Raw genomic sequence first — 54,109 nt, 5'->3', positions numbered from 1 at the left:
TTACTGTGTGGTGAAGTTGCAAACTCTTTATGGTGAGCTTCCTTATGTGTCCACCTAACATTGCTCCACATGCCAGCCTGTTCCTTCACCTTACCTCAACTTGCCAATTAACCAATCAAATCACACATATCCTAAGAATAAAATGCACCAACTGTACAACTTACTATTGCTTTCCATCCCATGTTAGTATACAAAATAATTATCATTTTAAATTATTTTATATGAATAAAAATAAATAAATAACAAAATAATTTATAAAATTAATTTTATATTATTATTAATTATTTTTTAGATTTTATAATTTATCATTAATATATAAAAGACATAAGTAAAAAAAAAAATATTATATTAAAAAATTAAAATAATAATTATTTTAATATAATTTTTTGTATAGACACTGAGAAGGAAGTATTATATTTTTAGGCTATTCTCACTGTGAAGCACTATTAATACCTAGCTTAAACCTGTCAAAGTGTATCTCTCTCTCTCTAAATCTCTAAATAGAGTGGTAAACTCTAAACTCAGAATAGCATCAGAGTTTCTCTGAGATTTGCTTTAATTCAGGTTTGAAAACAAACTATTACGCAGAAAAAGAAAAACTCATATGGGAATGACTCTTATTGAGTTTTTTGTTTCTTCTCTTTGATACATTCACGATGTTGAGGAATACTATCTGATTTGCTTCAATTGTTATTGGTGAGCATTGACCCTCTTCTCAAAATCTTCTCTTTATTTCTTTCTTTCCTTCCCGAGAACTTGAGTTCCTAGAAAAAAAAACAAATATTGAGAGAGAAAGAGAGTGATGGCACCAAATACTGAGAAGTCTAGTAACAACGACTTCACCTTGTTGCAAGTTCATGATTCGGATTCTCCCATGTTTCCAGAGAAGCAGAAAGCCACAAGCCGCAAGCAGTTTACTTGGTTTCTTCTCCTTAAACTCCACAGAGTTCTGACATGTTTGTCATGGCTGACCAATGGTCTCAAAGCCACTTTTGCTTTGGTCAAGAAGCGCGTTTCATTGGCTGACATGAGTGATGAGGGCCCTAAGAGTAGAGGAAGGTTGTACAGGTTCATCAAAATCTTTCTTGCTCTCTCAATTGGAGGCTTGGCCATAGAGATCATTGCTCATTTCAACAAATGGAACTTGCACAACATGATTCAGCCTTGGGAGGTTCAGGGTCTTCTGCAATGGTGCTATGTGGCTTGGCTCTCCTTCAGGGAAGACTATGTTGCTCCTCTAGTCTTGATGGTCTCAAAGTTCTGCATTGTGCTCTTCTTGATTCAGTCGCTGGATCGCCTTGTTCTCTGCCTTGGATGCTTCTGGATCAAGTACAAGAAGTTGAAGCCAACCTTTGATGCAGATGCATGTGATGTTGAGGATCCTTCAAACTTCCCAATGGTCCTTGTTCAGATTCCCATGTGCAATGAGAGAGAGGTAACACAATCAACATTGCAGCTTGCTATGACTATGATTAAGATTATGATTTTTTTTATATCAAATGTTAGTTAGTTAGTTTTGTTAGAAATGTCATTTGGAAGATTCAAATCCGGGACCTCTCCCCCTCCCTTCTCCCTTCTTCCTTCATCCTTCCCCAACTATTGGACCAACCTTATATCTCCTAAGATTGTGATTATGTCCTAGCCTAATTTATTAATTAGAAGAGTCTTATGATTGGTAGTTGTGGCAGGCTAGTTTAGAATCATGATTTCCAATTTTACTAATGAAGCTGAAATATTAAATTCTTTTTAATGTAATTAAGGTTTATTCACAATCAATTGGTGCTGCTGCTCAACTTGATTGGCCAAAAGACAGAATATTGATTCAAGTGCTGGATGATTCGGATGATGGGAATTTACAGCTGCTCATCAAAGAAGAGGTGGCCTCATGGAAAGAGAAAGGGGTGAACATTGTGTACAGGCACAGATTGATTAGAACTGGGTATAAAGCTGGGAATCTTAAGTCAGCCATGTCATGTGACTATGTCAAGGACTATGAATTTGTGGCAATATTTGATGCAGATTTCCAGCCCAATCCTGATTTCCTCAAACTAACCATTCCCCATTTTAAGGTAGGTTCTAACACTTTAAGCCAGATAAGGACAAGTTACATGTTTTCTATGTATGGTTTAAAGTCTAAAACAAATAATTGAAGAATTTATTATTTATGGACTTTTCTTTACAGGGAAAACCTGACTTGGGCCTGGTCCAGGCTAGATGGTCCTTTGTGAACAAGGATGAGAATCTACTCACGAGGCTCCAGAACATCAACTTGTGCTTTCACTTTGAGGTGGAACAACAAGTTAATGGCTACTTCCTAAATTTCTTTGGATTCAATGGAACAGCTGGTGTTTGGAGGATAAAGGCTTTGGAGGAATCAGGAGGGTGGTTGGAGAGGACCACGGTTGAGGACATGGACATAGCAGTTCGAGCTCACTTGAATGGATGGAAGTTCATCTTCCTTAATGATGTCAAAGTTCTATGTGAGTTACCAGAGTCTTATGAAGCTTATAAGAAACAACAACATCGTTGGCACTCTGGCCCAATGCAGCTTTTCAGGCTATGTCTTCCTGCTATACTAACTTCCAAGGTATTATTACTTTTCACTTCTCTTTCAACTTATTCTACATCTTTCTGGGTTTAATTTCTATGCACTTTTACTCTCAACCAATCAGAAATTATTGTTGGTATAATTTTTAATATAATTATTGTAAAAACCAATAAACTTACCATACGACTATATGTGATTCAATCAGTGTAAAAATCATTTACAACATCAGTGCATTGGATACACTATTTACTTAATCGAGTTTAATTTCTATATATGGCCAATGTAATAATTTTACACAGTCAACCAATATAAAATTATGGTTTGCATTACTTTTGGGATAATTATTATAGAAGTCTAACAAACTTATCATACTTTCAATGCATACACTGTTTATTCAATCTTTGTACAATTAAATGTATACAGTTTTCTGAATTCTTATTTGTTTTTCTTCTATGCAGATATCAGTATGGAAGAAGGCTAATTTAATATTTTTGTTCTTCCTGTTGAGGAAACTTATACTTCCCTTCTACTCCTTCACCTTGTTTTGCATCATACTACCCTTGACAATGTTCATACCTGAGTCTGAACTGCCCCTTTGGGTGATATGTTATGTCCCCATCATCATGTCTTTCTTAAACATCCTTCCATCCCCAAAATCTGTCCCTTTCCTAGTTCCTTATCTTCTATTTGAGAACACCATGTCAGTTACAAAGTTCAATGCCATGATTTCTGGATTATTTCAGCTAGGAAGTGCTTATGAGTGGGTAGTGACAAAGAAGACAGGGAGATCCTCTGAATCAGATTTGTTAGCCTTGGCTGAGAGAGAGTCAAAGTCTTCAAATGAAGAAAAGATTCTGAGAAGACACTCAGAGTCTGGCTTGGAGTTATTAGGCAAACTTAAGCAATCAGAAGCCCCTTCAAAGAAAAAAAGAAACAGACTTTATAGGAAGGAACTGGCACTTGCACTTCTTTTGCTCACAGCATCTGCAAGAAGTCTTTTGTCAGCACATGGTGTTCACTTCTATTTTTTGCTCTTCCAAGGATTGTCATTTCTCATAATGGGTTTGGACTTGATTGGTGAGCAAGTGAGCTGAAACAAGAAGTTGAAAATTGTTTTACTTGTTTTTGACACCAAAACTTGGTTGAGTCCAAATTTCAGTTGAAGTTCATCAAGATACAATCGTAAGATTACATAGCACCTGGCAAGACAATGAGATATATAGAGTAAAGTTGATTGTCCCATCATAAAAATATAAAGAATAATAATGATAATAAGCATTGAGGATCATAGACAAACAAATGTAATTTTTTAATTTCTTTTCCCATTTTTTGTGTAGACTTTGTCAGGGAGTGATGATTTATTGGCTTTTTTTTTTTTTTTGTGGATTTTCACTTATGTAAAGCTTTAGGATTGAGAGAATATTGTTGGAACATAACTGTATCTATTGTCTTTCAGAATAGCTTGTGAAATGAGTAACATTTTCTCTCTGATATTGCTTACGTGTTATTAACTTATTAATTAATTAATTAATAATATTCTGTCTAAAAAATAATTTAATTAATAGTATGATAACTCTTACTGTACTAGTTGTCTTTCTGATTCAAAAGAGAGGGAAAAAACAGTTGAGAAGAGAATCTCCATAATAAGCAGAAAAAAAAGTTATAATATATACCCTGCTTAATAGTTTGAAACATATACATCAAACACAAAGGAGTAGAAATACAAAGAAAATAGAAAGGAATGTGACATAAGATGAGTGATGTAATAGAAAAAATAAAATAAAAAATTAAGTTGTAAAAAAAAAGTTAGAATAAACAAAATAATATTTTCAAATGAAAATTTTGGCATATCAAAAGATATTATCCATCCAATTCTAAACTTTTTATTATAACTATCTCCATTACTAAAAAAAAGTTAACGATTCATCTGTTTATACCTTGTGTAAAGAACCTTTTTAATTAAAAGATATGTCTAAAAAATTTATAATACTTGTATTATTTTTTAAAATAAATATAAAAAACTATTAATACTTTCCTTCATAAGTAAAAGTTATACTTTTTTATATTTATTTAATTTAATACCAAATTATACATAATAATAAAAATTATAAATTATGTTAACAATCGAATTTACCCTATTCTTTCTAACATGTTATATAAGTTTTAATTTGATTCAGTTTGAATCCAAATAAACAGTTTATCAAAATTTGAGGTGACCTAAAATATTAAAATAAACCTGTCTTAATTCGTTTTCATATTATAAACATATATAGAGGAATCAACGTTAAAGGTAATTGAAAGAAAGACCTTTGATTGTTAAACTTCTTTTTCACCTGGGATTTCTTTTCTCTTCACACTGTTTAATTATGTATTATCATATCATTAAAAATATTTTTTTAATATTAATTGTGAAAATTATGTTTTCAATAATTAAACAATAGAAAAATCATTTATTTTAGACCATAAATCAACATTAAATCCATGAGATAGTTTTTTCATTGTCATAAAAATAATATTTAAGCTGCATCTTTCAAAAAGATAAATATTTATTATTGTTTTTTTTTATCTCTAATCTTATTACTCATCATTCCCAAAATCCAAAAAGTGAGAGAAAATAAAAAAAAAATCGTTTTTAAAATTTTAGTTAAATATGATCGGACTTTCTATTCTTTTTGATGTTTGAGCCATGAAAAATAATTGAGATAAAAAAAAAACATATTTAAGATGTGTTTGATTTAGAGAACAAAATTTTTTTGATGAAAGAAAAAGAGCTAAATTCACATGTTTTTAAAATTTGAGATCTAAATTTATCAATATGAAAATATTGAGACTTAACCATGCTAGACACTAGACAGAAAGTGTAGAAATAAAAACACATTTGGAATATGTTTGATTTAGAAAATAAAAATAAAAATAATAAAAATATAAAATAAAATTTTAAATTAAAGTAATGTAAAAAATACGAATCTTACTTTAAGAAAAAATATATAAATTAATAATTAAAAATTGAAATTCGAATTGAGATTCGAATTAAATATTGGTTGATGTTTTATTCGAAAATTACGACAATTTAATTTAAATTTTTATGTTGTAAGAAAAAAAAATAAAGATAAAAATACAAAATTTCTCTTTGTTTTTCTCTCCTCCATCTAGAAGTTAACACAAAAATGGGCCTTCGTGTGCAATTGGGCCTTTCGCTTTTGTGTTGCTAGCAACAGCTAGACAGGACAATACAGTAGCACACGGTTAGTCTTTAGTCAGTTGCAGTTTTGACATGCTATCTCACTCTGTCGCTTTCACTCAACATAGCTTCTTCTCATCAATTTCACGAACTTCGAAACTGTTGCTTTTTTCAAAACTCAAAAACAGGTTCTTCTTTCATAGTATCACAGAAGAGAAAGTGATTCTAGAGGTGGGTTTGTTCACTATTCAACGTTTAACATCAAATTTTGGGTTATTTGTTACCGTGATATTTTTTGTTGTTGTTTTTCTCAACCATGATCATACCTTTGTGAATGTGACTTTTCAGTGTTGTTGCAATGGCTGAGGAGAAAGACGCTTTCTACGTTGTAAGGAAAGGGGATGTTGTTGGCATCTACAAGTCCTTCAGTGACATCCAACCTTTACTTGCATCTTCTGTATGTCTTCTTCCAACCTTCTTGTGTTCTTTCATGGTGTAAAGTTTTTGTCTTTTGGTTTTTTCTGCATTTGGGTAGTGATACTTTCTGATGTTGAACTTTTAAGCCTCTGTGTGCTTTATTAAACTTGAAAAAGTAATTCCTTACCACTTAATATGCATTGCAAATGTTGAATGTACACCCCCATTTTTGCGATATATGAGTGGAAGGAAAAAAAGTGAACGAGAGAAAAAAAATAAACAGAAAAAGTGATAAGTAAATGATATGGTGTGAATTGAAGAGAAATAGAAAGAAAAATGAGGTGAAAATGAGATGGAAGAGAAAGTGGATGTAGGACAATGGTAATTCTTGCAATAAAATTTTGATGTTGTTTTTTGATTTCTTGAAACGATCATGTTTTCCTTGTTTTTTGGTTGCAATAGAAGTTAGGGGGGTATTGTTAGTTGAGTGTTTGCATATTCCATGCAGGTGTCTAGTGACCCTGTAAGTATTTACAAAGGGTACTCGTTACCTCAGAAGACTGAGGAGTACCTTGTCTCACATGGGCTCAAGGGAGCCCCTTATTCTATTAGTGCAGCTGATGTGAACGAGGGGCTTTTTGGAAGACTTGTTGCTTGTCCTTATCAGGTTCGAGGCACCCTTTCTTATTTGTCTTGATATTGTTAACTTGAGCTCTATGTTGGAACTTTTGCCTCTCATTTTTTCGTTGGATTGTAAATGTGTAATGCATTGAGGTTCATCTGTAATTATCATAATTTCTGATAACAGTTTGGGGAGCATTTGCTTGAATTTAGATGATCTTGATTTTGCAAAATTAATTTTGGTTAAAATTGATTTTGAAGTGAACTAAGTTATGTTTGTAAACTTCTATTACAAAATCAAGTTTGTCATAAAATTTAGTATTTTGTATAAAATTCTCAACACAATAAAAGCTAAATGTGAGTTGTTTATTCTAGAATCTTGTTTAAGGTCATTTCCTCTATGAAACATTATGCATGTTTTTCCAAACGTGTGGTTAGAATGAACTCATGGTGAGATAAACCGAATTACATTGCAGTACCAAATATCCAATTAAACTATTTTTCTCTTTTGTAACCTGGGGATTAAGGCTTTTTAAACTTATGTTATGTTATTTGTGTCTCTTACAATTGAAAAAGTCTAACCTCAAGAGGAGATGAATTTTCTTGCAGGATCCATATTCATCTGGAGGAAGAGCTTTCAATGTGAGTTCCTCATCAAGAAACTTGCAAGGAGCCATTCAGTTTGACACTGGCGTAAGTTATCGATGTTGACATATCCTCAAACAAGAATTTGCACTTATATTACTGAAGAAATGCTATGATTTAAGTGAAGCACATTTGGAGCTTGGGCTGAGAATGAGTTGAGTCAAGTTTGACTTGACTCAGCTTGGCTGAACTCTATAAGAGTTGGCTTGCTTCAAACTCAAGTTTAGGTTTATAAGAACCAATTTTTCAACTCAAGTTGGGTTTGATTTAAATTCAAGGACTATTTGGTTCAGTTCATGAGTTAGCAAGCCAAGTTCTTAAAACTTATATTTACTTCAGTATTTTTTTGTGCAAAAATGACTGTAAAATAAAATGAAATAAGATTAAATTGAAATGACTTTTTGTGAAGTCAGGGACTAACATAACCAATGCTTACAATATTAACTAATAAGGACTAGAATGGGGGTTTACTCCAGATAATTATATTATCAAATGTACTTATACTTTTATATATTTAATATATATATATATATATATATATATATATATATATTAAAAAACTGTACCAGAAGTACCAAGGTAACAGAATGTTTTACAACTGAGGCCAGAAACAATTCGCCTGGTTACCAAGTAATAACACCATTGGGGCATAAATGCAAGATATCGAAAAGTGTAACCATTGCCTGAAACCAAAACATCCCTCCTCTACACATTGATTTTAACCAAAAAGTACTTCCCCTAATATAGATGGATCCCTATAATTAAGGTCCTGCAATACAACTCCCAACAGAATACAAAATAAAAGATTTCCTAATTCCCAAACATAACTTACTATCCACGAAGCAAGGGAACCAAAGCTTCCGCCAATGTCTCGAGCCTTTGAAAAAAGGAAAAACTGCCGTAGTAATTCTAGCTTCCACGGATACAAGCAGCAGGGTTATAAGCCCATTTGCGAACGAAAAGTTGAATCCTGGCAGCCTGCTATTAAGCCAACACCACGAGAGTAATAGAACCTCCTCCAGTAGTGATTTCATGTTTACTGCAGTGGGATTAAAAAGATAGTTATTTCTCTGCTTACAGACACAGTATATTGCTGCACACCAAATGACGCACCAAAATATTACTGCAGTGTGTGTGCATAGTTAGTCATGAACCAAACGAATTGAATAATATTTGGCTCAAGTTCAGTTCATTTAATTAATGAGCTTAATTTTTAGCTCAAGTCTAACTCCTTTAGTTCTTGAACCAAATTCATCAAGCTAATTAATGATTCTAGTTTCGAACTAATATGAAGTTTGTTTGGTTCATTGCCACACCTATTTGGAGCCCTATTATGTCAGGTATTTTTCTGATGTGAAAGTTAAATTGTATGTTGCTGAGGTCTACCTGTAGCAATCAGTGCCCTATTTTGTGGCAGGGGAGGCCTTCTGTTGTATGTGATTTTGGCTAATAGGGATCCAATAAAATTAGTAACATTAGCACTTAGCACTATGGTCTCACACTCTTACTGTTTGGCCAGTTGATAGTGTGTTTGACCTTAGTTACTGTCTTTACCTTCTTTTTCTTTTTTGTTCAGAAGCTGGCTGGATCATTTTCATATCCACCAAATTCACTGAGGAATCATACACTAGGTGGATCCCAAGCTGAGTGGTCTACTTGTGTAAGCTGGTTTGATTATTTTTTGCATTGCTAATTGCTAATATCGGCATATACACTCTACTACATCATAATTGTGTAAGTGCCTTTATTGATTATATAATATATTTAACAACTGTCCACGTAATTTACATTTCCCATGATAATATTTTGTGTAGTTGCCTGGTTGGTGACTGCCCCAGCTCCATGTCAATTGCCTGATTTTCTTTTTTTGGTAGCTTATCTGCAAGTGATAATAAATGTATAGGTTCTGGAAGTTATATTGAAATCTACTATAACCTTTTGGCTGTTTTATTTAACTAACTTCTTTTGAGGCATTCATAAATGATCTATATCTTAAGGGCTACTATGTGAAAATTTAGTTGATTGTTAATTTATCATTGATGCAACTCTAAAATTTCAAGCATACTATTCTAACATGCGTATGTGGAAATAACGATTATTGTAGCTGAATGCTAGTATAATAAAGTTGCCGTTGGAACCATTGAGTCAATGCAACAGTTAAAATAGATGTCTTGATTGACACTCTAGTGTGGTATGTATTATCTTTCTTGGATGAGTTGTAATAAGACTCATTTGTTCTAAATATTTTGACAAATCAATGAATTTTACACTTCAGGACATTTTGTCCACTAAAAAATTCTTTTAGACCTTATATCTTTGAGATGTGGTGGCAGCACATGTGCATATGATCAGAGGGCCTTTAAATTGAGTTAAATGTTAAGTTTTATTGTATATGATGCTATGATGGCCTCTCTTGATTGATCTCCACCTCTCTTCCTAGTTGGAATATTTTGTGTACTTTATCTTTTAATAATACAACAACAAATGCTTACGTCTCTATTTGCAGCTTTCGTGTACCCTTCATTTTGATGGTGCTTCCAAAGGAAATCCTGGACCTGCTGGTGCAGGAGCTATACTGCATGATGGGAGCAAGGTGTTTCCTGTCTGCAACAATTCATTTTGTTAAGTATATTTTTTTGACAGAATGTAGCTAACTAATTGGTCTCTTCTTAGGTCTATCGGTTGCGTGAAGGAGTGGGCATTCAAACAAATAATGTTGCGGAGTATCGAAGTTTAATACTAGGATTGAAACATGCCCTTAAGAAAGGTTATAAGCACATTATTGTCCAAGGAGACTCTCTGCTTGTCTGCAATCAGGTTTGTTATATTTACATAGTATGCATCTCTTAGTACTTTTCAGTTTCCCCCCTTGTTTTCTCTACCTCTTAACTCTTAATCTGTGTTTCATTACTTACAAATCATCTGGATGGTAATAAAAAGAAAACATGCTCTAATTTTAAAAATATAAATTACACGGATACTTGAAATTTGAAGTAACAATATAGTTCCTACTTTATGAGCAACATAAGCACCTCCCCTCCCCCAAAAGAAAGGTTCTTTGGATTCATTAATTCATATCCTTCCTAATGGTCAGATATTATTGAGTTGAGTTGAGATTTACCAACAAATACTCTTCAGCTTTTATACATTTTGTGACCACTTTACCGTCTTATTATATGATTGCTGTTGCAACAGATTCAGGGTTTATGGAAAATCAAAAACCAGAATATGGGTACCTTGTGTGCTGAGGCCAAGGAGCTGAAGGATAAGTTTCTGTCATTCAAGATCAGTCATATTCCTAGGGTACCACTTTGTCATTGCTCTATATTTAATATTTACTTACAAGTCAGGAAATAATGGCCAACTCTTCTTCCCCATTTTGTGGGTGATGATAAGTGGACAACTCTTGATAAACAAAAGATGAAGAGGCTGTGGACAACTCTTCCAACTCATACTGTTTCTCATGGTTTTTAGTTCACATGCCTTCCTACAAAAGAGGCCATGTGATTGTTAATGTCTTAGTGCCAGGTTGGATAAATTTTTCAACAAGAACTTATAAGAGAAGAAAATAAAAGGGAATGAGGAGCTAAAATGGATCAAAATTTTCCCACAAGTTAAAAATCAATTTATTCATCTCTATTTATTGGAAAGTTAAATGAGAGAGCTTTTAAGAAGTTGAGGCATATAAGTTAATTTTAATTAATGGGAAAAGTTTTGATTCATTTTACTTTGTTTCTTTTTATTTTTTACCTCTAATAAGAAGTATTGTTTGAGATGTTTATCCAAACTGATCCATAGTTGCTAGATTTTATACTATTTATGTATGTGATTCCTATTAGTCTGTATGTGTATAATTATGGTCACTAGCATCAGGCATCCTACTTATACGAAGACTTGCATGCAGCTGTCACTATATTTATCCTTTTGTTTTTAGAATACCACTCCCATATTTTTTACCTCACTGTTTGGTAATCTATTTACAAATGACGTGCCTTTTGTTGATGTTTTAGGAATACAACTCTGAAGCTGATGCTCAAGCAAACCTGGCCATAAATCTCAGAGGTTAGACACAAGGCTCTTCTGAGTTCCCTATATGTTTTAATTGTTATGTTTTCATTATAATCACAAATGTGCTAACATTGCCTTGATTTTGTTCTCAAAAAGTTTGTTATAAAATAGCCTAAATCACTAACCTATTATCCCTTTTTAAATTTTATTTTCATGTCCGGTTTTGGAAGGGGAAAATAAATTTTATTGGTTCCTAAACTTTTGCAGCTTGTGAAGTTCAAGAAGATTGTCAGTTGCTTTAATGCTCAACTTTGGTATGCTTGTGCCTTGCTTTCAGCTTGTGAAAATTCGGGTGCATTTTAGCTGTAGATGACCTTTTTTTTTTTTGTACAGGCAGTGCCTAATTATTTGGGACTTGGGACACTGCATGCCACTGATAAAGTACTGTTGGCAATTTCAATTTGTTAGTCAATGTGCTATGACATGTAGCATTAGCTTTAAGACTCAGTGGTACTTAGGATGGTGTTGTCTCAGCTAATGTAACACCGTATTGTAAGTAACCATGCATGTTTCTGAATCTTAGTGTTATCTGTCTTCATTCATTCGCTTTAACTGGTAAAATGAGTGTAGTAACTCGCTGTTATTAGTAAGTAACATGAGTGATGTTGCTTCGTGTCATGATCCCAAAATGAAAATTCCTTTCAAATATATTATTTGTAAATTATGCGTGATTAGTTACTACAAATGAAAATTCTTTTTCTATAAAAAAAGGATAAAATGAGATTTGGCTATTCTATTGTATGGCAATGCTTGATGGTTATTCGTGCTATTTTTTTATTTAATTATTATTGAACGTCAAACTTTTTATCCATTTTCTTTAGAATATTTGATCGAAGTCTTGTTTGAGAGTTGAGAGGTTTTTCATTTGGAAAGAGGCTTTGTAAGCAGTTAGAAGCTTTCTTAGTTCCCTTTATTTCAACAACGTGAAACAACACATTTGAGGGAAGTGAAAGGGTGGGGTGAGTTTTTTTAAAAAAATTCTTATTTGGCGCATAAATTTGAAGGGAAGGATAGGAGAGGAAGTGATGATAACAACTTTTCTCTTGGTTGTATTCTCTAATTATTATTAGATGGTTGAGAACTATTATGTATTTATGATCCCAATTATTTCATACATGACACCATTGGATGTTATTAATTTTTCTTTATAAATCAAAAGTTTGAATACAAATATAGGGAATGTCTAAGATTATAACACTATTTAACAACTTTTCTATCGTTAGAAGGGGTGTTCATCGTTATAGAATACTTTTGAATTTGAATTTACTCAAACCAATTTAAGCAATTTGGGTTGAGTATTTTGTGTACGTGGGTCAAATCTAAATTAATTCATTAACTTGAGTTTTGATTTATAAAATCATTAGACTTTTTTTTTAATATTCAATTACTATTATTATTTTTATAAAATATATAGAATATATATTTTTAAATTGGAAAATCATCATTGTTATTCTTAGATTATTAGTCATAACAGAGACTAGTGGTTACAATACATTATATTTACACAAGTTCAATGATTGAATATCTCTATTGAAAGTTATTTAGTATTTTGTTTTTTTGTACTACGAAGCTTAAAAAAATTGAGGATAGGATGATTTGGCGAAATATTAAAAGGTTAAAATGAATGTTGTAACTAGCAATTAAAATTATTGATATTAAAAGGATGAGACATGTACATTTTGAGTAACACTATATGATAGGTATGAAGTCCTGAGATTTTATGTATTTACTTTTATTTTATTCTTTTTATATTAGTTTATAAATTTGTGCAGGGAATATTAAGTTTTATGGTAAATTCAAATGTATTTTAATAAAATTTTAACTTATAAAAAATACTAAGTTTTAAAAATAATAAAAATTAATGTCTTGACTCGTTAATCATACTCAAACCAACTTGTTTGTTATTGGTTTGGATTGAGTATTAAAAAAAATGTAAAAAAATTATTCAACCTAATCCTTTAATATTTGATTGAGTTGGATCATGTGCGTAAACATTTCTACTTGTTGGAGAATTAGAAAAAAAAAAAAAGAAAAGTTATTTATAATTTTTTAAGGTAAAATTGTAAGTTTGATTTTTTTTTAAATATTTTATCAAAAATTTTGATTTTTTTTTCTTCATGATTTTAGTTCTAGATTTTAGAAAATATATAATTTTGTACATATTTTTTTCTTTTACTTTTTATATTAATTAATTAAATTATTTTTTAATTATTCAATGTTAATTTTTATCTCATCATATTACAGTGTCATTCTCACACTCCTGTTCTCTATGCTCTCACTCCAAATTTTTGTTATGTATTATATTTAAGGGATGTCTTTCTGTTATGTATGTAGAACAAAGGCCCAATGGCTTATGTATATGTTTCAGATACATAATGGAAACAAATTTCAATTTAATAGATTACACAATTAAACCTTGTTTCCCTCAAGAATATTTTTATATAAAAAAAGCCAAAAAATAAAATAAAATTGGGATATGACTTATGAGAATAAGAAAAAAGGTTTGTTATGACTTATGACTTAAGAGGTGAGTGGTAGTTTTATGGACAACATGGGAAATCACCAATTTATTTGTGAGAGTATACAATGATGTTCTTTTCTTTCTGGTGTGGATAGATAGAATAGATAGGGTGTGGGAAATAAGAACAGCAACTTCTCTTTACTGTGTGTGAAAAAAATGGCCACACTCACACTTTTATCATCTCTGTCTCTGCGCTCTTCTTCTTCTTCTTCTTCTTCTTCTTTTACACTCTCTTCTTCTTTTTCTTCTCCCTCCTCCTTTGCCTTTTTTTGTAGCTTCCCCTTGCGCTCTGCCACTTCATCATTGAAGGTACAAACAATTCAGAAGAAGAAGCGCGTGGTGAAGGCAGTGGAAGAAGATACCCAGCAAGAACTCAACGCTGCTGATGACTCTGAACAACCATCAACCTCCGAAGCACCACCCGTTGTGGTTCCCGTTTCCCCATCAGATACTCTCACCATGTTCTTTCAGGTACATCACTGCACTTTTTCTTTCTTTCTTTTTTTCTTTTTACATCAATTATTAGTTTATTGTGTGCCTTTTGCAATTTGCAATGCCCATTTAAATTTTTATTGCAGGAACCTTGTATATAACTAGTATGTTTTTATCAATGTGGCTTTGAATTCGACTTTTCAGACCTACCCAAGTCACAAAGTTTGTTCTTTTTTTAACTCAGTGAATGAATTTGTACCTTTTTCCTGCAATTGGGGGTTCTAAATGATATAGGAATTGCATGAAATTAGATCACGGATAGGACAAGTTGTGTGCCTTTGAAAATCCAGACGGGACCAAGCCAAATAAGTTAGAATAAATACCAGTTAATTCCTAAAAGATATAGCATGTAAATAACGAAATTAATCAATGAAAGATAGAGCACCATCGTGTTAGTCCCTGAGAAATGAGAATTGCCACTTAAGTGCTTGATATTCGCTTTCTGTTGTTCAAATTCGTCCTAGAGTTAACAGTGCTGGGGACAATTTGACCGATGAAGTGATATATGTGTGTGTGTGTGTGTGTGTGTGGGTTATTGACTCTCTTTTATTGGATTCCTTGTTGTCACATAAGATTTTAGAACACTCACTAATTTTCACTGCAATCTGAATCATAGAATCCAACTTAAGTTCTTAACTTATTTTTAGTGGGTTTCATTTTATCTCTCCATTCACACAAGAACCCTCGTTTTGACCTGAAAATTTGATTTTATAATGGTTAAGAACTAACAGAAACACCTGCATTAGAGTTGCTCGAATATGTTTGAATTATATCATTCAAAGGCTAAATTGAGGGTTTATTCAATAAACTAACCCTAGTGCCCTCCCATCATGGGCCAATGGGCTAAGGTCTGAACTATATTACTCACACAGTCACACTAATCAGTGTTGTAGCTGTCTAAACCTAAAACAGATGGATTCATGGATCATTAGATTACCCGGCTGAGTCGTATTTTTTTTCCCTAAAAAAATTGTGCAATTGGATCTTCAGGTAGATACAATTCTGTTTGTAACTATATCACTTTTCTTGAGACTAACTGTTTACTTTTGCACATTTTAAGGCAGAGGGAACAGTGAGTGAAACAGCTATTCCAGCTTTGACCAAAGCTTTAGAGGTATCTCTATGAACTTTCTAATCTTTTTTTTTTTGTTGTTCAATCGCTTTAATGTGAATATAAATTTGATGCAAATACACCTTTTTTTTTTGGTGTTGTGAGTCTTCATATTTTCACTCATGTTATTTTGTTCTGAGTTCCTTGATAAACATAGCTGCAATAATACTTCTTATGATTTAGTTCCTCATTTTAGAATTATTCCTCTGAAAAAGACATGAGTGGTTGTTGTTGGCTGATTTCCTTTTACTGGATGATGATGTAGGAGACTAAGAGTAATTTAAGGTATCAGATGTTAGTGACATTTATTTAGACCCAGTATTGTATAACTTAGATTCAAATGTAATTTAAAATAAGACAATCCATACTATATTAGTGAAACCATGGTCAACCTAGTTTTTGAATGGGGGAAGAGGGGAAATCTCATCACATACGGTTCAGCTGTGAGACTTGGAACTCCTTTTTATGTTTGAGCATTTGTCTCCTCTTCTTTCTATAAGCCTAGCTTGTAGTAGCCTCTCGTCTGCGTGATTGGATTCAAGTGTAGGAATAACATGGGCACTATTGTAAATATATGCCACATTATTTTGGCCATCCAGAAAGTAAGCTTGTCATGTAACCAAATACTGCTTTCTCAATGGAGATGATTCAACGGGGAGTATGTTTCTTTGTTTCCAGCCACAACAATAGTTTAATGTAATAATGGGCAGGTCTCTTATTTATATGCCCTGCATTAAGGTTTTACAAATAGAAAGCTTTTAATTCAATTTCTGCAAAGGAATTTGTTGGCCACTTCTTTGATTGTTTTCTTTCTTCTTTTGCCATATTGTCATTGTCTTGGGGAAATTTTCTTGTTGCCCTTAACACTTGGTTATAATTGTTCCATTATATATTTTTATAGGAGACAGAAGGTGTTACAGATTTGAAGGTTCAGCTTGCTGAAGGACTTGCAATTTTAGAGGTATAATTCAAGTACTTTTATACAATTGCCAGTTGACAAAAAAGCTTAATTGTGTTAATTTTAAATGATGAACTCTAAATTCTTGATTTTGGATGATCTCCCAACATGAGTTAAACTATTTGGCTTACAGGTTGGCACCCTAATGGAATTGAAATCTTTAAGAATGTCTCCTAATAGTTATCACGTAATTGAATTGTTGAAACACATATTCCTGATCAATATAAAACTTATAAAATATAATACCTTGCCATTGAGCTTTTTATACGAGGGATGTAACTATCTATTAGGTAAACATTGTCCAATGAATTTAATTTTACTTAATATCATTAATGATTTTTTGTGCTCTTATTCAGTTGAAGAAGCAGACAACAGTCCAAGCTACAGGAGTGGCTTCTAGTCTTGTAGAAACCATACAAGGTTCAGGCTTTAAATTACAGACATTAAATCTGAGTTTTGAGGATGAAGAAGTTGCAGTTGCCTAGATTAAATGTACTGGTGTAATAACAATAGTTTGAGGGAGGTAAAAAAAAGGGTTTAAAGAACTTGCCTTTCACACTTTTTTGACTAGAGCCTCCAACAATCATTTTGGTTTGTATAGGGCTGACTGAGGGTATTGGTTATTATTGTTGTTGTTCTTGTTATCATTATTGTTATTATTTCCTGAAAAAAGTGAGATTATTTGATGATGAAAGCCTTCAATTGATAAAAATGTGAGATTAGGACCATGGATGACTACATTACATATAGACCTGTAAGATTCAGAAGTTAATTTTGCTAAACATTCTTTGCAAGAGGGAGGAAAAGTATCGTGTATGAATCACCACGTATCATCTGTGAAAAACTGAAATGGACAGACTAAAGAGTATCCAACTAAACTAATATACTGAAAAAGGATATTGTGGAATAAGCAAATCATACAACACAAACGGGACAATGGGAGGGAAGAGTCAAGTTTTAGTTGCATAATAACTTTTTATGACACCTGACTAAGGGTATTCTTGTCCTGTATATAGGGGTGTTTATGGGCATGGATAACTGAGGACCTGACTTGATCCAATCCAATTAGTTTGGGTATTTTTTTTTGTCCGGGATTTGGGTCAAACTTGAACCAACACTCAAATCCGACAATGCATAAGATGGTTTTGTTTTTGAACTCCTGAATCAACCTAATCTGATCTGACATTGTACGAGACGGTTCTGTTTTTGAACCCATGAATCGATTCAACTTGATTTGTACTTTCTAAATTAAGAAATACAAAACATTATAGTTTTCTGTTAATTTTTAACTACACATTAATTTTTTTCTTTTTTAGTTGTTACTTTTATTTTTATTTTTATTCTATTTATGTTTTCTGATGGTAATATAATAATTCATTTCTATCTAAAATAAAATATTGTATTGACATTGAAATCATTCATTTTATTAATCAAATACTATCACAATTTGATCTTTTTGGAGGAAATTTGGTCATTATATATTACAAAGCTCTAGACAAAAACAAATTGTTGTTCTAAAAATGATGATGTCTAGGGTGGAGAAGGTTAGAAAATGGTTAACTGTGGTGAACCCAATATTTTAATGTTACTTGCAGTTGTGGGTTTTTTTTTTTAATTTTTTCACCGGTGATTTAATTTTTTAAAAAATATTGTAGGGGATAAAAATAACCTTAATGAAAGATATGTATAATCAAATGGCACATACATCAAAAGAGAGAACAATATTCTAATGCTAGTGGGGCATTATAGTTTTTGCATGACATGAAGATAGGCCCATTGATGTTTGAAAGACACATACTTGATGAAGATGGGAGATTGCAACGTTTATTCTGGTGCGATGGAGAAAGCCAACTTAATTATGAAGTCTTTGGTGATGTTGCGTTTGATGTCACTTACCGTAAGAACAAGTACATATTTCAGTTCGTCATTTTTTCAGGTGTCAATCAAGCAGACAATTGTTTTTGCAACTGGTCTTGTTTCCAACTAGGCAGAGCAAAGTTGTGTGTGATTGCTGGAACAATTGAAGGAAGCTATGAGAGGGAAACATCCAAATTCGTTCATAATTAATGGTGATTTAGCAATGAAGAATGCAATTAGGATTGTGTTTCCTGAGTCTCACCACAGGACGTTCCCAAACTGGAATGTGTATTATCGATACAGGGGATCTTTCAAGTGAGAAGATCCATCGACCTGAGACTAAGAGAAAGAAAGGTCTATCTATTTTTTAGTTATTCAGTTAAACCAATGATTCCTTATTGGAGCAGATAGCAACAACCATCTCATCTGGAAAAAGCCATCTTTTTCTCAATAATGTCTTTGTCATTTGATCCAATAGCGCTTCGTTAGATAGGAAGAGATTTGATAAATATGGATAACTCTCAGATAGAGTATTAGAACGGAAATAGACTTTGTGCATGGCATTTACTTAGGAATGTGAACAACAATGTTACCATACTTGAAAGAGATGCATGCTAGGAGATTATGATGTTGGTCATTTTGAGGAATTGTGGGATGAAATGATACATAAGTTTGAACTACATGACAACAAGTGGATGAATGATTTGTATGAAAGGAGGAAGATGTGGGCTACCTCTCACATTAGGGGTCATTTCTTTGCAGGACTAAGGACTACTTCCCGTTGTGAAGCATTTCACAATCATCTTGGCAATTTTGTCCACTCAAAGATTGGTTTTAGTATATTTGTTGAACAATTTCAAATGTGTTTGACATACTTCAGATTCAGGGAAACTGAAGCTGATCTTGAATCTGATTATGGTAGTGACAAACTGCAAACAAGGTTTCACTCACTTGAGAGGTCTGCATCAGAGCAATTCGCTAAGGAAATGTTTTTACAATTTTGAGTTGTTTTGTCAAAAGCAGCGTGCTTAATGATGGTCAGGGATTGCCACCAGACGCCATTTTGTTCCATTTATTTTGTCTCTAAGTACTGTGATATTGGGAGCATTTGTCATGTTTCTTATTGTCCCTTAGTTGATTTTAGGTGCTTTTGTATGAAGATGGAATCTTTTGGGATGCCTTGTGATCATATAGTGGTGTTGCTGGTGTTTCTTGACTTTCGTGAGGTGCCAAAATGTTTAGTATTGAACCGGTGGACCAAAAAAGCCAAGAAATCAATAATTGGAAGATATGTGGATAGCTCGACTTTTTGGGATTCTAGTCCTGTTTCAAGGCATGCTCACTTGCATTTCCTTTTTACAGAAATGGCAGAAGTTGCCCCTCGTTATGAAGATGACTACAACGATGTTGTGAACATTCTTGTTCGACAAGTTATGAAATTAGGCAAAAACATGGGAACCAGGGTCATGCAGAAAATAAAGACAGTTAGACTGTGCATGATACAGTAGAAGATCCATGTGTTGTTAGAACAAAGGGATGTGGTGCTGGTACAAGTAGTAATGGAGGCAAAAGTAAGCAGACTAATCGTTGTGGCAAATGTGGCTTACTTGGCCATAGTAAAAGGTCATGTACTAAAGGCAGAACAAATGTTCAAGTGTCACAATCTACTGGAGATGGTGCATGTACTGCTGACATGGTATTGTTATGTGAACCTCATGTGTAATTCATTTATACCTTTTGGTGATTGTAGCAATAGGATTTGTTATTTAACTAATCTTACACTTTTATTATTGTTATTTTGAAGGAAGTGGATACTTTAGTGGGTTCTACAAGTTGTGTTGTGTTGTTTTGGATGAGGATTGACATTACAACTTTGCACTTTTTTGGACGTCAGCCAAAGTTGAAGATTGTCGTTGTTATATGGATGTTGAAACATTGGGTAGGAGAACTGTGTAGAAGTTTTTCAGGATGCATGTGTAATGAATTGTGTGCATGACCCTTGTTTTGGTGATTTCTGTCTTTATAATTACTATATAACCAATCCCTCTTGGATTTGTTTTAGCACTTCACACCACTTAAACATCTATGTGTTAGTTTTAAAACTTTTTTGGAACCATCCCATTTCAATATGTCTTCAATTTATAGAAATTATTATAAGGCAAGTTGCTAAAAACAGCTTTTGCTCAAATCCCATTTGTATAAAGTGTAAACTGTGAACTTATAAGTCAGAGGCCTTATTGAGTGCCAGCAAAATATTTGATGTTGAGGTGATTGTACTGCAAGAAATATCACATGTATACAACCTATTTGGTATTTTTATCAGAGGAAGGAGGAATCGCAGGTGGAGATATCTGTTATGGCATGAAACATTTGTGAATATTTTGGTTTTGGAGAAATACCATAGTTTTTAGAAACCAATCCTTTGATGCAGGCGCCATTTTGAATGTCGTGAAATCCTTATGTTGGCAGATGTTTTTATACAAAAGCAAATCGGAGGAACATGTATTCTTTTCTTCGTCGAGTAACAACCCATTACTGTGTCTTAATACATAGTTATGGTACTCTGCAACATGCTTTTTGGAAGTTACTTGGCCTGAGGTCTTTAGTATTCAAGCCTACAATGACTTAAGGATTTAAACATCACCTATTAAATGAACCACTTGTATAATAATATATGTATTAAATAATTTTGCTTTAAAAAAAATTAAAATTCGATGTTGATGGAGGGTAAATTTTGAAGAGTCTATCTATAATTTATTTTGGATTAAATTACAATTCCCAAAATTTCTTTATACACGCAGGTGATAAATATAGACAAGCACTAGATGCATAATTACCAAACCATGGGCCGGTCTCATAAACCTTAAGGGAGTGGCTATTTACACATCCCATCATTACTAATATACTCTTGTTTGCAATTCTTTTCCCCACAATACATTCACCGGAATAACATATGACTTTGCAGTCTCCGTCTTGAAGAGAAAACTTCCCCAACTAAGTAACTTGCGAGAACCATCAATCAACGGTAGATCCTAAGCACAACCTCCTACTAAAATACTTGTCTTTTGGAACAAAAAAAATTCTAACATAGCATTGGTAAACGAAAAATGGGCCGACTTTAACGGAAGAGACTAAGGGACATGCTAGGTGCATCCAGCAATTAGGTGAATGGACAAAATTACCCTTGTGTTAAAAAAAATAATTTCTTCTTCTGGAAGAAGGTTCTTCCGATAGAACAATTTGTTCATCCGGAAGAACCTTCTTCCGATAGCTTCTTTGGAAGAAGGTTCTTCCGGTAGAATAAATTGTTCTACCGAAAGAACTTTCTTTCGGAAGAAGGAATTATTTTTTTAAAAATTAGTTTTATTTTCAAACTTTGGCATAAGGATAATTTTGCTCATTCACCTAATTGTTGGGTGCATCACTAATCTTGCTGGATGCACATAACATGTCCCAGAGAATAATTACCATCTCCAAACATTAATTAGACAAAAAAAAATATACAATCCTGTGCATGATGAAATGGGCTAATATGATAAACGTTGCCCAATTAAGTAATAGTGTGGGTGGTCTAATTATTTTTATTTTAAACCTCTCATTAGTATTGAAAATACTTAAATTTTCGTAATTCGTTCAGCAAAATTGTTAATTATGACATTTGTTGTTTCACAAAGTTTTAATTTTTTTTTGCAAGGGATTATTTTTTAATTAATTTTTAAAGTGACTAAAATGCATACATACCGAAAAAATCTAAAATTCATGTAGAAAATGACTTTTGATATGATTTTTATGCAGAAAAATACCTAATAACATAAATAATATGTCCACAAATTTTATTGACAACAGCCAAAGGGTTGAATTTTAATGTTTTTTTTACCAAAGTGATGAAAATTTCAAAAATTCATAAACATGGAACATGAAGACTTTTCTCTTCCAATCCTTTTTATGAAGCAACAAACGATGCCTAATGCTAATTTTGGGTTAGTGCCTTGTGCTTTGTTTAGTCGTTTGCTAGTTTAGCTAGGTGCCCGGTGGTTGGTTTGATATTTAAAATGAAAACAATAAATACTTAAAATTCAAATTGTGTACCTTCATGTTTGTTCTTGAAGAAAAAAAAAAAAACTTCTTCAACAGTGAGAATACAGTACGTCTATCAATGTCTCTTTATCTTTTTTACTTAAAAATAAAAACTATGAAAAATCTTTTTACTTGAAAACATTACTAACATAAAACAAAAGATAATTGTCAAATAATGACATAACTAATTACGGTAGTCATATCAAAGAAATAGAAATAAAAACTATGGTGCACGATAGAAATAGAAAAGAAAGAATTGTGCAGAATGGAAATAGAAAAAAAATACTATTGTGTACGATAGACAAAAAAAAATATTTTTTTCAAGAAAAAATGTGGATTTTGGTGGTTTTTTTACAAGAATCAGATTTTCACGTGAAGATCTTTAACTCTAATAATAGATCTTAGGAAGATGAAGTTAAGATTTCCTTTCAAGAATTATTATTGGAGATGACCTAATATGTAATAATATAATATTATTTTTATTTTGTGGACAACTTCCACATATAAAAAAATGATATTCTACAAGTATAAATTTGATTAAACTAAATCATCTAATTTAATTATTAGACAAATTATTTTCTTTTGTAAAAATTAAAACACTTTGTATGTGTGTGATCTTGTATGTTTCGTACTAAACTGATAATAAATTAATCATAATTAATTAAGTAATCAAGGTAAGCATATGCCAACACTCTTTAGGGTCCGAATAACATGAACTAACATATTTTATCTTCAACAATTAAGAGAAGAATAATATAATATTTCCTTCCACTATGTATACAACTCAACATTAACGCTAAAGTATATTGAAAGAATGACTTAACAAATTTTTTACTTATTTCATTCAATTGTCATGATCTAGGTCTTAATTATATCATTAATTCTACAAGTATTTAATCATATCTAATATTTATTGAAGTGGTATCCTAAGACGTGTTTGAAATTAAAATATAAAGAATAAATTATCAATTACTATGATAATCTTACGTCAACGAAAACTATTATATTAGCTTTGAGAACTTATTTCTTGAAAAATTAAGGTTCCATTAAGATTTCTCAATTGAGTTAGTGCAATTGAGTTAGTGCAATGATGACATCTACATGTACATCATCTATATATGAAAATTAATAAATGAGATTTGTTAATGTTTATCCAATTCACAATAATCTTATAATCAACAATAATTTACATTAAAATTATAAAAAACTTGTTTCTCATTATCATAATTTGTATCATGTTAAAAAAAATTTATATTTAACCAACCACTTGTCAAATTAACAATATAATAATTTAATATAATTTATGATAATAAAATAAAGAATTATTATTTACTAAAATTGATAACATGATTCAAGTGTATGCCAGATAAGAATTGCAATTGCAAGGATAACTTGTGAGATTTAAATCCTACTTCAAAAAATTAACACATAACATTCTTAAATTAAGGAACCAAATGAAAGGAGAGCCTTCGTAGAGAAGAGAAGAGACTCGTGTGAAAGTCTTGTTTATGTGCTCCCTCACTTTAAAGAGAAGAGACTCCTGTGAAAGTCTTCTTTCGTTACGTGTTTATGTTATTTATTGAAATTTCTAGATTTGTCATGCCCACCACTCTCTCTTCTTAGTCAGGGATTGTTAGATAGTCATATTATTGTACACTTTTCCCCCGAACCTTAATTTTTTTTCTAGTAATAGCAAATTGGGGGATGTGCTTTTCTGCAATTGACAATAACATATGGGATCCACTAAATTTTTTATTGTAATACAATTATAACCAAGTCCATAGCATAGTTGGTGATAAATTATGAATAATCAAGTCCATAGCATAGTGGTGATAAATAATCAAGTCCATAACAATTATAAAAAACTGTCACAAGAGCATTTATCTTTATACACTATAATTTTTATAAATAATTATAAATAATCAAGTCCATAGCATAGTTGTGATAAATTGAACAATTTTTTTCCTAATAATTATTTAAATAGTTATTTATACATGTTGCACTCCCCCCGGTCTATAAACAAAATCCTTAAGGAACAACTTGATAAATTTTTAAATGAGTTAGACTAATTAAATTTGGCCAACTGATAAAGTTCTAAACTACTTTTAAATGTGCTTAAATATTTTTCTTAAACATGACACCGTAGGTAGTATTAATTACCAATCACAAATGAAACCCATAATCATTCATTAAACGCAAATCTCCGTTATGAGACTATAATAAAAAATAAATCAATGTAATACATGCGTTTATCCTATAAAAAAAATCCTAATGCACAACACTAACCTTTTAAAACACTACACCAACTATAGTAAAAAACCTAAAAATTGCTAACTATAATAGGACAACTGTAGACAAAAAAGGCATCTTCGGTTCAAATTGCTAACTATAATCCAACGAACATAATTTATATTCCTTGTTTTTAAAAGTGGGACTTTTGGAATTACCACAGCACAGTACAGGCTGGTCTCTAGGATGGCTATTGATTTATATAACAACATAAAAGTTAACTTTTACAAAAGGCTGAATTCATGTTCAGACACGAAACCTCTATTGTAGTATTTTGGTTTCCCACGTCGAAGGTCTGCTTTTCAAAGTCAGAAAAAGGTTGTTTTACTAGATACTATAATGCTATGATGGTCAAATCCCTCAAATCACACCTATGCAAGTGCAGATGTGTACAAAATATGCCCTAATATCATGTCAACTCATTAAATAACTTTTGTAATTACCCGGGAAATGGAGAAACAAGTCACCTTGCCCTACTTACCACCAACCGATCGAAACACTCTCTACTATCACTTGTTCTTCTTATCCGACTCCACAACAGATACAAGCCTTCTTGCAGAGATAACAATGGCAATCAAAAATTGCAGAGAATCGTGTTAAAGCCAACTTTGCTGTCATCATTGGAAGCAACGATGTAAGTTTTCAGCTTTGACATCAATACACATTCCAATCTCTTTTTTTTTTTTTTTCTATACAACCCGATTTTTCCAAAACATTAGCATACCTGTTCAAATTATTTTACCAGATAACGGTAAAGATTCCACGGTTCTTCTATAAGAAATAGGGAAAAACTCTAGGTGTAACTGTTATCATTGAAGACAAACATGGGAATTTTTTCTCTGCCAACATCTTAATAGACAAAACCAAGGGGAAGAAAATTGTATTTTTTGGCGACAACATACAAGACTTTTGGTAGCGTTAAATGCTGGAAAATCTTTTGGTATCGTGGGAATGGTATGTTTGGGATTGGGTGGTACTAGTTTTGTAAAACATTCAAGTTGGTAGAGGGTGATGTCCTGCACCTTATCAAACCTAGTCATGAAGACGACATTGCAGTGTCCGTTAAACGACATATGGCATGTTAAATATCTTAATATATGTTTATTCCTTAATTCTGATTACAATTTTAGATTGATAACATGCTTTCATGGTTGCTCATGATTTCAGCATCAAGAAACCTTATAACTTGTTATCCTTCAAACACCTCATTTCAATTTAAATTATATACACGCTAGGGCAACAAATCAACTTAATTGTGATGTATCATGTTATGCGTTCAAAATTCAAGGACTCTCTTCACATGTACAACACGATATCCCAATTTGTTCTTATTTAAATTATTGATAAATTCCACATGGAGTTAAGCTACAGTCATGGCCTCACCTGTGCATAAAGGCCATGTGCTAAACAATCCTTTCTTGTCTTGTGACTAGACCGATTGGGCGTATGTAATTCTCATTTTTTCGTGACTTCTTTAGTAATGTTTTTTACTTTATTGGTCTGAGGCTTCACAAAATTCACTTTGGACTTGTTGTATTAACTGAAAACCAGTTAATTACGCAACAATAATTAAAATTAATTAACTTAATTTAAAATAGTTATTATTTATAACTAAATACATTTAATTTTACATATATGTATGTAACAAAGAAAAAAGTTATGAACACAATATAAAAATTAGAGAATTTTCTTTGTAATGTATACTCACAAATACTAAACAAAAAATTAGTTCCAATTAGTTTTAATTTTATGTGTAACAAAATTAATTTTTTAACAATTATTATTTATTAAAACTTAAACAATTATAATGAAAAAAAAATAATTCCCAACTCCCTTATAAAATTTATGGATCCGTCAAAATATGTATATATATATATATATAATTTAGACTTATAAAAAAGTTACTATTATTATTCAATATTTAATATATATACGCTAACATGATAAAAAATAACGTAAGCATCTACAGTGTTCCTAATTCATTTTTAGGTCATTAGCTTATGATAAGTGGTTTGTTTTAGTTTCAAAACAAAATGACAAAATATATATAATATATTCATATTATTTGTCTTTATTCATATATATTTTTTCAATGTCAACTATTTCAAAATACTGCTCATATCATATGTCTAACAACTGATTATACTTTCAAAATTAAATTAATTGAACCAATAGACAAATACAACGATACACAAAAAAGAAGGTCGAAATAATGCAAACTCATATTAAAATGCCAAATTGATGTATATACCTCCATATTTCGGTAAAATACATTCCTTCTATATTTTTATTTTTATTTTTAAAAAAACATTTATGTTCAACACCTTGTTGTGAAATGTTCACATATACAACAGACCCCAAACAAAGTAACTTTAAGGTGCAGGAAGTAACAGCCCTATTTTGCCCATGTCTCCTATAGTCCTATGCGTGGGTGGGGCCTGAGTCTGTGACTATAGCTTAGCTCCACCAGTCCACCTGCTATGTAAAATTAATTAAAATAAAAATACATTGGGATAAAATGTGATACATGTCAAGAGAGTTCCCATTTAAATACACTCACATACCTACTAAATAAAGTGGTTAGATTCTCTAACAATTCATACTCCATGATTCACATATAATCGGAACATTTCATCACCTTTTAACCAACAACCAAATTTCCTACACGACCATGTTTGGGGTCATTACCAATTTGATATGTATCACCGGAACTTATCTGTTGCGACACCAAAGGCTCTACCAAAATGGATGGCCATTTTAGTTGGAGCCATTACCAACTTGCATCTGCAAAATACAAATCCATTTTAATTACCACATCAATACCTCATCATCATTCACATTATCTAAACCATACCAACCACATCAATGAATTCTTCCTCTAAGACCACTACGGCAATTCAATCAGTGAACATACACAAACCACAACAATTCCAAATACAAACAACACTAGTCCAAAATTATTAGAAACCACAACCATTAACAATACATAATATCATAACAAACCAAATCAAACTACAAAACTACACTACTAGTCATGCTATAATATGCATTTCATCAAATTCAAACAACTATTTCTACACATGAACCAGTCAAAACACCTCAACAAAAGTGCCAAAAGGAAACATCAATGCTTCATACATAGTAACTAATTATAATAATCAAATTCACAACTACCCAACAACATTACTAAAAATTTCAGAATCAATGTTTACTAACATCTCAATTCATTCATGGTGACACACACTCAAAACTCAAACATTACTTTATCAAAATACCAGAATCAATGTCAAGAAATATATAAAAGAAATTAACTCTCAATAAACGAACCTTCAAACTAATACAAATATACAAATAACCAACCTATACACAGTATGGCTGTTTCAAAAATTAACAATTGAAATCAAATTTAATATATAGTAATGATGTCTAGCATGGACCACCTTATTAAGAGGTCTATCATGGATTATTATTTTTAACCACTACATCAATCTAGTTATTGTGGGTCATGCCACACCTGATCCTGAAAAGTCTCACTGGTAAATTTTTCGACCACTAGTCACCGCCGTCGAAGGTGATATCCGACGGTGGACTTTCATTTTATTTTTTCTCCCCACCACCAACACCTTTTCTTTCCTCTTCTCCAGCGAGTTTTGCACACACCACTTTGGGGACCTGAACTTCTCCGACAATTACATTCCAGCGACGATTACCAAGCCTGCAATCATATTTGAGAAACTCAGATTTCAAAAATAAAGGTAAGATCTAAAATCAAAAAGCTACAATTGAAACATAAAGAAGAAAAGTAAAAAAACAACGACGATGACATTGAGGGAAAGGGGATCATCAGGGAAGGAGTTGAGAGTTGCGATTCTCTTTTATGACCTTAGGGAAAGAGAAAGGTGATTATTAGGTTCACATACCCTCGGGGTCCGTATATCATCAAACACTAATAAATCAATATTAAATCCTTAAACCGATAGTTAAAGTTAACATAAAAGATAACGTGGTGCTGAACAAATGGTGAGTGCTTCTCACCACAAAATAATGTAAACTTATATATCTATTGAATAATTTTATTTTATGTTAATTGGTTTTAATATGAAAATTAATATATTATATAAGTTATATTTCAAAGTGTGACACAGTCAATATAAAACTTGAATATTTTTTAACATTTCTTAGAAATAATTATTAACCTTTAATATCAAATTGTGTCTTAAGAGAGGATACACTTAAAAAAAAAATGTTTAGAAGCGAGAACCTAAAAGAAAGAAAAACACATGCACATTGCAATGTGGACGTCTTTCAAGTTGTAGTAGTTATTACTCCTGTGTTACTTGAGGGAGAAAGTCAGAAAGCTCTTCCCATTGGTCTCTGTTTCTTCTTTTTACATCTCATGTTCTCTTCATGTTTTTATTCCGAACAAACCCGCGTTTATGTCTTATTCATGAATCATTATAGAAGAAAAAAATCTATGCTATAGTGTATAGACTATGGTGATGAAGAATCAATATTGTATATGTAATGTTCCACTAAAATAGTAGATTATAGCATCAGATCCCAAATAATGATGTTTCAAGGAAACATCACCTCAATCACACATTGCTTAACTTATCGACTAGTTATTGGATGGCCAAGGGAGAACACCAAATACTTTATAAAGAATATAAAAAAAAAATTGAAAACTGAACTTCCCAAGAATAACTAACATTTAAAAATTCCAACAATTAACATAAATAGATAAATAATCATTTAATTCTTATAAGTAACACTCATCTAAGAATCCGTCTCTGTATAAAAAAATAAATAACATAAGTTTAATTTTAGTTTATTTTTAATATAGACTACATATATTTTTATTGGAAGAAATTTTATTCGAAACAGAAAGACAAAATTTTAGTCTTTACTCTTTATCCACCTTTATTAAGAGACCAATGTATTAACAAGGTTGTGGTTATATAGAGACTATCATTTCAATTTCTCTTTTTGGGACTGATTCATAAATGAGTGTCACATATAAGAACTAAATGTTTATTTAAACCAAAAAATAATAGATAAATACCTTAAATTTCCGGTTAGAAACTCCAACAACATAAATATTACCTCGTTTTTTTCTCTAGAACATTTTTATACATTCCCTTTGAAAACCAGAAGTATCATAAATTAACATGTTCTAATGCATTGTTGAAATAATGAAAATAGTGTACGAGAGACAATTTTAAATGGCAAAGGCTTATACTATATCATATATATGTAGAGCATGTTGGTACCGTGCACTTTTTTTTTTTTAATACATGATACCCTATAATTCATTGGCAAGCACATGTTCCTTGTTTGATTTATCTGGATTACTATAACAAGAATAATCATCAATACTTGCACGAGAAAGTAATTAAATAATTAACACTAAGAAAGAAATCAGACAGCAACAGAAAATAACAGTGAAATAAATAAAATTATTTGAAATTGGCTGTCGTCTTCTCATAAAGCATTAGTCAAAAGTTCATTTAAAAATTTTAAAACAAATATCATTCTTTTCACATTGATATGCTCTTGATGGGGTAAAAAAATGCAGACCAACTTGCTTAGAAAGAATTTTATTCCGAAATAAAAGTGTTTGAATGCAATAATATATTTTATGGATCTTTCATGGGCTCACAGAGAAACAATAGACAGGAGTTCTCTTTGTATAAGTATGATAAAAATACATTTCATATAAAAATAGATATAATTTCACTAAAAATAATATATTTTATGAGAAAATAGACTATGTTTAATACTATAAAATAATTTTATATTATCATTGAATCAAATCTTATTATGAATGATAAATTTGTTAACTTTTATAATAAATATCTTAAAAATCATATCATAAGTGATTTATAATTAAAAGACGGTTATAATGTCAATATATGATAATTAAACTCATATTTTATTATATTTAAAATATTTTCTCTACTCATAAATATATATATATATAAATATAAAATATTACATATAAATAAATATTTAATTTTTTTAGAAATTGAAATTTTATTAATTTTAATGCTTGAAAAAGTTAAAATTTAATAATTAAAGGAATGTAAGAAAAGCCGACAAGATATAGTTGTCTCTAAAAAGAACTGAATTTTGTTCCCTCCTCAGCTATCTAATTTTTTTTTGGCCCCCTTTAGTCATGGGGCCTCGACAATCGCATCGGAAAACAGCTCCTAGGACGAGCCCTGTTTTCCCTTTCATGTTGTGTTTAGAAATTGAAAGTGGGTTACGAATGTATACGGATTGGGTTTGGTGAAACCTATAACTCAATTTAATTAAATTTAAATGAGTTAGTTTGATCAGTTTTTTAAGAAAAAAAAAATTAAAACTCAACTCAACTCTTAGATTTAAGGGCCAGACCATTTAAATTTATCAATTATTTTTTAAAATAATATTTTTTATGAGATAATAAATAAATTCAAGAACCGCACACTTACAAAGTTTTAAAACCCAAAAACTAAAACTATTACAAGATAGTTTAAAAATTCTAATATTATCAAATAGTCAAATGAGTAGTGTAGTTGAAACTTTAATTAAATTTAAAATAATTTTGAAATAAATTTAAAAGTAAAATAGATGTTCTACTGCCCTTGGGAGTTAAAATTCTAAATTCTTAAGATTGACTAAGTGAAATCATGAGAAATGAGAAAAGAAGAGATTGTGTTACTCTTGATTACTAAGTCTAATAATAATAATAATTGATTTTTATAAATTTAATAATAATAATAATAATAATTTAATACAAATTAACAAATTAATCAGTTTAAATATTAAAACTTGTTACACAACTTAGAACTTAACAATTTAAATGAGTTAGGTCAAATTTAACTTCAATAAAAAAAAACTCAACTCAAATTATTTAAATTAATTTAAGTTAATTTGAATTCGTCTAAATCTTTACACGAAAACACCCCTAAAATGTGCATTGCAATTTTCAAAAGTACGTTTTTAATTATTACACACACATAACCTTAGTCAACTAAAAAAATGATTGCTTTAATACGTGGAGAATACACCATTTTTTGTCATAAAAGAGAGTGCAACAGCACTTATAGAAGTGTTGACGTCATTTCTCTTTGCAGTCAAAAGTTTCAATTTTAGGCTAAATTGCTAGTCACATTAATTATTAGTTATCACCTTAATTCAAAGGTATAAAATTAAACTTAAAATATATTTTTATCCTTAATAAATATTTAAATTATATGTTTATTTTTATGATAATTTATTTTATTAATTTTTAATAAAAGAATAATTTTATTTTTAATTATTGATATTTTTTAATTCCTGATAAACTAACAAATTTTATATTTATTTTATAATTTATTTCATTTGTATCAGTGCGTTAAAAAAACATGGAGTAGTATATGAAAACATGGAGTAAAAATAACACTAAGACACCTCCAACTAAAGTGCTTGTATTATTTTTGCTTATCAAACCATGATGATAAATAAGACTTTTACATTCGAATTTGTGTGTATTAATTTAAGCATTCTTCGAGCAGCAAGTGTTTATTTGAGCTCACTTCTTATCTTTTATACTTTTTTTTGTCAAATTATTAACAGTAATATTAATTAAAGAAACAACTAACAAAAATAATTGAATAAAATGTAATGATTTTGTATCTGTAAGACTCATTTAGCAATTTTTTGAAAGCTGATATGTTAAAAAAAGAGTTATTTAAATTGTAAAAAAATTAATAATATGTAAGAAACCACTTATAAGTGTTAAAAAAAAGATAAATTATGGTTGGAGATTGACTTTGATGAATACCAATTTGTGCTCAACAACATGCACGTCCCCTAAGATTGACTTATCAAATAATTGGGGTCACCCTCTTTTTTGTCATGTCAACAAACTTTGCTTTGGATAATGGACCCGTTGTACATGTACTGATGTACATGAGAACATCAGACCTACAGCAAGAGTTGAGCTGGTGAAAACTTGGAAATTTGGGTAAAAATATTTTTGGTGCTTGTATAATTTTAAAAATTTATCTTTTAGTTTCTGTTCAGTCTTTCTATTTTAAGATTTTTTCTCTCTCTAAGTTTAGAATACATCACTTTTAATTATTAAATGTTTTAGATAGTACTTTATAAAAAGGTGTAAAATGATTTAAATAAGTTTAAAATAAAAAATGAACATTTTAAAATTACAAGCACTAAAAACAAACAAATGTTTTGAACATGATCGAGTTACATACTTACATGCATGCTACCCTAAAAATGAATATGTGTGTGTGTGTGTGAGTGTGTGTAAATGTGTAGTACTGCCTTAACCAGCAGTCTAAGTTTATATTTTAATAAACGCTTTGAATGTATTTTTGGGTATTGAAGTTTTTTTTTAAATTCTTTATATCTTTTTTATCTTATGATAATTTTAAAAGAAATGTAGCGGATATTTAAACATGTACTTATTTTCATTATGATAGTTGAAGGGCATGCACCTCCCTTAATGCATGGTGGAACAAAAGTGGTACGCATTTTCTCATACTTCTAAAAACTTATTTTCTTAGAATAAATAAATTATTGTAAAATTAAATAGCGTTGAATTAGACGAATATTTGTTTGCTCAAGCATGTGGATAATAATAATAATTCTTTTAAAAAAATATTAACATCATGACTACATACCCCAGAGGGGACAATGGCCCAAACAATAAAAAGTCAGGATTTGGTAATGCGGTTGTCCTGTCCCATCATGGAATGGTCTTGCTAATGCTAGGTTGGCAATGGGTCTTTGAATAATTAAGGACTTACTGAAAATAAAATAAAGAAAGAAAAACCTTAATTTTATGGACATGTGTTATGTTATTGAATATAGATGCAGCACACTGTTAAGAATAAATATTTTTTCATATAACCATGGGAATCCTATGGTAACCTTGTTGACATGCCAATCAATGTTGGCAACGAGGCATATTAGAATTCGGATTAATTAGGAAGAAAGAAAGAGATATATTGGTCATTGATTCGGTTTGTAAAACAATTATAATCTAGTCGTATCTGTTTTCCTCATGTGCTAGCTATAAACACATTAAAATGAATTGATCAAGCACGTTTTGTTTAATGGTGCTAAACATAATTTGATATTTTAAATATATATATTAACAAAACACTTTAAATTTTATAAAGAAAAATAGAACGTTTTTTTCCCAGGTTCTTGCTTAGGATGATATTGCTCTATTAATTTGATAATTAGACTTGTATAATTAGTAACAATCTAAGATTTGGATGGTGGTGATTTTCCTTGGTGGGAGAACGGAAAAGAATCGATCAAATTTTATTGAATTTCGTTGTACTTAGTACTTAGTACTTACTATTGATAATTTGATATTCAATAATAATTGCAATTGCGCGTGTGTACAAATATGTCAAACATTTATTATTCGATAACTAATAAGCTTATCATATTCAACCATTTTGTAAGTGTAAAGACGTATCATATTTATAGTGTTTCTATTAATATATACAGTACTGTACTAGTAGTGTGTAATTAAATAACGAAATCTCCTTCCGAAATAATGGAAAGAGTGCATTAATAAAGAGGTCCAGCATGCATTCTTGTTTTATTTAATTTAAAGTTGCAGTAATTAATAACTCCAGCACTCAGATCTAGTTGGAAAAAATATGATATAAGCAAAACGGACATGGGTCGATTTTAGGCAAATTGACTCTAGCGAGTTCCTTTAATAAACTTATTTGTAAAATGGTTTATTTTGAAACTTTTTCTGGAGAGAGTTACTTTTTGGAGGCATTTCACCAATTATGTGATTGGTGGCAGAGAATTCATCACTCAATTTTGAGTATTTTGATATATTATAGATCTTAAACGAATATTTTTATAAAAAATTATACCTATTTTAAGTTTAAAAAAATTTCTATATAAAATAGTATTTTGTCATTACGAATGGAATAATACGTCACGTGATCCATATCTCGCCAATTTCAATGGAGCATTTTCTATTATCTGGTACCAGTCCAACTCGCCAACATGACTAGTAAAATGCCTCCAAAAAGTCACCTTCTCCTAATTTTTTTTTCAAAACAGACCCATTTTAAAAATAAATTTCTAAAAGGAACCGCTTTTGTCAATTTGTCTCGATTTTACTGTCATCCCTAAATCTGACCGCAAAGACATGTCGACCATTCTGATTGAGGCTGTTGGACATTGCACATGATATCACATGTCCTACTCCGAACGTTGGATGATGTTTACGCTATTACTCATTTACCAATATCAATTTAACATGTTTGAGTTTGACAACTACCCTATCTAGTGATAGATACATATGAAGGCACTTATTTGTTTGAATCGTATTTCATCGAGCAATTTGCTAAAGAGGACGTTTGATAGGAGAAAGATTTTTTGTTTTTTTAGAATCATAGGTTAAAAAATTTAGGTGGTGTTTTGTTTGATTTGCTTCTGTTTTTATTTTTTTAAAAAAATAGAATATAAGAGTAAAAATATTTTTGTTTCAAATTTTAAAAAAATATTTTATCGAAAAATATTTTAAAAAATAGACTCAAAATTAAAAACAACAAATGTTTTTAATTTTTCTAAATAAGTGAAAATATGATAACACTTTAGAGTATTTTTTTTGTTGATAAATATTTTTTAAATCTTGAAAATTTAAAAATAAAAATTATTTTCAAAAAATGAAAATAAAAAATAAAAAACAGAAAATAAATACTCAAATCAAGACTCATCTTAGTTTTTGATGTTTGATAGGTATTTTTTAAAAATAAAATTTACTAGAAAAGATATTTTGTGAAAATGTTTTTAATCAATTTTTCACGAAATTTTTTTCCATGGAGAGAGTTAGAAATTTTATTTTTTTCAGTTTAATTTTTTTTTATTATAATAAAAAAATTATATTTTTTATTAAATTATATAATATGGTAAATAATTTAAATAATTAGTAAAAATATGTGTAACTCTTAGATTCTTAGAAAATTTATCTAAATTTTTTTAATAATCAATCAAATAAATTTGATTGATTCAAAAAAAATATAATTTTCATGTCATGATTATTAAAAATTATGATTTCTGAACATGAAAAACTTCTTTAATACTGAATGTCCCTAAAAGTAATTTTTTTTTTCTTTTTTTCTATAGTCCTTCGTTCTCAAAACTCTTTTATTGTACCATATGAATGGAAATTACAATGAAAATGTTACATTTAAAATTATTCACATGAAGGAAAGGACTCTTACTTGAGTAGCGTCCTTAAAAATAAATACAAATATAATTTTTATTTAATTGATAAATATTAATTATTAATTTATTAATTTTTGTTAGTGAAAAATTTAAATTCACAACCTATCTCTTCTTTTCTCTCTTTTATCATCAAACCGGCTTTATATTTAGAAAAATATAAATAGAACTTAAGTCATTGAATGGGTTAATCATACAAATAGAAAGATAAATCTATGCCATTCATTAATTTCAAATGACTATATCTAACGGATGAGAAACACTTTTCTACAGCGTGAGATATTTTGGACTCCCCCACCCTAACCTCCGTCATAGTTTGCATAAGAAATAGCTCTTCAAGTTTTGACAACGCATGAATTGAAATAAATGAACATATTCAGTCCTTCTTTTTCATCTGTTTACCTTTTAATTTTTATTTATCTGGTTATTTAAAAATTAAATTTTTTAAAAATATTTTATATATTTATTATAAAGAAATAAAACAAATATAAAGAAAACAAAAAAATATCACCATACTGATTATAGTTTTTAATTTACATTTTTTAAGTGTAGTATGATTTACAATTAATACATAAAACTTAACTCTGTATATAATTATTTTAAGAGAAGAATTTTTTTTTTTTATAAAAACAAGGGAAGAAAGTATTGTTCTTTTTACCGAAAAGGTAGGCGTTTTATAAGAGAATTGCGTCAACCCATGTCAAGTAACGTGTCTTGTACTTCAAGTTTCCAACTTGTCCGTAATAATAGCATGGACATAATTAAAATACAATAACTAGGGTATTGTGTTTATCTTGAAAAAACCAGTGTATTGTTTTTCAATTAAAATTTATATATTGTTGATTCAGGTAATTAGAATCAAGATATAAATATTAAAATGGAGTTCATGTTAATGTTGATTTATTTTCAAAATTTATAATAATTACATTACCAAGCAATTTATGTATAGTATAAATTCTAGTTGATTTATAATGTAACTTTAGACGGAAATTAAATTCTTAAAAAAGAAAAATTGGTTACTAACTTTTTAATTTTATTTACATATTTTATTCTTATGCTGTCATACTCATCATCGACGGATGTAGCACAAGGTGACATGACAAATCGGGCACGACTATCAAGAAGTGTTGCATCGCTCCTTGGTGTTGATGATAATTGCGATTTCTGCATTGCAGGCAGCAGCTAGCTGTTTTTTTTTCCCTTCTTTTTCTTTTAAATTACTTCACATTTTTAATTTAGTTGATAATTATCAACAAATTATTGGTTTAGATTATATTAGATTTAATTTTTTTAAATATTATCTTAAATTTAACCTTATATATATAAAATATAATAAAAATAATTTCAATAAAAATAATTAGTTAATTTTTTTATAAAAATTAGTTATTAACAAAATTTAAAAATATTTTACATGAATAACAAAATAATAAAAAATTTAGGTTAAATGTTCCTATAATTTTAGGATTTTTATATTTTTTCCTTTAGGATTTTTATATTTTTTTCCTTATAGTTTAAAAGTGATTTTTTCAATCCTTATATTTTACATCTTAATTTTCTTTTAGTCCTTATAGTTTTGAAGATTATTTTTTTAGTCCTTATCATTTGTATTTTAATTCTCTTTTAGTCCATATAGTTTGAAAGTAATATTTTTAATCTTTGTATTTTATATTTTAATTCTCTTTTAGTTCTTACCATCAAAATATGAGTAATATTATTAATTACAATTAACTACAAAAATATTAATAAGTAATTCGTAACTAATTTATCGTAAGATAATTTGTAATAAAAAAATAATTAATAATTTATAATTAATTTGTAGTTAATTACTTTTATATTTTTTTAACTAAAAACTTAAAAGCAATTAAAATAAAAATTATAAGGACTAAAAATATCACTTTCAAACTATAAAGACTAAAAGAAAATTAAAATATACTATAAAAAATAAAAAAACACTTTTAAACTACAAGAACTAAAACAAAATTAAAATATAAATTATAAAAACTAAAAAAATTATTTTCTAATTATAAAAACTAAAAAAATAAGAATCATCAAACTATAATTTAACCAAAAATTTATTTAATAATTTTAATAGTCCTGGGATGGAAATAGATCTTCATTTTCTCTCTGCAATGATATTATCACGACAAAAAAATTCTATCCAATTCAAGTTTATTAATATAATATTTTTTTGTTATAAAATGAAAGTTTTAGAAAGTTAATGGTGACATTGGAATAGTACACATATAAGATTGTATTGTTTTTACCGCAGAAAATTCACTCCCGTCTTTCAGCTATTTTTTTTAATGATAATTAGACAAAAAGGTTGAAAAAAATAGTTTAAAAATTTGATTAAAATACCAAAAAATTCACGAACATACATAGTAATTTAATTTTTCTTTTAAAATAAAAAATTAAGTGAGCTAGAATTTTGAAAGCTCATTAGAGTGAGAGAAAACTTTTAAATTTAAATAACTTATAAATTATCTACTACTTTATTAAAATCTTATATAAATTACCTACCAATAAATCGATACATGTTCACTGTTTGTTTGGATTAAATTCTATTTTCTCAATCAATTTCAATTTTACGTTAAAAGGTAAAATAATAGATATGTGTTTCTATTTTTCGAATTCTTCATCTTGATTTTAAGAGTTAGAATTAATTTTGATAGCTTTTATCTAATCATATATACTAATAGTATTACATTTTGCGACAAATATGTCCAAATCTTATTAACTTTAAATTACTGCATGCAGCTGTTTTCCTCTTTATAAAGTTGACTTAAAAAGCTGAGAAAGGAAGGGTTAAATGATCGGTACGGGGGTGACAGTACCATTTGGCCATAGTGCCCCTCATTTTTAGTCACATCCCTGCATCTTATGAGCTGTGACCAGACCAGGTAGGTGATGTCACTATATGCTTAGGAGTTAGGAGGGTTCCTTCAACTAGCTAGTGGCTACTCATCAAATTCATTTTATTTTTTTATATATGAAATTAGTTTATGATTTTGGAGTCGGAATAATTAGTGCATATTTGGATTGTTGGGTCCTAACATAGGTTTAGGCCAATATTTATTTTCCATAAGCATCACATTTCTTATTTTTAGGTGAATGTACATTGAGTTTTGTGTTATCGCATCTCAAGTGATAAAACAAACCTAATTTTAGTACATTATACATACTTTTTAGTTTTTTAAGCTTAATGTTACAAGAATAATCACTTATTTTCTAGAAATATTTCAAAAAATTGAAAGAAATGAATGCTTATTTATCTTAAAAAATTGAGCTAAATAGTCATTAAATACTTAATATTTATTTTTCATGTATTATATAATATGTGCTAGTTTAATTTTCCATTAAAAACACGTAAAATATAATTATTACTTTTTTTCTTTATATATTTAAAATTCATGCCAACAAAAGATCAATCACTTGGATGTACAATATCATTGATTAAATATCAATAGGAAATGAAAATAAGTAAATCATAATTACAATGACATCAAACTATGATCACGATTTAGTGCATGTCTGAAAGGATGAATTTTTTATTTATAAATATGCTTTTAAGAAAGACTTGATTAGATTATATAATTAATTATATTTGAATAGATGTGAAAAATTATTACTTTTTTTCATTAAAACAAGTACTGATTTACCATTTATAATCTAGACACACCCTTAATTCAATCTAGACAATATTTGACACATCTTATACTAAAGTGTTTGGTTATATGTATACTCACCTTTGAAAGTCGTTCAATGTGACTAAAGAAAATTCATAAATTAACTTTCAACAGTAGTTGCATTAGAAAAACAAATAATCTAAATATAGTAGCAAGTTATAGTATGTTTGAAATAACAGTAACAAACTAGTTTGCAAAACACACTTGTTTAAGAGACATGTTTGAAATCTATTACAAAATTATGTTTGAGAAAAAAGTTATTTTATCAACAGATTAAGATTTTCTGTTTTATGTTTATTTTATTTTAATCTATTTGATTTATATTGAAATTCGCATTGCAGCATTTTCAATTATAAATCTAACATGCTCTGAATGTTTTGAATTAATTTGAACTAAATGATGAACACCTCTTCAACTTTAACCAGCTTAATAAATCTCGATCAAATTAAATTCAAAATAATGTCATTACTTTGACTAGTGTGTGTTTGTCAAACCAAGATTTCGTCAGAACATATGTCATGGCTCCAAACTTCTATGGACTACTATATAGTATATATACTATAGTATGGCTTTGGTTCAAATTCTCAAAGACAGGCCTTGTGTAGAGCTCCATACATTAGTGGGAACACGCACTCTTTGTAAGAACAATGTATTAAGATAATGCTAGTTGTGTAGACACAATGTTAGAGGCACGTGGGTGGAAGCTGTTTGAGTCAGTTTAATTTGGTGACAGCTAGGCATTAATTCACCCCAGCCTATACCCTAAAAACGTTTTCTTCTTGTACCGGGCATAACTTTTTCTCATCTCTTTGCCCATTCTTGCACCTCTATATAAATCAACAACTAGTTGTTGCTTGGAACAAACAAATTAACACTGAAGAATAGCTAGTACTAGCTCTTGACCCTTCTTCCCACCTTTTTCTGGTCCCTCCTAGAAATGGCTTCCAATTCCATTCTTCTTCTTTGTATCTTTCTTGTGGTTGCCACAAAGGTATACTTTTCTATTCCACTTTTCATAGTTCATACACTTATCATTTTCCCATCCACACCAAGAACCTTAAGTGTTTTTATTTTAGCATGAATATTCACCATTATGTTCTTGTGTAGGTTTTTTCCTATGATGAAGATCTCAAGACAGTGGTATGTTGACTATGTTCACTCGTATAAAAATTTTCCTTTCAATTTTGTTTTGTATCACTTTGATATACAAGCATCCTTATTTATGATTGCTCTTTTTAATTTTTGTCATTATCCGTGTGATTTGTTTATTTTCTGAAGAGAGGTCCAACTAGCCAGCTTGTTTAATGTGGTAAACTTTATTGATGCTCCTAAAAAAAAGGAAACAATAGCTGACAACACCAATGTGTATGGCATTCCAGTACTATATATGTACCATCGAAAATGCTTTATATTAAAATGCCATACACAGAAGAAAAATTAAGTAGAAAACAATTTGTAAATACCAATGTGAAAAATGTAGAGATATAGTTAAAATGTAGCACACCATTTTTTCATTTTTCATTACTTTCACTCCTTAATTTCTTAACTAGGACAATCTCTCCTTGACATAAATATGGAAGGTATCTTAAACCAATCAAAGATATACATTCATTATTTAGTAATAGATTGCATCTTAATTTTGTGACATATATACACAAATACATTAATGTAAGAGGTGTGAATACATGCATGTAGACATTAGCATACATAAATTTTGTAGTTAAAAGGCTAGAAATATGTCATTTGGTACAGGTTCCTGCACCTGCTCCACCAGTGAAGGCACCAACTCCTGCCTCTCCAGTGAAATCACCATCTTACCCTCCAGGGTCAGTGACCACACCAACTGTTAAGGTGCCCCCTCCTCCTCAGTCCCCAGTAGTGAAGCCACCAACTCCAACACCAGCCCCTGTTAAGGTACCCCCTCCACAGTCCCCAGTAGTGAAGCCACCAACACCAACATCCCCAGTGGTGTACCCTCCTCCTCCTGTTGCTCCATCTCCACCAGCTCCTGTAGTGAAATCAAAGAAGGGTAAGTTGGTACCACATTTATGTCTTTAGTAACTTTTTTTTAATATATATAATCTTTAGTAACTCTTCTGCAGTCTCTATTGTAGTTCACTGAAATGATTGTCACAATTTTTTGTGCTATTTTAATTTTTACGTTAGACATAGAATAATGGTATTTATATAACAATTTGTATAACCTTTTCATTATTGTAAATAAAAGAGGATAAAATGTGTGATAAAATATAATATGTTTGCAATTCCATAACAGAAATGTTTTATATTTATTCTGATTTGATTACTGTAAAATGTTTTTGTTTTACTTTAGGTTCTTACATTACTGTTTAGTTTTTATTTTAGATCTTCACTCTGATAATAACTCATCTTATATTGAAATATTTTTATTTTACAACTTACTGCTAACCATATTATAATTATTATTATATAGTATAAATTATAATTTCAAAATTAAAATGAAGAACTATATGGATTAAAAAATGGAAAAAAAAAATCTTAGAGAAGTTATAATACATGGATTAAAAAATTAGTTAAGCCTTACTTTTGTTTTTCTTTTGTCTCTGTTACCCGTCTTCAACTTTTTGTCTTTGTTATCCTTTTTCACATCTAATGATGGATGTGAGAGAAGAACAACTGTACTAATTGTTAATGTGATATTTGTTTTTACGTGTTGAACTGTTAAGTAAGATCTGGTGAATTAATTAATGGCACGTGGTCTTATTGTTTTGCAATTTTTTCTTGTGGGTGCAGATTGCATTCCACTATGTGATTATAGGTGCTCATTACACTCAAGGAAGAGATTGTGCATGAGAGCATGCATGACCTGTTGTGACCGCTGCAAATGTGTTCCTCCTGGAACTTATGGTAACAGGGAAAAGTGTGGCAAGTGCTACACTGACATGTTGACACACGGCAACAAATTCAAGTGCCCATAGAAGCCTAATATCTAGCTAGTACCTTATTACCTATGTTTTTTTGTTTTGTTTAAGTAATTAAGTTTGAATCATGAGTATGTGGTTTGAGTTGCTAGTGTATTTAATAACCGAGTGATCATCATAAATTATACTAGTTATCGTGTTAATCACAATAGTCAACACTGTTTGTGTTGTCTATAGGATCCATTTGTGGTCCATGAAAAAGTTTATATTCATATGATTAATATAAGGAAGTATTTGCTGTACGAAATTCAGGACTATAATTAATATGAATATGACCTTGCTAAATTTGATTCCTTTTTGGGCACATCTTTTTGAGATCATATTAGTTGGGTGGGTGAGATATCCTTTTGTTGGCATGGATTCAGCCATGGGGTCGTAATATTAAATCACCTCCATCTACCACTCTCAGAATGGCTTGATTGAAATTGTATTGAGAAAAGCAAAACAGAATGCCTTAAATCAAAGCACTAAATTTCAATGTCAGTAACTTAAGCTATAAAGGAAAAGTCTTTCCTGGTTGTGGCATTGGATTAATCATAGTATAAGCAAGTTGTCTTGGAAGTAAAGTTGGGCATATAGTATAAGCAAGTCGTCCTGCAGATTTTTTGTGGGCTAAATGTACTGGTCCCTATATATAAAAAAAATAAATTAAACTTTAAGCAATTATCTAAAAAAATCAAATTAAAAAAGTAACTAAAAATCAAATTAAGAACTCTTGTTATCATTTTATACAATTGAAATGAAGGGAAAATGAAAAACACAATTGTTTATTTTTATGTATTTCATTTTTTGAATAAATTACTTACTCACTTTTGTACAAACTATGCTAAAGTGGAAAAGAAAAAGATTGGAGAAGCCTACTAATTGGAAACAGCAATCTTCCAATAATTACCTTAAACCTATGCTCTTGTGTGGTCTTTTTTATACCAGATAATGTTTGATTGTTTGATTTATTTTACTTTCTACTTTGATTATTTATGGAAGTTATTAAAAGTTGTTTTTTTATTATTTTCTAATAATAAATAGGACAATATATATAATAACATTAAGCTTAAAATATTTTATTTAATATAAATTAATTAATTTTCAACTTAAAAACAATTACCACTGTACTAATACGTTAGCTTAAATCAATTCGTTGTTTTATTAATTATGATTTTTCAAAATTTTTTTACATAAATCAAGAAAAAATTAATTTCTTTTTTACAAATATATTTGTAACAAATAGTATATGCAGTGTATGTTGGCAAATTATAATAACTAGTGTTAAAATGCACCCGGGTGTAATTTGTTAAACGTGATTGTTTCATTTAGAAGGTGTAAATTGCTAACGTATTTCTTCTGAAATCCAAGCTGATAGCAAATCCCATATATATATATACATATATATATATATATATTGCTAATTTTGACTCGAGTTCTTAAAATAATTGTCATAATTCTGGAAAGCTTTTCCTGGAATTATGTTAGCATAGTTTCAAAAAGACTTTTATGAAAGTATAAAAAAACTAGTGTACTGTGGATTCCCGATTCAGGGATGGAGTCATGTTTTTCACCTTTCTCGTCGTCTTTTTCTCCATTTGTGTCTTTTTCCCTACACAAGATGTGTCAACGGTGGTGTTGGGTGGTTGGGTGGAGGGGTAGTTTTGTCAGTTTCGGTCTTTTAGGGGTGCAGGAAGTAAGAAACTAGTGCAAGAAGTAATTCTCTTTAACAACATTTTCCTCTCATAGTGGTCTCTTGTTTCGACCTTCCTTTGTTCCCCCATTGCGTCAATCTCTTCCTTCTACATTTGGGTTTCTTTATCTTCCAAAATTCCAAAGCAATACATTTATGCTCCCAACAATTTCCTCCACTTTCCCTTCCAATTTTGTTTTCCTTCACTTACATAACACCATTGATGTCTCTCTTGTTTTATATATGTAGCTATGCACGGTTAGATCTTCATTTTATCCAAGTTGGTGCAACAAAACATACTTTTCAAACCTCAAAATAATCGCATTCCATAAAGTACTTTTCAAAATGTTAAATAACAAAACAATGTTATGAAAAGTACTTCCCAAAATGTGATTGAATTAAGTTCCTAAAAATACTTTCCAGTATGTTAAAAATAAATAAAACAACATTCCAAAAAAGTACTTTCTAAAATGTTAAGAAAAACATAATGGGTTTCAGAAAGTATTTTCTAAAATAGTATCACATTCGGTTTCACCAAGTGTGTTCCAGAATTGAAAAATAAAAATAAAAATCTAGTCATGGCTCATCCACATAGTTTCATAATTGTCCGTGTTTTCCTTTTATGACAAAATTGAATATAAGCCCTGCAATAACAATATTAAAGTATTTTACATGTATGATGAAATTCAATATAGGAGTGTAATGAAACAAAATTAAGGTAAAATTCTAATACCTTTTACAAACAAAAGAGGAAAAAAATGATAAAGTACTTTCCAGAATGTTAAAAAATAAAACTATGTCATGAAAAGTACTTCCCAAAATGTGATGGTATTAAGTTCCTAAAAATACTTTTCATTATGTTAAACATAAATAAAACACTGTTCGAAAAAGTACTTTCTAAAATGTTAAGAAAAATATAATGTGTTTGAGAATGGAATAGTATTACATTCGGTTTCACAAATTGTTCTCTGTAATTGAAAAGTAAAAATCTCGCCATGGCTCATCACACAGTTTCATAATTATCATATTTTCCTTTTGTGACAAAATTGAATATAAGTCCTACGATATCAATTTTAAAGTATTTTCCTTGTTTGATGAAATTCGATATAAAAGTGTAATGCAACAAAGTTAAGGTAAAATTCTAAGACCTTTTTACAAACAAAAGAGGAAAAAGATGATAAAGTTTTAGGTAATAATGGAGATAGAGTATAGAGAATAGGGTTTATACCCCTTTTTATATAAAAGGGTAATTTTGGTATATAGGATATTTATGACAATAAAGAAAAGAGAAAAGGAGTGTATTTAACAAAAATGGACTGTATTTAGCAAAATCCATCATAAAATTTTGATGAGGCCCAACACTAATTTGAAGCTAATCGGCCTCCAAATTTACCGAAGGAGCTTCGTACCAATCTTTCTTTCTTTTTTTTTTTTTTTTACAGAACCAATCTTAATTTATAATACTCTACATATTTTCATATTAAAATTTCCAAATAATATATTGATAAGAATTTCATAAGAATATTATCAATTTCAGTGGGTCATCTGCAATAATATTTGCAATGAAGTAAGTTTACAAGATTTTTTCGACATGTCTTTTCACTAGGTGATTTTAAATGAGTTTTACTAAATAAAGAAATAAAGAATTAGTTTGGACGGAGAGAAAGAAAATAAGGAAGATTTTATTTTAAAAAATTGAAATTTATATTATTTGGTTGAAGACAAATGTGTAAAAAGACAGGGAAAAAAAGGACAATTTAAGAACTGAAATATTTATGACAATTTAAACTTTTCTTCTGTCTCATTTATGACAGGGAAAAAAGGACAATTTAAACTTTTCTTCTTTGTCTCATTTTTTTTCTCTTAACCAATTTTTTTTACAGGAATCATAAAATCAACTGAGTAGTAAAGCTTTTATTAGAAAAAAGTAAAAAAAATAAAAATTACATTGCCTGTATTTTTCATCCAAACTTAGTTTCCACGAAAACCTCTTCCTGTAGCTCTTAAGGGGGGATTCACTTGGATGCCATTTTCCTGCTATCTCATTGTCAACTTATTTAATTTGGAGTAGATGATGTTTTTTTTTTTCCTGAAAAATAGGGGGTAAATGATGCTTTAGGTCCCTAAAAATTATTAATGTTTCAATTTGGTTACTGTAATTTTTTTTTTTAATTTGGGTCCCTTTTGTTTTGATTTTTTTTCTCATTTTAAGCACAATCTAAACCACTTTTTATATTTGTATAAAGCATGATCTAAAGCATTTTAAGGATCAAGAGTGATACTATTTTTTTCTCAATTGAACATCATCACTCATAAAATTAATTAAAATATGTTTGTGATCCTTAATAAATACTTAAGTTTTGTGTTTACTTCCTAATAATTTTTTCTTCATTTTTGCTTCCTAATAAAATAAAAATTTTATTTTTCATCTTTGACACTTTTTTTAGTCCCTGATAAATATCAAATTTTGTATTTATTCTTTGATAATGTTTTTTCCTTTGTAATTAGTCCCTTTGAAAAAGACTAATACCAAATGAAAAAAAAAATATCAGAGATTAAACATAAAATTCGTTAATTTATCAGGGATTAAAAAAAAAATTTAACGACAAAAAAAAACAAAATTGGTACTTTATTAAGGATTCAATATAAAGAAATTTTTTATTAGGGAACAAACATAAAATTCAGGTATTAAAAATATATTATAGTTTAGAAAATTTAATTTATACCATACATCTGTGTTGTTTATAGATTTGTTTACTTTTTTTATCAAACATAACTGCATCTTGAAATTTGAGATGATAAAGTTGTTGCCTCTTTTTATTTTTTTCTTGACTAATTTGTATGTGTATTAGATTATATATGCCATTGTACAACAATAATATATATTTTAAATTCTAATTTAAGGTTGTTTATATTGAATTTTGAAAATATATGTTGGATCAAAATTTTAAACAAGTTTATAACTATGCTTCTAAATATGTTGAATTTTATTAAACTTTAAATCTTAACAAGTTTACATGTTTTTGATTTTTTTTAAATATAGACCAGGTCATGCGAATCAATTGCTGTCTCAGTGGGTCGACTCCTAACCTAGTGACCGAGTGACCCAATATCCCAACTCAGTGAATAACATGTGTGAGTCCAATAACCTTGGTCCAAATCAAGATCTATATAAAATATAATTGGAATTTTCAATTTACAAAATACAATTGTGGAGGAATCCGTATGAATGTTGTGTGATAGATTCGACGTTGAACTTTATAAATATGTTGGTGGTGAAAGAAGGTGGGGATTGTTGGAGGATGGTGGGTTTTTATGGTTACCCCAAAAGTACTCACAGAAGGGAGTCTTGCGAGTTAACCCGAAAACTTGTTGAGGATGGTTCTTTCCCCTTATGCATTATAGGGGATTTTAACAACATAGCCACGACGAAGGTGAAGAGAGGGGACCCAGATTGTCTAGGGTGGTTTATAAGGGATTTTTGTGAGGCACTGATGGAGAGTGACTTTCCGAATATGCCTATCGAAGGTTATCCATTTACTTGGTGGTGTGGTCAAAGGGGTGTTAGGGCAATGAAAGAGCAATTGGATCGTGCTGTTATTTCTAGGAGCATGAGGAAATTATTTTCCTCATGTTATCTTAGGAATCTATTAGTAGTCTCCTAAGATCATAGCCTTATTTTATTGGGGCTATATGATAACTCAATGGATAGGGGTACCACAGGCTTTGTTTTGAGAATTCCTGGTTGAGGGAGCCGAATTTACCCGATATTGTTGCAAAGGAATGGAAGAAGGAGGTGAGAATGGTTCTAGGGGAAAGAATTGATGGTTGTATAAAGAGCTTAAATCAATGGGGTAGAATGAAGAGCTTTGAGTTCAAACATATAGTGGGGGAGTGTTGTCGTGAGATGGAAGTTTATGTGAGACAGGATAATTCCCAATCCTAGGCTAGATACATTGTTCTTCAATAAAAGTTGGAGTCTTTATTGATCCAAGAATACAATTATTAGTGATAGGGAAAAACCTTCTAGCACTACGATGGTGATAAGAACTCGAGGTTTTTCCACCCCTCAACCACATCTAGGTGGAAACGTAATAGGATAAAAAAGTTGACGAAAGAGGATGGTCAAGTATTAAAGGATCAAACTGGAATGTGTGAAGTAGCTAGGGACTATTTCAATGATCTTTTCAAGCAAGCTCAATTTTATGTGATCCAAATATTGAGGTTCTTAGGCCTTGTATCTCAAATGAGGAAAACAAAATTTTAATAGCTCCATTTGTAGAGGAGGAGTTTCGCGAGGCTATGTTCCAAATTCATCCAAATAAGGCGCTTGGGCCTGACATGATGAACCCATGTTTCTACATGAGCTTTTGGAGTACATGTGGGAAGCATATTTTTGAAGCATGTGAGAGCTTGGCAGAGGATCGTGTCCTCCTTCATGGTTTAAATGACATAAACATCACTTTTATACCAAAATGCAAAAATCCCACAACTACGAAAGACTTTCATCCTATATTGTTGTCTAATATGGCTTATAACGTGTTCTCTAAGGTGTTAGCAAATAAACTCAAGCTAGTGCTCCCAAATTGTGTAATGGAGGAGTAATTAACGTTCATAGATGATAGAGTCATCAGTGACAACATCTTGGTAGCAAATGAGTTGGTGCATAATTTGAAATATAAAATGAAAGTTCAAAAAAGAGAATTTACTCTTAAGCTTGATTTTAGCAAAGCTTATGATAAGGTTAGCTGATCTTATGTTCGAGAGGTTATGTTAAAGCTGGGCTTTGTTGTGACGTGGGTGGAGTTGGTGTCTATGTGCCTTGAATCAGTTAAGTATTCAATTCTTATGAATTAGGAGAAGGTGGGACCAATTTATCCTAGTAATAGGTTAAGGAAAGGGGATTCATTGTCCTCTTACCTGTTCATTTTATGTGTGGAAGGCCTATCGGCTATGATCAAGAGGGTGGAGAGTAAAGGAGAGGTGCCTGGTTTTGGGTTTGTAGGAATGCCCTTCTATCAGTCATCTGTTGTTTGCGGGTGATATCTATTCTTTGAAGCATCCAATAAGGAGTGTATGAGTATTCAACATATTTTGAAGATTTATAGAGGAACATCACGTCAGGAGATCAATTTCCACAAGTCAAAATCTTTTTTATTAGAAATACATATGATCCTATTCGTGTTTTAATCTTGAATAACCTGGGAGCTAGATAAGGTTTTGGTTTGAGGAAGTATCTAGGATTACCTTCCCTGATAGGTCACAATAAGAGATCAATTTTTAACTATGTGAAGGATAGGGTTTGGAAAAAAATCCAATCTTGATTAGAGAGGTTCCTTTCTAAGCAGGGAAAAAGGTAGTGATTAAGGTTGTTCTGCAAACTCTATCATTGTATTGTATAGGTGTGCATTTGATACCAGAATTTATTGTTGAAGAAATTCATATGATGCTTAATGCATTTTGGTGGGGTTCACAAAATAACTCTCGAAAGGGGGTTAAATGGATGTGTTAAGAAAAGCTCACGATAAGGAAGGAGGATGGGGGTTTGAACTTCAGGGATCTATATGATTTTAACCTAGCTTTTTTGGCAAAACAAGCATGGAGGCTCATTGAAAATTATGACTCTTTAGCTACAAGGATTATTAAGGTCCAATATTATCATGGTAGAAGCTTCCTTCAAGCTAACTTAGGCCATAGTCCTAGCTACTCTTGGTGAAGTATTTGCACAAATAAGGACCTAGTATTGTTGGGAAGTAGGTGAAATATGGGTAATGGTAGCCTCATACTAGTGTGGGGTGATGACTAATTACGAAATGATGAGCATCCTGTCATTCCCACACAAGTCTGGTTGTGCTTAATGATATGGTAGTTGGGAGCCTGATAAAACACAAAGAAGGATGTTGGAATGACGAGGTAATAGGTAATGTTCCATAACATGAAGGCATTGAGGTTGTTCATAGAGTGCCTTTATTGGATGTTCATAGTGAGGATATGAGAGTTTGAAGGTGGAGTAAAGATAAAAATTTCTTTGTAAGATCAACTTACCATGGCTAGGGGGTTGCTTGATAATGAGCATTTGAAGAAAGAAGGCTAGTGGAATTTGGTGTGGGGGATTAAAGTCCCCCCAACGATTCGTCATTTTATGTGAAGGGTGTGGCGCGAGTGTATGCCAACGAGGACCAATCTCCATAGGTGTGGGATAACATGACTAGGTACGTGTGTGTGGTGTGAGACAAATCTTGAGAATTGTTGGCATGTTTTTCTAAGCTGTGACGTAGCTCAACAATGTTAGTTGACGAGTGATTTGTGACATGTGGTGGATGACACCATGGCTGATAATTGATGTGCATAAGTAGATTATGTAATTAAAACATATAAGAATTAGTAATATTCTCCCATTTTATTGCTTCTTTTTGTGTGAATCATTGGAATTTCAACATCCTCTAAGTTTTTGTGCATTAGATGCCTTAAACTGCTAAATTTATACTGTTTTGGTGGTTTTTGTTTTGTAGAAACACAAGCAAGGGATAGGAAGAGAAGTTGAAGCCTGAGGATTCACACTCAGTGCGCTAGGCTCGCATAGCGAGCTGTTCTCACTTAGTAGGAAGGTCCCTGCTTAGTGTGAGGAAGCAGCTTGGAGAGTTTGAAGTCATGCGAAAGGGTGCTTAGCTCATGTTGCGCGCTAAGCGCCCAGTCACTTACTTGCGCTTAAAGTGGGATCGCGAAAAGTCTCAACTCAGAATGGTTTAAGTGAAAAATAGAAGAGAAAAAGAGATATTCATGTAGAGACAGTACAGAACCCTAGAGCTCGAGGAAGAAGAAGAAGAAGATAGCCATTGGGAGCCACTCCTTATCCACTTATTCATCTTCATTCCATTTCCCTTCATATTTTCCACCCTTTTTGTATAGTTAAGTCTCTCATGACAATGAAAGGCTAAACAACCCATTGTTGGGGAGCTTTTCACCAAACTTTCTTGATGTAATGACTCTCACTATCTATTTAATATTATTACTAGTTTCATTGTCTCTTTCTATGCTTATTTCCATGTATTTGGTTTAATCACCCATTTATATGCTATGTTAGGGTTAGGGAATTGGAAAATGTGGTTAATCCTTAGAACTGGAATAAACATCTAAAATGCTTCATTGCTAGGGCTAGTGTGAGGTGGTTTAGCCTATTTATACATCTCTATTAGTCATGCAATTCAACTAATTTAATTCTTGAGGGATTAAGAAAGGAATTAGGGGAATTAGGCTCTCTCATGTAAGGAATCACGGTTAGAGTACTTCAATAGATGTATGTGATAACTAGAATACTATTAAATAGAGAAAAATTAATTATCTTATGTCAAGAAAAGTTTCGGTAAGAAGCCCCCAACATAATCAATTCATATGTTCGCAATTCTTCGTCATTCCCAGTGTTTGTTTTCTTTGCTCAGCCTTAGTTTAGAATCATATAAATATACAATTTACAAACAAAATCATTTGAATCCCATTTCTTAAATTCATTCATTAATTGCACACAAATTGGATATACACCATCTTAAGTACAAACAAAATCCTTGCGGAAATGATAATCAATCTTACCGTTTTAGAATGCTACTTGGACGATTTGGTGCACTTGCCAACGAGTTAACAATGGCTGAAGTGGAAGGTTTCATTGATTTTGTTTTCATGATGCTAGATCGCTTAGAGGAGGAAAAAGATAGTATGTTTGGTGATTCATGCTCCCCAATGGTTCATGATGCTAGATCAAATTAGGATCATGCTAAAAGAATGTCCAGACTATAAGGTTTGTTTTGTTAAGAGACAAACAAATCTAGTTTCCCACACTTTGGCTAGGGCATTTAAAGGTTATGCTATGAAACACACCATTTCATGTTTACCATAATAATAATACTAATACTAATAATAATAATATAACAACCCCCCTCTCTCTGTTTTAGAACTCCCGAGAACCCCTCCTTTCCCTCTCCTAATTCCTTTCTTTCAAGAATCCACTCCCATTTCTTGAGCCCTCCCTCTTCATCCCAATTTTTCATCTCTCATCCTTCTACTTTTTATCTTTCATTGTTCCAAAATTCATCAAGTTTATTGCATCCTTGTGGCACTCTAAAGCAAGGGAATGTGGTTGGAGAAAAAAGGAACAATACCCATCTCCTTAAAATTCTCTATTTGATCTATTTAAGGTGAATCTATAATCCATTGAGTTAGATGAGTATTTTATAACATAGATTAGTTGTGGGTTGTGTGAGATGGGTTAGAAAGCTAAGTATTAGGAATTATTGTAGTTTCCTTAAAACCCTATGTATGTTAAATTTGAGAATTTTGCCTAATCTCTTGTTCTTTTTATTTTAAATGCTTAGATCTTGTGAAAAAATACAGTGGTTGATCCTTCCAACGACATTGGAAGGCATTGATTGCATTCTTTTTGGTTGTGAGCAACTAATATACTTAGTGACACTTTTTAAATTCTTTTAGGAGAAGCAACTAATCTCCAAAATATACTCTTTTGCGATCTTTCAATTCTAGGACTATATGAGAATGGAGTAAAATTTTTATTTTCACTTGATTGAAATTTATTCTTTAAGATTCTTAATAGTTTTGATAAGGTATTTAAAAGTGGATATTGAATTATTTTATTTATTTATTGTGAGTTTATGATTGATTACCGTTCACTACAACGAAAAGATAATGTAGCCTATGAGTCGAATATTCATTGTATATATGTTTTTTGTTTGCTACAACAAATAGATAATGTAGCCTATGAGCAAACACTCTTAGTATATATGTATTTTTTTCCCGTTGGCTGTAACGAAGAGAGAATGCAACCTATGGGTTGGATACCCATAGTTCCTAAAGATTTGTTCACTACAACGAAGATATAATGTAGCCTATGAGTTAAATGTCATAGTTCAATAATTATCGTTCGCCATAACGAAGAGATAATGTGGTCTATGTGCACATATTAGAATGAAAGTTTTTACAAAATTGTTATTCTTGAATACAATTTTATATGTAGTTCTAAAATTTTTCAAGGGAGTATACAATAGTTTCTAAAAGTGAGTTGTATTGACTTCGCTTTTATTTAATGTCATTTAAATTCTTTTTGAATATAAAGACTCATGTTATGTTTGTACTCTCTTTCCTGTTTGTTTTATATTTTATGCTTTCACTAAGTCTTTGTGACTTACTTCTTTCTTTCATTTTTCACCCCTTAGATACACAGGTGGTTGAGTAGTCGATTTCCTTAGCTTTACTAACTTATTGAGGAATTTGTTTATTTTTTTGGTAAGTCATCATTATGTTTGATGGAGAGTATTTTTTGTGACTATAATATAATGTAACTATAGGGATAACACTAGCTAGGCTAACAAAATTATAAAGTGTGTCATCATAGTCCAAGAGTGAGTCATCACATTCTAGTCCTTAGTTTTTTTACTCATTTTTTCATGTATTGCTGAAGTGATATGATATAAGTTTTTCAATTTCAATTTTTTTTAATAACACTTAATTATAGGCTGAGTAGAGAGATTGATTGGGATTATACTAATAGTTGAATTTAGGATTAACTAATAAATTTCTCTTGTAAGAGAAGGTATGGCATTGACATTTGTCTTTTATTAAACAGTAAAAGAATATTTTTTTATAAAATAAACAAGACTTAGTTTCAAACACTACAATCATATCCTATCTGTTGGTGTTTTTAAACTAACGAAACTCACAAAAATAGTATAATCATAATGTTTTTAT

At 30.5% G+C, this 54,109-nt stretch overlaps 4 protein-coding genes and 1 long non-coding RNA gene across 11 annotated transcripts; 4 read left to right on the top strand and 1 right to left on the bottom strand.

Annotated features, from left to right (window-relative positions):
• Positions 1–480: 480 nt before the first annotated feature.
• On the top strand, positions 481–4,039 carry LOC114382755 (xyloglucan glycosyltransferase 4-like). The gene is made up of 4 exons (XM_028342355.1): positions 481–1,435; positions 1,761–2,069; positions 2,183–2,587; positions 3,007–4,039. Exons 1-4 carry the CDS (start codon positions 803–805, stop codon positions 3,640–3,642), a joined length of 1,983 nt encoding a protein of 660 aa, XP_028198156.1. The 5' UTR covers positions 481–802; the 3' UTR covers positions 3,643–4,039.
• A 1,759-nt stretch (positions 4,040–5,798) lies between these two features.
• Positions 5,799–12,128, top strand: LOC114382388 (uncharacterized protein Mb2253c-like). 5 transcript variants are annotated; one of them, XM_028341772.1, is made up of 11 exons: positions 5,799–5,960; positions 6,078–6,186; positions 6,655–6,813; positions 7,377–7,460; positions 8,992–9,072; positions 9,919–10,005; positions 10,086–10,229; positions 10,608–10,715; positions 11,423–11,474; positions 11,688–11,734; positions 11,814–12,128. In XM_028341772.1, the coding sequence occupies exons 2-10, from the start codon at positions 6,088–6,090 to the stop codon at positions 11,720–11,722; spliced, it is 849 nt and encodes a 282-aa protein (XP_028197573.1). In that variant the 5' UTR covers positions 5,799–5,960; positions 6,078–6,087; the 3' UTR covers positions 11,723–11,734; positions 11,814–12,128. The 5 variants fall into 5 exon arrangements, with proteins under 5 accessions (XP_028197573.1, XP_028197572.1, XP_028197571.1 ...); XM_028341771.1 differs by having other exon boundaries at positions 8,989–9,072; positions 11,818–12,128; XM_028341770.1 differs by having other exon boundaries at positions 8,989–9,072.
• A 1,869-nt stretch (positions 12,129–13,997) lies between these two features.
• On the top strand, positions 13,998–17,290 carry LOC114382390. Its single transcript, XM_028341775.1, has 4 exons — positions 13,998–14,472; positions 15,554–15,607; positions 16,506–16,565; positions 16,919–17,290. The coding sequence occupies exons 1-4, from the start codon at positions 14,158–14,160 to the stop codon at positions 17,045–17,047; spliced, it is 558 nt and encodes a 185-aa protein (XP_028197576.1). The 5' UTR covers positions 13,998–14,157; the 3' UTR covers positions 17,048–17,290.
• A 9,699-nt stretch (positions 17,291–26,989) lies between these two features.
• LOC114381876 lies at positions 26,990–28,716 on the bottom strand. Of its 3 annotated transcripts, none has more exons than XR_003660111.1 (4): positions 28,610–28,716; positions 28,300–28,500; positions 27,350–27,569; positions 26,990–27,263 (listed from the first exon to the last, which is right to left on the bottom strand). It is a non-coding gene; the product is annotated as an uncharacterized LOC114381876 (long non-coding RNA). The 3 variants fall into 3 exon arrangements; XR_003660110.1 differs by having other exon boundaries at positions 27,011–27,260; XR_003660109.1 differs by having other exon boundaries at positions 26,990–27,569.
• Positions 28,717–40,491: 11,775 nt separating this feature from the next.
• On the top strand, positions 40,492–42,966 carry LOC114381466 (gibberellin-regulated protein 14-like). The gene is made up of 4 exons (XM_028340726.1): positions 40,492–40,712; positions 40,829–40,861; positions 41,474–41,750; positions 42,494–42,966. The coding sequence occupies exons 1-4, from the start codon at positions 40,659–40,661 to the stop codon at positions 42,676–42,678; spliced, it is 549 nt and encodes a 182-aa protein (XP_028196527.1). The 5' UTR covers positions 40,492–40,658; the 3' UTR covers positions 42,679–42,966.
• The last annotated feature ends 11,143 nt before the right edge of the window (positions 42,967–54,109 follow it).

Source organism: Glycine soja, chromosome 13 (assembly GCF_004193775.1).
Source record: "Glycine soja cultivar W05 chromosome 13, ASM419377v2, whole genome shotgun sequence".
Lineage (NCBI taxonomy): Eukaryota > Viridiplantae > Streptophyta > Magnoliopsida > Fabales > Fabaceae > Glycine > Glycine soja.
Note: the sequence above shows the minus strand (reverse complement) of the source record. Positions and strands in the feature narration are given on the sequence as shown.

What these genes read in the sequence shown, in the direction of transcription:
- LOC114382388 (XM_028341771.1), top strand. Translation starts at nt 6,088, where the DNA reads ATGGCTGAGGAGAAAGACGCTTTCTACGTTGTAAGGAAAGGGGATGTT. An exon ending in CCATTCAGTTTGACACTGGC is followed by an intron (nt 7,461 to 8,988) that starts GTAAGTTATCGA and finishes TTTTTTGTTCAG; the next exon opens with AAGCTGGCTGGATCATTTTC. An exon ending in AGATCAGTCATATTCCTAGG is followed by an intron (nt 10,716 to 11,422) that starts GTACCACTTTGT and finishes TTGATGTTTTAG; the next exon opens with GAATACAACTCTGAAGCTGA.
- LOC114382755 (XM_028342355.1), top strand. Translation starts at nt 803, where the DNA reads ATGGCACCAAATACTGAGAAGTCTAGTAACAACGACTTCACCTTGTTG. An exon ending in TAACCATTCCCCATTTTAAG is followed by an intron (nt 2,070 to 2,182) that starts GTAGGTTCTAAC and finishes TTTTCTTTACAG; the next exon opens with GGAAAACCTGACTTGGGCCT. An exon ending in CTGCTATACTAACTTCCAAG is followed by an intron (nt 2,588 to 3,006) that starts GTATTATTACTT and finishes TCTTCTATGCAG; the next exon opens with ATATCAGTATGGAAGAAGGC.
- LOC114381466 (XM_028340726.1), top strand. Translation starts at nt 40,659, where the DNA reads ATGGCTTCCAATTCCATTCTTCTTCTTTGTATCTTTCTTGTGGTTGCC. An exon ending in TTCTTGTGGTTGCCACAAAG is followed by an intron (nt 40,713 to 40,828) that starts GTATACTTTTCT and finishes GTTCTTGTGTAG; the next exon opens with GTTTTTTCCTATGATGAAGA. An exon ending in ATGAAGATCTCAAGACAGTG is followed by an intron (nt 40,862 to 41,473) that starts GTATGTTGACTA and finishes CATTTGGTACAG; the next exon opens with GTTCCTGCACCTGCTCCACC.
- LOC114382390 (XM_028341775.1), top strand. Translation starts at nt 14,158, where the DNA reads ATGGCCACACTCACACTTTTATCATCTCTGTCTCTGCGCTCTTCTTCT. An exon ending in CTCTCACCATGTTCTTTCAG is followed by an intron (nt 14,473 to 15,553) that starts GTACATCACTGC and finishes GCACATTTTAAG; the next exon opens with GCAGAGGGAACAGTGAGTGA. An exon ending in AAGGACTTGCAATTTTAGAG is followed by an intron (nt 16,566 to 16,918) that starts GTATAATTCAAG and finishes GCTCTTATTCAG; the next exon opens with TTGAAGAAGCAGACAACAGT.